The sequence below is a fragment of the Pectinophora gossypiella genome, chromosome 5 (genome assembly GCF_024362695.1).
Source record: "Pectinophora gossypiella chromosome 5, ilPecGoss1.1, whole genome shotgun sequence".
NCBI classification, from domain to species: domain Eukaryota; kingdom Metazoa; phylum Arthropoda; class Insecta; order Lepidoptera; family Gelechiidae; genus Pectinophora; species Pectinophora gossypiella.
This window is the reverse complement of record NC_065408.1, coordinates 15,676,061-15,736,997: the sequence shown is the minus strand read 5'-3', so window position 1 is coordinate 15,736,997 and position 60,937 is coordinate 15,676,061. Positions and strand designations below refer to the sequence as shown.

The 60,937-nt window shown below is 41.7% G+C and overlaps 6 protein-coding genes and 1 long non-coding RNA gene across 9 annotated transcripts; 2 read left to right on the top strand and 5 right to left on the bottom strand.

Moving 5' to 3' along the window:
- Positions 1-2,999: 2,999 nt before the first annotated feature.
- Positions 3,000-12,810, bottom strand: LOC126367215 (protein vestigial). Of its 2 annotated transcripts, none has more exons than XM_050010640.1 (7): positions 12,656-12,810; positions 12,339-12,579; positions 12,087-12,260; positions 9,535-9,664; positions 8,994-9,187; positions 4,563-4,683; positions 3,000-4,496 (listed from the first exon to the last, which is right to left on the bottom strand). In XM_050010640.1, exons 1-6 carry the CDS (start codon positions 12,761-12,763, stop codon positions 4,634-4,636), a joined length of 897 nt encoding a protein of 298 aa, XP_049866597.1. In that variant the 5' UTR covers positions 12,764-12,810; the 3' UTR covers positions 3,000-4,496; positions 4,563-4,633. The 2 variants fall into 2 exon arrangements, with proteins under 2 accessions (XP_049866597.1, XP_049866596.1); XM_050010639.1 differs by having other exon boundaries at positions 3,000-4,519; positions 4,565-4,683; positions 12,656-12,796.
- A 10,369-nt stretch (positions 12,811-23,179) lies between these two features.
- On the bottom strand, positions 23,180-26,428 carry LOC126367206 (uncharacterized). The gene is made up of 2 exons (XM_050010629.1): positions 25,683-26,428; positions 23,180-25,075 (listed from the first exon to the last, which is right to left on the bottom strand). Exon 2 carries the CDS (start codon positions 25,054-25,056, stop codon positions 23,587-23,589), a length of 1,470 nt encoding a protein of 489 aa, XP_049866586.1. The 5' UTR covers positions 25,057-25,075; positions 25,683-26,428; the 3' UTR covers positions 23,180-23,586.
- A 289-nt stretch (positions 26,429-26,717) lies between these two features.
- LOC126367217 (uncharacterized) lies at positions 26,718-27,432 on the top strand. The gene has a single exon (XM_050010645.1). It carries the CDS (start codon positions 26,762-26,764, stop codon positions 27,413-27,415), a length of 654 nt encoding a protein of 217 aa, XP_049866602.1. The 5' UTR covers positions 26,718-26,761; the 3' UTR covers positions 27,416-27,432.
- Positions 27,433-39,039: 11,607 nt separating this feature from the next.
- LOC126367220 (uncharacterized) lies at positions 39,040-40,309 on the bottom strand. Its single transcript, XM_050010648.1, has one exon. The coding sequence runs from the start codon at positions 40,058-40,060 to the stop codon at positions 39,638-39,640; it is 423 nt and encodes a 140-aa protein (XP_049866605.1). The 5' UTR covers positions 40,061-40,309; the 3' UTR covers positions 39,040-39,637.
- A 1,014-nt stretch (positions 40,310-41,323) lies between these two features.
- On the bottom strand, positions 41,324-44,193 carry LOC126367226 (uncharacterized). Of its 2 annotated transcripts, none has more exons than XR_007566455.1 (3): positions 44,078-44,193; positions 41,718-41,810; positions 41,324-41,474 (listed from the first exon to the last, which is right to left on the bottom strand). It is a non-coding gene; the product is annotated as an uncharacterized LOC126367226 (long non-coding RNA). The 2 variants fall into 2 exon arrangements; XR_007566456.1 differs by lacking the exon at positions 44,078-44,193 and adding an exon at positions 42,675-42,793.
- Positions 43,046-45,274, top strand: LOC126367213 (solute carrier family 35 member E1 homolog). Its single transcript, XM_050010638.1, has 2 exons — positions 43,046-43,727; positions 44,184-45,274. The coding sequence occupies exons 1-2, from the start codon at positions 43,406-43,408 to the stop codon at positions 44,813-44,815; spliced, it is 954 nt and encodes a 317-aa protein (XP_049866595.1). The 5' UTR covers positions 43,046-43,405; the 3' UTR covers positions 44,816-45,274.
- A 1,088-nt stretch (positions 45,275-46,362) lies between these two features.
- On the bottom strand, positions 46,363-52,330 carry LOC126367198 (endoplasmin). The gene is made up of 11 exons (XM_050010620.1): positions 52,172-52,330; positions 51,687-51,770; positions 50,188-50,348; positions 49,863-50,117; positions 49,587-49,783; positions 49,225-49,405; positions 48,828-49,009; positions 48,377-48,727; positions 47,866-48,191; positions 46,971-47,173; positions 46,363-46,905 (listed from the first exon to the last, which is right to left on the bottom strand). Exons 1-11 carry the CDS (start codon positions 52,215-52,217, stop codon positions 46,558-46,560), a joined length of 2,334 nt encoding a protein of 777 aa, XP_049866577.1. The 5' UTR covers positions 52,218-52,330; the 3' UTR covers positions 46,363-46,557.
- Positions 52,331-60,937: the final 8,607 nt, after the last annotated feature.

Sequence of the window (60,937 nt, the reverse complement as noted above, 5' to 3'; positions counted from 1 at the left end):
AGAACTATACACTTGATTGATATCCATGTTGCATGGTGGTTAATTTGCTTGCATATAAAGTTAGAGGTATTCCCAGTGGCAGACTGCGCGTTGCGAAGCGGGTCGCATAAATATTGTGCGACATTATAATAGGCGGTGTGGTGCGCGGGCGCGGGCGCAGGCGGGCGATGGTGCGCGATAGCCGCGACGAGTTAATTCCGATACCATCGCCACCGCGCCCCGCCCGTCTCCAGCATTCCCATTATCTCCTCCAGTTATTTATTCCGCCGCACCACAATAAAACCACACTTAAATCGACACACATAAACTACCACAGATTGTCCACAAACTTTCAAATAAAACCGCAGAGTTACAACATCGTTAAAAAACTATCAACGAGACGAAACTGTTACACGAATGTTTGAGATCTCAGATTGATCACTGCTTGTGGGATGGTATCAGTGTGTCGGGTGGGATGACGTAGTCACACGTCCGAGTCGGTGAGGTGGTGACGTGTCCCAGCGGAAGGAGACTTGGTTGGTTCCACCAAATAGGCGAAACGGTAATTAGAAATGTAACGGGTGTGCGTGTCGGTTCATTATGTGATCAGTGTTGGTAGCAGCACTAATGATGCGGTCGCAGGCTGCGGCGCACGTGTGGGCGGCGGACTGATGCCGCGCCCGTGTGTGCCTGCTGGCTGCCGGCTGCGTCCTTAGTGGCTTCTATAAAAACCTATGCCAAAATGCTGCTACCGATTCTATTGAAGGCCTTATACACGCTGCAGGTGAATGATTACCTAAACTATTCTTATCATCCTCGTCCAAACAATTAGATGACAACGTTAAAGTCGTACCTAGCTGTTTGTGAAGCTCTCAGAGACATTTCTTCGCGTGTGAAAATATGCAGCTCGTAGAAGCAGTCTAGCAAAAAACAAATTTATGTCCATATACAAAAACTGTCAGCATAGCTAGTTGCTCTGCTAGAGTAATGAGCTGTAGAGTCGTAAGTCGATTAGACGGTTTAACTTGAATAGGAAATAAAATGTCATTTTATATGGTGTGACAACCACGTGACGCCGGCGGGTCATTAGAGGGGTCGGCTCATTACCGCGGCGTGACGCGGCGGCGCACAAAGCAAGCAACGCTCGCAAAAACCCGCGGGTTGCGCCGCCGCAGCGTACAACACAGCGCACCGCGCAGCCGGCACATATGCGCCGCACTAATCACCGCGCGGTTCCGGCACCGCCCGATACATCACACACCGCTCATTATGACACCATAATTAGATCATAACACATCTACATCATCCCTCTAATTTATGACGGCAACCACCTTCACAGTTTAATTTAACGACGTTGCGTTGTGTTGACAAGAATGACTTGTGAAAGTAGCGTTTATACTGAAGTCGTAGGATGTTTGAATGCATCTGATCTTTACGGCTCTTCAGGTGGCACTGTATCCTAACATATGAGAGTGAGGTCGCGGTGCAGTAATGTGCGGTTGTCTTCCGCAGCGGCGGCGCAGACGGTTCCCACGCGACGCGCATTCCGCAACCGAACACTTTTTACTTTATTTCGGAATTCCGCCGCTTCAGGGTTTAACGCTTTGTTCACGATGCCCTTACACAGTTGTTCGACGGACGAATGGGTACTCCTCTAATAAAAACAAAAGGCTCAAGTTGTCCCCATAATTATTTTTGTTGACTAAAAGTTGTACCGCAAATTCTTATTTTTCGTAAAGATTTTGTTGGGGAAAACAAGAGGCCAAGTTTTCTTTCAATTTAGATTTCTTTTTATATCGAGACGGGTTTACAGTGAAACTGGATTGACGGTACGTCGTAAAATGTAGCCATTGTCTCGTGGAGTTTGTTAAGTAGATGCTGTTTATAGCTTAATAGATGGGACGTGGCGGTGCATACTAGCCAGCTGGTCCCGGCGAGTAGCCCGCACCGCGCGCCCCGCGCCCCTCACCCCGGGGCCCGTGACAATGAGCCACTTACTATTCCCGCAGCCGCGCCGCCGCCGCGCTGATTGATACCAGCTCGGAGACACCCGCCGGCGACCAACGAGCCGTCTAATTGAACACAAGCACTCAGCAAACGTTATTCCAGATGAAGTCGTCCGAGACCAATGTAAACCGATACTAATTATAATATTTATGTCGCCATTAACGATCCATTAGCATAAATTGGGCGACGACAAATTCGATGTGTCGAGTGGGAGTTATTTTAGTTTACGTGAAGAACAGGGAATGCTATCAGCGAGTGGTTTATTTGTGTGGAGTGGCGGTGGTGCGGCGGCGCGGCATTGTGCGCGAGGTGACAATGCTTGTCTATTTTAGCGGCGGCCGCGTGTTTACAAACACGGGCGGCTAATGGCGCTATTTCGGTCGCCGCCGCCGCCCGGCCAGCATGCGGGCCCGCGGCCGCCCCGCCACCGCACTATTGTTATTTTAATCCCCGTGATTAACTGCCTCTTTACGAGCTCCAGCCACTTAAAATAACACTTACAATGACTCCGTTTTAGAAACACATTTATCTGATCATTCTGAACGGAGATATCAAAGATACTCTGGGTTCTCGGTAAAATAAAATATGCGGGACATATTAATATACAAGCTACTATAAATAATAAACGTGAAACGGCATTCTTGATGCCAAAATAAATTAAATAAGTATGAACTGCCTACATATAGCGAATAAAAGCAGCAAAACCAAATCTCAACGACGGGTTTAATCTTTAAAACAGAAAATATTCGTTTTACTTAATATTTCATTTGTTATCAGACGTTAATGTATTCTCACAGAAATGCTATTGTTATTCATTGCTAATGGCTAATAAATATTTGACTCATTTATTCATGGTCCGCATCAGTTAGAGATCTCCTCTATTGTTCTGTCGTGGGGGGAGTGCGCTCGTATTGCTTCGCACCTCGGAGAACACGTTGCCGGATTGTGATCTTGTCTTCTTTATAGACACAATTAGCGGGTAGGTAGGAGTCGTCCAAATGAAACAGCTCGTGTGAAACAATCACAGTAGATACGGAATTTATTCTCATTTTCAGATTTACCTCTAACACAATATCATGAGCCGACCACGTGCCGAGACGCGGCCGCGGCGTGGTGGATGCGAGGCGGCGCTGGTGCGTGCCGACACACTACGAGGCGGGTGAACTCCTTCTCGATCATTCAAATTACAAGGAAATGTCCGGGAAACCAAATAACAGCTGACGACCACAGCGCGCCTGCGCCCGCGTAGCCCGTCCGCACGCGTAGTATTACAATCAATTGCTTAAAATATTGATTTATAACTACCAGTTAAAAGAGTACAGAGAGATAAGAGAGCGGACAAGAGAACAATAAAGTAGTGTACGTATGTGCGGCGCGGGCGCAGGCTGTAGTACGACGTCGTCGCCTGCGTACAACTATGTGCTTAACGTAGCTTACTCTACGGGTATGTATGTACATACATAAACATTGCCTATCTATACCAATATTGTCTAAACTAGGTAGGTACCGCGTACCACACCGCGTGTCCACTAATACTTACAACGTGCGATATACCTAGTACAACTCTATCCGGAATACTAATCATAAATCAATGGTCATTATCATTACATAATATACATTTTTCATCTTTTAATTAGAAACTCATTTATACAAGTATCTAGAATTTTCCAGCATTATAACAATTAATTTGTTTTCAAACTATGTATTAATATGATAAATAACTATATAAATGAATAGGTAGAGTTTTGTGAAAATATTCCTTCTTGTGTCTACGTTCCAAAGGTTCGTAATTTGTAATTTGTAACTAATATCCGGTAAGTACTTGCTAAATTATATTATAACTGTTATTACAGCCAACAAATGAGATAAAGCTTTATGTAATCTATCAGGCTATCAGTATTTGGATCCTTACATCGCTTGCATTACTCATTATTTCGTTGTGAATACGATATCGACATAAGGTATACTCAAATAAAAACTCTACCTTTTACAATACAATTTGCGTGTGAGAGAATGAGTGTACGGCAGGATGAATCGTACTATACTTGAGCAAATTAACATCATTGTTCCCGCGTTATGAGACTTGAGCCTGTCGCCCGTTCAGAGTGGTGTGATGGCGCCGGGCTGGTGATCAATGCGATGCTGGGTGAGTTCCAGAGAGCATGTCACACGTCGCTTCTCTCGTACGTACCTCTGACACACCTTCCTTTGTGTATGAGTATACTTAGATCTGAGATCTGTGGCTTGATTCATGCATCGACATCTCGGCACAACGTCGTAGGTAGATACACAACCACTCGCGGGACGCGGGCATTACATTCAATGTCCTTCACTTTGAGCAATAACACACAGTTGGTCACGTCATGGACATGAGAGTACTTGTCTCGCAACAGTCAGTCACTAGGTACCTACGAGGTGAGCATGAGTCGTTGTCTTTGTCACTACACTACACTGCTCTCACGCGGCCGCGGCCGCGCAGGACGCCACGCCGGCCACGCAGGACGCCACGCTGGCCGCGCAGGACGCCACGCCGGCCACGCAGGACGCCACGCTGGCCGCGCAGGACGCCACGCCGCCGCCGCCCCCACACGGCGCAACACCGTGCGGAGCGTCACGGCGCTGCGGCGGCCCGCTGCGCGCACGCTCCTCAGAACCAGTACAGATCCTTGGACGTGTCCTGCACCTGCGCCTCCAGACCTGCAACAATACACTCCTATTAGTACCTGTTTAATCATACTTATTTGCACATGTAAACATGTCCTTTCCAATAAAACTCTACCCTCTAGCGGATCCTGTGATACAACGGGATAATGTAATGGAGATGATGAAATGTCCTTTCCAGAATTACAAACCACGTTCGTGGTCGCTGTAAGGCGACGCGACGCGCTCGGCGTGCCATCCAGTTGCTAAACGTTTAAACAAGTACCTATAAATCTACCCTTTGATTCAAAGTTGTATAACTGCGACTAAGCACCACAATAAGCCAGGTGAAATTAATAGGTGGGTATATTTTTCAGCTAATTACGCTTCTTCAGTAACTTTAAAGAAAAAAAATACCTACTATAGAAGTAATCTACGCATTTGTTGTAGACGTCTGTCGAAATGAATACCCCAAAAATGTATAGTAATGTAAAATAAGCACTGGCAATACCCATGACTCATGACGTGACCTGCTCTCTCTTGCAAACGACGCAGCCAGCTGTGTGAAGGAGCTACATTTAGAATTGTATAATTAATAATGTTGGTACCTACTTGACTCTATAAAATAAGCCATAACTACAATTAAATAAATAGAGCCAAAAGCCCTTAAGATCTTACATAGTCCTAAAATGTAGTCATAGAAATAACTGTTAAATATAGAAACAAAAAGCAAGCGCTTGCTTTTAAAAACCTAGTTCATTATAAAAGTTTCAAAAACTCTCAACTTTTGTTCGTAGTAACAAATGTAGTGTTTTGTTGTATTGTACCACAATTGCAGGAGACGCGACATGGTGGGGCGCCGGGGGCTGAGCAGGAGCGGGGCGCCGGGGGGCGAGGGCGCGGGGCGGGGCGGTGGGCGTGCCCCGCCCGCTCCCCGCAGCCCCGCCCCGCCCCGCCCCGCCGCCCGCTCACCGCCCGTCGCGGACCATTACTGGACACTACACAATCTACACATTCTCGGCGGACTCTCTTTAACTTGTAGTACAAAGCCGCGCCTCTATTTACATTTTATATCCTAGCCCATTCGCTTTGTGAATTTATCGGCACATGTTTCCTTTGGAAGTTACGTCTAATTGAATAATAAAATATTATATCTTGAAATTTAAATATAATAAAAAGCAACATAAATTTATTAATTAATCTTTTAAGAAAAACTTTAGTTATGTTTGATATCTTAGAAAAAAAAAGTATCTTACTCTAGAACTACAAAGGACAAGAAACAAATCGACAAGTGCTTAATGCCATCGAGATTTGAGGATAATGTCTGAGATTAGTAATAGTGTCGCCCCCACGACGCGGGGGTGGCGCCCAAGGGGCCGCGGGGGAAGGGGGCCGCGCGGACACTGTCCCTATGTCACGCGCCACACTACCTCCACCATACTAGGTACACTACTAAAGGATGTTCCCCACCAGTCACGCACAATGACATATGGGGCTCCGCCACATTTTGGGCCTACACACAATGCACCCCCTATTTGTGTTTTCTGAACTATCTACTTAAACAGTAAGTTTTGTTTAAAAACACTTGGACCTCAATCCTCCCAATAAGTTAGTACTTACCTAACTATAATTTCACATTTTCAATCACAAAATTTGAGCACCCAACTTACTTTGAGGAGCTCGGTGGCGCAGCGGTAAACGCGCTCGGTCTGCGATTGTTAAAGTTAAGGAACTTTCGCACAGGCCTGTCATAGGATGGGTGACCACAAAAAAAAAGTTTTCATCTCGAGCACCTCCGTGCTTCGGAAGGCACGTTAAGCCGTTGGTCCCGGCTGCATTAGCAGTCGTTAATAACCACCAATCCGCACTGGGCCCGCGTGGTGGTTTAAGGCCCGATCTCCCTATTCATCCATCCATAGGGAAAGCCCGTGCCCCAGTAGTGGGGACGTTAATGGGCTGGTGATCATGATGATTACTTACAGGTAAAACTTTCATGTTAACTATTATGAAGATGGTGGATTAATGAACTCTATTCCCTGACCCATACACAAGTCATCAGCATCACTTTTTTAGAAGTTTAATGAAAATCAATCATTAGTTGTATTATTGTGAATGTAATTAGGACAATTATGGTCGCGTTGATGTCTTTTGTATGCGGCTACGCGTCGCTACGACTTGTATTTATGCACATGGCATAATGACGACGCTGTAACGAATAAATAAATATATAATTAAATACATGTATTTGTATGAATGTACTAAACGTGGCTAGTGACATTGTGTGCATTGTGAGCTGTCAGGAAGTTGATTATTTAATGGTACTAGACATAATCTTACGTTTCATTATACGTAACTAGAAATATTACCTAGCTACTTGCAAGTTTAAAAGGTTGACTATTATACTTAGAAAAAATATATATGTTTTCAATAAACAAGTACAAGTACAAGTAGATAAACGTTCCGTGTAAGGTCAGCAACGGAACTATAAACTAAGAACGTACCTACCTCCTATGCCGCTATCCGACGGTCCGCGGAACTCCGTGTTTCTCTGCGTGTCCCACCCACAACGCGACGGTCGTCTTAGAAATCGACTAAACAACAATCAGCCCTGTCAATGATGCAAGTTGTAGTCTTCTAACGTCGTGTACGGACATACACGGGTATGTGTATATAAGTATAAGTGGATATATTTATATAAATAACAAGTAGGGATATTTTTTCAGTCAAATAAGTACCTATTGCTGTTCGACAAGAGATAGTTTACATGGCGTCGTACGCTTTGCACGTTACTTAAAACGAGTCATTAAGTAAGTACAAGAACAATTATAAAAACATGGAGGCCATCCTATTTCTGGCAGTGGACTGGTAGGTATAAGTAGGTAAGTATAGGTAGTTGTAAGTGGATATAAAAGGCGCGGCGCGAGCGAGCGCGGCCGCGGGCGCGGTGGCGCGGGGTCGAGGCATCAATCAAAGGACGCGATCGCAGAGACAAAGGGGAAGCCGGGAATTTCATTTGTTTCGACGCCCCGACCCCGCCGCCCCGCCGTCCATCGCCCCCCCCCCCCCCCCCCGCGTCGCCCCGCGTCGCGCCGCCGCCGCCGCGAATAATGGTAATGGTCGTAATTGACGTCACTCGGCTTCCAACTCGCCGCCGCCGGGTGTCCAGCGCTATTACAACCTTCACGTATGCATCACTTGACTTCTAATTGCTGCTAAACTATTTTTTACGCCTTTGAAACTCCTGGCAGTCATATTGGTAACAAACGCACGTGATGGTAGTTAATTAATACTGCAATAACTACAAGTAAACAAACTGAAACAGGCAACAAAAACCATTTGAGTAGTAAAAGGCGGATAGGGACGGAATTTTATTTCAAATAATCTTACGAGTGTATCGTACATTTTAATATGTATAATGAATTAACTTTTTTTACAGAGCACGCACGAGTTGATACGCAGCCGGCCTTTAGGCACAGAAGATGCGCAAGTTTGAGTTCGCACTCAAGTGATTTCACAAGCGAGCGATCACCCCACGACCTTGAGCGAGGAAAACTCCGTAATATAATAACTGCAGAGGAACCTCCACTCACACGTAAAAATATACAATTTAATGTTTCCATGTTCTGAGGACCGCGGCGCGGGCGCGGGCGGCGGCGGCGGCGGGCCGGAAGGCCACAAAGCGAGAATGCTTTGTTTTGTCACTCGGATAAAGCGCTTAAATCATCACAATTAAAATATCTCTGTCGAAGAGAGCGGAATCTCTTTGAATTTCAAAATACACATCCCCGCGCTCCGGCGCTCGTCCTCTGATTGTGACGTTATTTATCGAACGCTTTCATCACAAACAACGTGACACAATTAATACGGAGCTTTGAAGTCCGTGACCTCACCGGGCCCGCGACGTCGCAGGAAGAATGTCATCGGTCAATGGCTTTATAATTAAGGGGACATTACTTTCTGTACCAGAAATATTACAAGTATCCAGTATCCATGATATATCTTTGTCTAAAATACGAATGAATATTATTTTTTGTGTTAAAATCTAACAACCCCAGACGCCTCGTATAACTATAGAGTGTGGTGTAGGTGTAAGTACTACTTACCTAAATTGCTTCATTTTCGATTTGCTAGGTGAAGTCTGTACTAAGTATTGGAAGAGATAGATGGCTGTTGGTGTTATTATAAATCAAAGTTACTTAAATGTCGTGTATGGTGCTAAAACTAAACCTCCGTAAATGACGTAGATATCTCAGCTGCTAACAGTGTATTCTTTAAATTCAAATGAATTTGCGACTGACACACAGATTGGCGACTCTGTCCGGCACGACATCAAGTCAAGGTGAAGACAAATGCAGCAGTATAGTTACCGGGCACGGCGGGGTAGGAGTAGGGCGCGCAGGCGGCGGGGTCGAGGTGCGGCGGCTGCGGCCAGTCCACGGGCTTGTACTGCGGCAGCGCGCCGCGGCCCAGCAGCAGGCCGCCGTAGCCCGCCGCCATGTTGTGGTGCGCCTGCGCCGCCGCGTGGTACTCCGCCGCGTGCCGGTGAGCCGCGTGCCCGTACCTGCCGCAACACACTACCGTCCTGAGTACAACACTGGCTGGATACACAGATAACCGGTTAAAGCGTGTATTAGCATAGCATTGCGTGTCTCTTCGCACCTGAATCTCTTTGCAATTACCATTACATTTCATCGGTGAATTCAACAACTTTATATTTCAGCGTGACCTGAGAGCTACAGAAGCTAATGGACGGCATTCGCGTTGGTCTCACGGCACACTCAAGTGGCTTGTCAGCCCATAACGTCTTGCGTCATTTTAAACTAGACAGGGTTGTACAACCCATATTAAAAGGCAAATTAGTGTATAATAAATAAAGTTCAGGTTTGTGGTAAGTGTTGGTGTGCTCACCCGGAGTAGTGCTGGTGCCAGGGGTCGTAGTCGTAGAGGTCGACGCCGGCGCATGCGCCCGGCACGCCCGCCGCCGCCGCCGCGTTGAAGAACGACGCCGGCAGGTTCCGCGACACCATCGGCACGCACTCTACACACACACATACACACATATACTATTCCACTGTCTTACATTATTAATATATCTAATGGTCGTTGGTCCTAGTGTTGATGTTTGTAAACTTATATTACTTATCCTAAAATTGAATAATCCTAATTTTGGTACATGTGATGTAGTTAGTGATAACAAAATACATTTTATGCTAGTAAGATGGGATTAAGTACATGTAATAATAGAATAATTAGTATCACTTTATCTATTCATACCAAATCGGTTAGATTATTACGCTGATTACAAGAGCAAATCCGAATCAAAGAATGAACAAGACAAAACGTTTTTATTATTATTATAAGAATTCATTTACTTTTAATATTTAGAACAGCCTCCGTGTTCAAGTGGTAAGAGCGTTAAGCGCAAGATCTGGAGGTCCGGGTTCAATTCCCGATAGGAACATTGTCGAAGGCACTTTATGAGACTGTGCTTTGTTTGATAAGGACTTTTTCACGTTTCAATCAGCTGATTGTCTGAAAAAGTAAGATAATTCCGTGCTTCGGAGGGCACGTTAAGCCGTTAGCCCCGGCCATTAGTCGTATAAACACGCAATGGAGCAGCGTGGTGGAGTATGCTTAATATATGTGATTTACAGTCATGAGCAATATCATGTACTCACTGTAGAACCCTGTCGCACTATCATATTCGATATTTAATGAGACTTACGGTTTAATTTGTCAAAAAAGTTAATGTGACATGGTTTCACAGTGTATACATATTAGTACCCGTGACCGTACATAAGAATAAATATACTTAGGACTCAAAACGTCAGGATAAAAATGAAATTTGACTTTAGGAGTGGATGTCATCTATTCACATCTGTCTACCGCTTCGGGGATATAGACGCTATGTTTAATAATGATAATTAGGCACTCCTTTGGAACGATTTAATTATAGTCATAGAGCTCTAAGCCAGAAATAATGAATTTGCGTTTATTAATTAATTTTGCACAGTATTTTGTAAACCACCAACTAATGTTTAATTATAAATTCTGTAGGAAAAGCTTTCTTAATAAAACCTTGATTTTTATAAATAGCATGCCGAATGAATCAGCAGTCCATGAGCACGCTAGCCACGTACTAAAGTGGTAATTAAAAATCTAAACTGAACTGTAATAGTAAGTACTTCATAATAAATAGAACCGTACACCTTGTAAATACTTGTAAGTATGTAGTTGACAGTAACTAAATAGTTCATCGACAGATGAATTCATCGTGCAAAGAGCATTTTGTAGCGTTCACCGGCCCCCACCGCATGTACCCTGGGCAAATTACTCCAGCGAGATAACATCTCTATGTATCTTTGTTTGGACGTTTATTATGCGCGTTACAACGAGAACGCTGTTATTAGCTGGGAATAGTTTCGGGTCTGGTTTTTGCGGCTCGGTGCGGCGTGCGGCGGCACAAAGCCGCTCGCGAATGTGGGGAGCATTATGCGTTTTTGCCGCGCGGCCTCTTTCGGCCATCTTTTAAGTAATGGCTCGCGTTTTTCCGATCTAATCGCGGCCGCGTACCTCGCCAGGGCCAGTATCGTGTCGAACAGACAATTTATTCGATCTGCGGCCCAGTTTTTGAGGAGTGCGGCCGCGGGAACCGGTCCGGTTGCGTCATTCTGCGGTCGTCACCGCGTTATCACGTCTCTACAGCCCCGCCGCGCGCCGGCCGCAGCTCGCTCGGCCACTCGTCCGACTGGATGCTGCCACGGCTCGTTATTGCATACTTTATATAGCGATGCTTCCCGAGCCGCGCCGCGCCAGCGGAGCCGGCAGCGGCAGGTATAAACAATAGGCGAGCAAATGAAGTTCACGGAGATTGAGCGCGAACAGCCAGCGTCGGGGCCGCGGGGGAGCAGGAGCGGCAGGGGGAGGGGCGGTGTAATTAAACTGCGGCGTAATGAACGCGCGGCTGATTTATCTACTGCAGCCGCTCGCCACTCCGACACCGCTCGGGATCCACTTCAAGTCACCGTTTTATATTATAAATTTCATTAACTTTTCAGAAACAACATTTGTACTTATGGTTGAATTCCTGGCTTATAAATTGGTTCTTGAAAGTTGATTGACTTACCGTGTCTTCAAGAAACGAAATAGGTAATAGCACTGGATTTGTAGCAAAGAGCGTCCCAACGTCGTCTATTTTGGGTTTGTCTCATTTTCACGACTGTACCTTATTATAAAATAATCTACATGTCTACTGACTGGTAGCCAAAAGCTAAAGTAGGTTAATTCGTAAGTAGGTCTTCCTTTAACAATAAGGTATTTATACTTAATGAACCTAAAGTTTCATTGAGACCAATAGTTCAAATATGAAAAGTAAGTGCTACTTTAGTAAGTTGGTTAAGATGAAGTTGAACAAGAGTCGCACGTTGACAATTGGTATGTAATCAAAAGGAGCTTCTCACCCTTTGGCTTATCAATAGAGAGGGCGCGCGCGAAGTGTTCGTCGACGACAGCGGCGACGTCCCCCGAGTAGTGCGTGAACACGACGCAGTTGGCGCTGACGTACTGCGCCCGCGCAGCGCGGGCACCCGCCGCGCCGCCACACTCCGCCTCCGAGTCCGACGACGCCGCGCCTCCTGCGGGCACGAAGCTCGGCGAAGTCAGATATATCGCCGGGACCGAGTGGCCCAGGGAGCGGAGGAAATGATACTGACCGTCGGCACTGGCGCGGCCGTGCGCCGAGAGATCCTCCTCCTTGGTCCGCAGGCGCGGCGCGTGCGGCGTGTGCGGCGCATGCGGCGTGTGCGGCGCATGGTGCGGCGCGTGGTGCGCATGCGCGTGCGCGTGCGGCGGCGAGGCCGGCGACTGCGCGCCCGACGAGCCCGAGCCCGTGCTGAGTGCGCCCGCCGCGCCTGCGCCGTACGACTCGCCGCCGGCGCCGCTGCCCACGTTGAACTGTGAACGACCAGCGCCGTCAGTATCGGTCGACTCACCGACTGACGAGACACAGATCTAGCTGATAGGTACCGACCCGGTCATACTGGAAGTGCGGCGCGTGGTGGAAGGAGCGCGCGGCGCCGCGGCCGTACAGGTAGGGGTAGTAGGCGCCGTACATCACCTCGGGGCAGCTCACCGCCATGGCGCCGGCCGGCCGCGGGCGCGCCCCATGCCGCCCGCGCCGCCCCCTGCGCCGCCCCCTGCGCCGACCCCTGCGCCGCCCGCACGCGCGACCAGCTCCGCTCGCCACTCACCGCGCCTAAGTAACACAACAATATAAATCTCTGGGTCATTCGACATCGTAAATTCATATAACTGGCGCCCGACGTGGGGCTGCACGACGTGACAATAATGTTTTCCGCAGACTCTGCACCACAAGGAATTGAAAATTATCTTACGGCAGTATAAATTAATACAGAAACCATATAATCAGCGTCAAGATGTCTATTTAAGTAAGTGAGCTTTGAATTGATGTAACACAAGAATGTAAATTCCACCAACTTTTTACCCCAATACGAGTAGACCCGCAGGAACCGCTGCAAATGTTAGTGAAAGAATGCCTTCTTCTTACCATGTAATATGATTTAGTGTTACTAAGGGCACTTAGTAACACTAAATCATATTACATGGTAAGAATCATGACAATAATAACGTACTCATAAGATACACGACTCGAACTTAAATGTAATAAATTAATCATCTAAGGAAATCACTTTTTAAGTTACCAGAATTTTAGATACTATCGAATAGCCTTATAATTCCGAGACCTATATTACCTTGGGGTCCTATTACCACCTAACCGTATTCGCCTACTGTCAAAATGAATATTCTTTTTCAGTCACTACAAAGGTCAAAGGTGGAAAGCCTACGAGTACTGAAAAATTCTGCTCTGTCAAAAAAATACGCTGGCTTGGCCTCACCATTATAGGGTGTTAGGGACATCGTAACGAAAAAAAAAATGGAACGCCTATTTGATTGTACTAAAAACGATGGTGGGTGTTTTTCTTGTCGCAAATGTTTAATTAAGATTTTGAATTTTTACTGTGCCGCAATGTAAGTCGAACAACGCGGCACACAGACGTTAAACCTACGCACGGCTACGTTACGCGTGCGTGCGTGATACGATGTTGTATCTAGGTAGGAGTTTTCATTCTCTTGTATTTAGATGCTTAGTGGTGCAACGTTTAAAAATGTTGAGTTTGTTGAAGTAGAACACCTACTGCCACGATTTTTCACGCACGGTACCTACCTACCAGTTATTAAAACGTTCCTAACTTATTAATAATAAAAACCCTACTCTTGCCTTACCTTAATTGTTATTCCTTCGGATGAAGTAACTAGGTAGGTACCCTAGAACATGTCACGTCACGTAGGTATGCAACATCGCGTTTCCTCCGCGGTAGGTAGGTATCACACGCACTCACAAACACAACACCTTGCTCTTTAATAAACATCAACAATCTTCCATACTTTTGTGCAGTAAATGGTCTATGATCTATCATCATAGTCGACACTATTAATTTACAGAATAAAACAAACACAAAACACTCACAAACACGAAAAAAATATCCTCGAAAAACATCACGCGATTCGGGTCAAGCTTAGTATTCGACTGAGCGGAAGCGCGCGGCGGCGTTAGCGCAAAGCATCAAAGGCGCGCCGACGACGCGCCGGCCGCGGCCGAGTCGAGCCGACGACTAGACAGAGAGAGAGAAGTATGTTTATGGTGCAAGTGACAGAGAAAGAAATAGTATCTGTTCGTATGCCTACTTTATTGGCGAGCGTTGCCCTTGACCCGTGCGCCGGCTATTCACCTGCGCATAGCTGAAGTTGTAGATACGTTATTATTATTATTGATGACATTGATAAAATTTAATAATTAGTAATTTTTATTTGTTTATTTTAAATGTGCGTTCTATGCAGCGTAAAACACAATATGGGACTAAAAAAAATCTATTTTTTTTATGAATTTTGCGACAGGAAACTTCACTTGATACCTATCAACTCAAAGAAATACCTAGTATCTGTTCGTAATGCCTACTTTATTGGCGCGCGTTGCCCTTGATCCGTGAGGCTATTCACGTCCGAGTATCCATCAAGACAGATCAAACAAGCCCTAACTCGGAGGTCTTGCGTCCCAGGATCCTTTAATTATGTCTTAGAACCTTCTTGGCCTATGTGGTCCAGTGGTTGAGCGATGGGATGCGGAGGGTCCGGGTTCGTATTCCGGTGGGGACATATCACAAAAATCTGTTTATAAGGCCTTTGGTTGGGACGTTACAGGCTGATCACCTGATTGTCCGAAAGTAAAATGATCCGTGCTTCGGAAGGTACGTTAAGTCGTTGCTCCCGTCTACTAGGTACTTATGTAAGCACGTAGCCGTTACATGAATATTGTACACAGAACAGGATAGGTTTAATTAGTTCTTTACTGATGATTTAACAATGAGATTTAAAACACGAATAACTTAGTATGTACTTAGTACCTCGGTACCAACATGTAACAAGAAAAATAAGATCACTCCTCTCGGACAATTTTTTTCTTTGAACATGCCGACATTGCCTACGCGGCGGAGTTGCCGAACTATCGATAGGTAGATTATCAATTGTTGAACTTGAAAATTGTCTAAACTATCGAAAGTAGTGATAGTACATTTAGTCCGTACTAGCGATAGTACCGATAGGTCTTGCTTTGTAACAATAATGGGTATTGATCTAAAAGATCTATCGATAGGTACCTACTATTGGTTTTTTTTAACTATTTATCGATAGAATATCGATAGGCAACACTCTGGCGGAGTGTCCGCCGCGAATTCTAGACGCGATTTCGCTCGATTTTTGTGTAGCGAGGTTTTGCGTAGGTACTTACATACTAAGTTGGTGGATGGTTGACATAGTAGGTAACTAATTATCTAATCTGTGTTAGTTGGTTGTTAGTTATTCTAATGACAACAAAGAATACAATTATTTACTGTTTCAACTGTTTTAGGTAGATAATGGCCCCGATTCCTATGAGTAAATGAATGAATAACCCGGTCGAATCAAAAAGGTATCTCGGTGGTATGCAAACCGTTTGACGTGTGCTGTCAACTTAATTCTGTCGGTTGTTTTAGATTTCTGCTTAAAATTGACGTGTATTCCATAAATTTTATGCCTGTTGAATATCCGTCCATTTAAGAATAAGAATAAAATAAATTTATAATTTACGATAGACAGAGAAAGAAATAGGATCGGTTCGTAGTGCCTACTTTGTAGGCCGCGCCGCCGCCGCGCCGCCGCCGCCGGCGTGCGGCGCGGGGCGCGCGGAGCGGGGCGCGCGGCGCGCGGTGCGTGTGGCCGTTGACCCGTTCGAGCAGCTGTTGTCTCCATTACATCGAAAATTTTCGATAATTTGTCATTATTGTTTTTTTTATTGAAATTTGGGTTCTATGCAGCTAAAAGCACAATATGGAATTGAAAATAATTAAAAACAAAACTCAAAATTTCATGAATTTTGCGACGGAAAATTCCACTAGATATTAACTCAGAATCATGGTCTGAATCATCCCTCTCAGTATTCGTTACGATGTCACTAACACCCATTATAGAATGTGCATATTTCGTACTGGAACTTTAAGTGTTTATAGATCCGATTACTGATCATTATAGGTGGCATATATACCTAAACTGATGATATTCCATAAAATGCGGCGCAAATAGAAATACGGGCGTTGTCGTAGGTAACCACGACGAAGCAATTTTGCAGGGTTTGCAGGTGATGAAGATTGCTGGTTGGGCCGACTGCCGTGAATTTAGATTCTAACATTATACTTAATCAACAACATATTACTTTTTCCTTTTTAATTCTGGCTTGTGTTGGGTATCAAATGAAAGGGCTTAATATGCACATTTGAAATATGTACATTATATTACTAGCCTATACTTGCTGGTTGGATAGTTTTCATCTCCAAATCTTGCATAAAACACGTATCGGAAGCACGTTATCTTAATAAATAAAATTAATATAAATAAAAATATAAGTTCAAAAACTAAAACCCCGACTACGGAAAAATGACGCTCTAAAGGGACACAAGAAAATAGGTATATTTCTTTGAAAATCTTCCGATTAGTGATATTTAGAAGATAGCCGTGGCCGCATACCGCCGTGGTAGACAGATTGGCATACGACCACGCCTATCTTCTAAACATCACTAATCGGAAGAACCCTCTAGAGCGTCATTTTTCCGTAGCCCGACTACGGAAAAATGTCCCAGAGATCTTCTCAGAGAGATGTTCTCTTCTGAAGTAGTCTCAGCTCTTTCAGAATAGCTGCCGTAAAAACAATTAATCCACGTCAAAAAACCTTTCAAATGACGTACGGCTCATTAGTGTAAGAGGTGTTATAATTTTGCCCAAACAAAGTGTGTTTTTTATGTTGCCGTGTACCTCGATGATATTTTGATTGGATGTTGCGTGCGTTTTGAAGCACAAATACGTACTAAACATTAGCATATGTTTCTGAATGATAGCTGTAGCCGTCAACGAGTTAGAGATACACCGGCGGTCCTGAAGTCAGGATGGCCGGTGTATGAGACATACCATTTAGAGCTCAAAGCTTATAAGTACAAATGTTCATGGTCTTAGTACTTTCCAGCACAAAATTCATAGAATATTTCTGTATATATTTTATTAAGATATGTGATACTACATAGGCGGTCCTGACGTTCACCATTAATTATTAAAGTTAGCTCACAGACACTACGCAGCACAGATGTCACTAATACCCACAGTCACGTGCTCTAATTCGTTGCTGTGTCCGCCAGGGTCCATGTGCCAGCTGCTATCAAACACCTCACTGCAATACATGGAATGCAATAAACTATTGATATCCTTATGTAAACAGAAGTCCACAACGACAACGGGCGTAATGTTATGGATTGTTCCTATACCGAATGTCAACGACAATGCAGTGGCCCCAAGTAAACAATAAATAATCTTTCGATGAAAAATTAAGTAAGTAATCGTTAGACCTTGCTGGAAGAAACCTCTGTTTGAGTGAAGCTCGCTGCTATATGTGATTGCATGTGCGCACGTGCGCACTCGGTGTTGCTCTCAATCACTTTTAAATAACATAAGCCTACGACTACATAAACAATTGGGTTAGTCGCAACTCGCAACACATAACTATGAGCACCCACGCTTCACCGACCTTTCTGTTAGACCAACGTGAACCTGTGTAGTCCTCGTCTTCTATTTTAGATTATTTGTCGTGTCTTATTTTCGTATATTAAATACTCATTATAACCACTAAACTAAATATACTCAATAAATGCATATAACAGCCGTTCGTTGGAAACATTAAAAAGTTGAACAATGGTTCCAAATAACAGGTTATGATAATCACTCTTGGAATTCACATTATGTCACTAGGATTACAGCCGTAGTGTAAACTCTTACTAATACTAAAGCGATAGTTACCTATGCTTTTATTATCGATAGGTACTACCAAGTTATTATCAATAGTTATTTGTAAAAATCTATTCCTGCATGCCTTTGTGTAACTTCTTTTTTATACTTATTTTATTTATTTTATTTTATTTTTTAATTCTAGGAGAACCAACAGTTATCAAAAACAAGACAAGACAAGTTATCCGTATAATATATAAAAAAAAAATCGTATCCTGGCCACTATTGTGCAAGCTGTGCTCTGCGCAGTGACCGCCGCAATCCGTTTGTTATTGCTATAATATGTTTTGTGTATTTAGTTATGTGTGATTATTTTTTATCGTTTTCATCACAGCTTTTAATCAACCGGTTTGCTGACAGGCACGGGCTCAAGTGACTATCATGTTGAATGGTAGTATATTAATCGGTCTGCAAAAACGTTCTAACTATCCTAGAACTCCCCCTAGAAGAATGGTAATGGGCTCGCCCCCTATCCCAGAATAACAGCTTTATACATTTATAAATATGATGTATTTAAATATTTACATAAGTATTCGTCAAGACATTTCATGAATTCCTCAAGTTGTTTTGGTACCACACTATTGTTTATTTAGGACTATTGTTACCTTCTTGAGTTGCATTATTTTATTTATATTATGCGCGTTATTTCTAGTTTGAGATCTAAGTATTTATACTGAAATGATGTGTGTTCGGCATCGCGATATCTACTTATTATGAGGCTGTGTGCTTCAACTTGTCTATTAAAGAGATGTCGGGTCTGTTTTCCAGTCTGCTTGCTAGTATGGCTCTATCAAACTACATAGGAGAGAAGAGGATTCCAATATTCAATATTCTTTATTTGCATACTATGATGGTGTACAACTTTGTAAGTTACCTACATATATGAGTTTCACATCATAGACTCTTTCGGGCACAACAAAATAGAAGTTTAAAAGAGAGGAGGAAGCTTTTCAAATAGTAACATCAGTATCATTAAGGTATTCACTAGTGCTGTAGTAACATTTATTAATGAGAAGTTCTTTTATTTTTTTAATAAAGATTTTGTCACTTTTTTCTTCTTTTAATATGTTAGGCAGTTTATTATAAATTTTACAAGAATGTAGGACGAGTCTAGATATAGGTAAATTTAATCTTTTTCCATGGCGCAATGTGTATTTTACAGGGAGATCTTCGCGACGTTTAAAAAAATCTTGGTATTTACTAACAAATTTACAAATTTCAAAATATATAGAGAAGGAAGCGTAAGTATTTTATGATTTCGGAAGTGTGGTCGACAGCTATCTGTTTGTTTTAAATTATTTAAGATCCTAATTATTTTTTTCTGTAGAACAAATAAAGTAGGTGCCTCGGTACTATTACCCCACAATACAATGCCATAAAAATGCATACGCATAGTATAGGGTGAGAGCAGTAGAAAAGTCTGTAGTTTTTTAAATTTCTTTAACAAAACAGTATCTAGATTGTATTTGGAGTAGAGTGATAGTGGTTGTGATATTAATTGATATTTTAATTCTAACTTTTGATGTATTATGTACGCAACTCGTGTCTGTACTATTAATTGACATGTACTTACCGATGATATGCTGGATAGTTTCGGAAGCACTATTGCATCATCGGCTCAGGTCTGTTGGTAAGTTATGGATTTTTATTATATTTTTTTATAGTTCCTGGTTTCACTCACTGGGTTGGTGGGCGTGGTTTCGTGGTGCTCGAGATTTTGTGTTGTTTTTCCGAGTTTTTCCCCGTTCCATTTTTATCCAGTTAATCGTTCCGACAGAGTAAGTAAGGATGGAGACAGCGTAAGTATTTATTGCTTTAATAATATTTCTAGCATATAAATGGAAGTGATCTGTGATGAAACTATTTTCTTAATATTTTCTACTTTCTGAATAATTTACTTGCTTCGACTGGTTGTATCCGGAATATTCGTAAACTTCACTTTCATCTAAAGATTCTATTTGCCCGCTGTTTTGTTATTGGTAAGTACTTATGTTTGTCCTTTTGAACTCAATTGATTTAATTTATCGTTTGAAAACACTTCTACAGTTATGTTAGCAAGATGGTCAAGTCCGAATAGTGAGGGGGATGATTCAGACCATGATTCTGAGATAATATCAAGTGGAATTTTCCGTCGCAAAATTTATGAAAATTTTAGTGTTTTTTACTTATGCGACGGAAAATTCTACTTGATAACAACTCAGAATTATGGCCTGAATCATCCCTCACAGTTTTCGTTACGATGTCACTAACATCCTGTATAATAAATGATTTACTTAATGTGTATTCCTTTTTGTGTTTGTCTGTGTGATTAGCTCTTGATCTTGGTATTGTAATAAGTATTTAGAGTGTTTGAAAAGAGGATTAAGTGCAAAGCAGAACCACAGAGCACTTAAGGAATCTCCCTGGAATATGCCTCGTTGGATCCCGATTGACTCAGTTTCAATTATAAGTATCTATAATTTTTACACAGGATTTGTGCCCAGTTAATGGTAATGGGCTTGCCCCCTATCACATAGACCTTAAGCATAGCTGGCGTGGAGTACACCTCACCCCCTCTGCCTGCCCCTACGGGGATACAGGCGTGATATATTTTGCTATATTTTATGGTAATTTTGTACAGTTCTAAAACTTTTACTAACCACGAAAGAGGGAAAGAATCATAAGTGTTTGTTTTTTTTATAATCAACGTACTTAGTGAATAGATCTTTCTTTCTTAATAATAATTGTAGGTACCTGTTATTTTTTTTAAACCAATCTAAGTATAGAAAGCTGTTCTTTACATCTCTGACTAAATCTTCAACATCCTTTCTGCTGTTCTGTTAAAATATAATTTGAATCTGTATGCATCTGTAAGGCAGGCTATTATTACATACAGGGTGTTTGTAGCAAGTTATTGGTCTGTACTTAGCGGTACTAGTTAGATCATTTAAGTCTTTCGGTAACATGTAACTCCAGCAGTGATGTATGACGTACCGAATACTGAGGGGGATGATTCAGCTTATGGTTCTGAATTGATATCAAGTGGAATTTAAAAATAATAATTTAAAAAAATTAAATCAAATTCATGAATGTTGCGATAGGAAATTTCACTTGATATCAACCCAGAATTATAAACTGAATCATCCCCCTCATTATTCGGTACGATGTCACTAACACTCTGTTTAGGTCACAACATGACAGATGATGATAAGAAAATAAAACTTGTAAAGTTATAGTGTTATACGTACATGTTAGGTGCTACTTACAAGTAGGTATCTCGCATTTGACCGACTATTAGTTTAAATTCATTGGTATCAACAATTCTCACACTCTTGTATCTTTTAATACATGGTACGTGTTTAGTAACTATATAATATGTGGTTCAATCCAATATTAGATATAAGTACTTGTTATTGTAACTCGAAAAGAAATGACTGCTATACCAAATTCATCTTATCTTATTTAGCTTAACCGATCCCACTGCTGGGCAAACGCCTCCCCTTGATTTTTCCACTCCCAAATTCATACAATAATTAAAAGTAGATGAAAATGTTGTTATTATAATAAAAATGTATTAAAAAGGCGGAACTGGTACACCTAATAGTGTATGTATTATATCACAAACTTGTTATCAACTCTGAGGTATAGGTACGTAAAATTGTTACAGACGCAAGACATATCGTCACTGGAAAGGCAAAATTACATAAGCGCCAAAATATCCTAAAATAGCAGTCCATTTTATAATATGTATTGCTAGATATAGAAAATGAAAATCCGTGTAATCTTACGTTGACGTCATCTAAATTGAATAAATTGGTCAAAAGTTATGATAAAAAAGCGAGAAAGCTACTTTAAACGGCTTTTTCTTGAAATTACATTTTGGCGCTTACGTATTTTTGCCTTTTCAGTAACGATATGTTGCACTGCCCATAGACAATTCCTCCATGTTTACATTCACTGTAAGTAGATATTTCTTAACACCAAAATAATCTACACCCCACCAATATACCTATTTACATAATTAAGTATAATTATGTAGTCGTTACCCCTGCCTATGGTAACCTTCACACCAGGGTTGATGTGGTTGGTCATTCAACTCACAAACATACACATCGCAAACTAGAGAAAAATTGAGTACATCCAACAACATTCATACACAAACAAAAATGCTTGTTTGCTAGTGGTAAGATGTGGCGCTATGTGACGGGTGGCGTTACATGGTAATTTCATTTTGTTTGTTGCCACCACGACGCGACCACGACACGACCACGATGCGAGTACACACACAACATTGTATCATACAAGATACGGTAAAATGACATCACATTCATTGTATTTACGAAAGTATATATTAAGAAGTTTCACTTCTGAGTACAATAGTCTGAGAGTATCATTGATGTATAATATGTTGGTATAGTACTTAGCAACTTTGATTAGTATTGTTGCCAGTGTGTGTGTGTGTGTTGTGTGTGTTAGGTGTGTAGCAATATAGATTGCTGCTCTTTATTTTGATCAGAATAATAATGGGTGGAAGATGTATTGCACCAGAGTATAATAAAAAGGGACATCATTTATACCCAAAAACAAAGATAAAAGATACACATGTATGTTATCCATGAGATTAGAATGTTAAAAGTAGTAATTTTTACAGATCCGTCTATATTCTTTTGGGGAGCGTAGCCTGGAACGTCCCTGATCAGATACAATGTTTATGAATAAATTAATTTAATTGAAATTTTCAACATTTTCCGATGACTTCCTATTTTTTTTTTTCATACAACCTTTGTCTTGACAATAACATACAGAACAAAAAAGATATTCACCAATCGATCGTATCGAGCTATTTTCAAGTGACGTGCCGTCGGGCAGTTGCCAATTGATTTACGTTATAATATAAGTAGATAGATAAATGTATAACACAATATCATGACCAATGATCGGAATAGGTAGTGCAATTTAGGGTCAACGACCTCAAACATTATATTAGTGTGGATACGCCCGGCGGGATTGCGGGATTTCGGATATTTTCTATCTATACTGGTATTATAAAAGAAAACAATTATTTCATAAGTATTATATTTTAAATGTTTATCATTTCTAAAGTGAAAAGTATGGAAGAAATAAAAAACATTGGTCCTTTAAATATTTTTTTATTATTGTAAAACGTGTAAGCATTCAGTTACGAATAAAAGTGTTCATACAATGTAGACAACAAGTTAAAATAATCATTTGTTAATTAACAACATAATCAGAGAAATACCATTAGAAAACATAGCATCACGCTTGTAACCCCGAAGGGGTAGGCAGAAGTATAAAATACCCACTCCTCGCCAGCTATGTTTGAGTCGCATATAGGGGGCGAGCCTATTGCCATTTATCGGGCACCAAATTATGAGCACATGATAATCATAATGAAATTTAACATTGTTGATTAATATTTAATTTAACCTTTGCATTAAATAAAAACAGTAATTATCGTAATTTATTTCAATTCGACAGAGAACGAACGAACGAACGATTGAATTAAAAAGTTTGTTTCCTTCAATCGTCATCTTCATTTTCACTATCAATTTCTTCAACATTTGAAATAGCATTTTCGTTTTCTGTGGAATTGAAATAAATTACGATAATCTTTTCCATATTTGCCAACTTTAATCTATTTCTTTTAACATTTAATATCCATTTATATGTCGAAAACGTCCGTTCAACTTCTACTGATGTCAGCGGGGCAAATTTCCAAATTAAAATATCGTCAGTTGCTGAACCGCTTGCGATTTGTTCTGAAAACGTCCTGATAATATCAATATCCGGATTGCGAGATATGACTGCTTCTAATTTATTTTGTATAGGTGAACTCATACTCCAATTTACTACTGACCTTACTTCATCAAATATTTGAAATGATTCGACTATGGATCTATCGCGTTTTTGTAAATTTGTCAACGCTATTTGTATTATTTTAAAGTTTTCGTCGATGAAATTTAAATCATTTCGAATATTGTCTTTATTAATAATATTTTTCGCATTTTTTATTGAGACTGCTTCTGAACTTCTCAAACATGTCAAAATATGTTTAATTTCGTCAAAATATTTCACATAATAAGAGGCTGCTGCAAGCCAAGTGCCCCACCGTGTTATTATTGGTTGAGGTGGCAACGGTAAATTGGGATACATGTCTTTTAACAATTTTACTCTACTGGGAGACTTCAAAAAAATTTTCTTTCCGTTGGCAATCAGTGTGTCTACATCCGGATATTCAGAACGTATTTTTTCTGCTACCCGATGGAGAGCATGAGCTAAACAAGTGACATGCTTCATGTTCGGAAAATGTTGTTTTAAAACTCGCCCCGCTGTCAACATGTACGCAACACTGTCTGTACATAACAAAAGAACACTTTCCACTTTATCTTCATAGGAGTCACCCCACAGATTTTTCAAACAATCAATGACAAACTGAGAAATTGTTTTTCCATTAATATTTTCTAATACTTTACAAGCTATTAGGTAAACTTTTTTTGATGCTGTAGAGTTCAAAGGTTTGACCAAAAAGTGCACTACATATCTTCCTAAGAAATCAGTAGTTTCATCCAATGAAATCCATATTTTTTCGTCCACAATCTCGCTGTGTATTGTAGCAAGCTTCTTTGCATAAATTTCGTCCAAATATTTTTTTCTGAGTATTGATTCACTGGGCAGCTTTTTTCGATTAGAACAAGCGCAGCACATGTATTTTTGAAAAAAGTTTTTAAAAGATGGGTTTTCAACTTGTGCCCACGGAATATTACAGAGAATAAGGAACTCTATAAAATCAAATAAAAAATCATTTGGAGACATCGACGGTGTTCCCTTATGCACAACTCCCTCAACATGTCTCTTGATGGTGCTCTTTCGACATCCGATGTTAGTCTCACATTTCGTACAGTAAATTGTATGATTTGTGGACTCGTACATCAGTTCAGGATAGGATTCAATCCAGCGTTGAACAGTCTCTTCCTTTGCTCGCCAACTCATGTTGTCTGAGCTGAGTAATCTGAAAAGAAAAAATCGTTTAGACTATTATGTAAACATGAAGTACATGTTTATAAAAAGTTAGTCCTGTTGTATAAATAGCCATATTGTATTTATAGTCAATACTAGATAACATTACCGTTCCCGCGATATTCCGAGACTTCCGAGGCACCATAAAGTTTGCATCGAACTGTTTGTACTTTTAAAAGTAAATTACGATGGCCTCTTAATTTTTCGTAGACTATAATATATATTTATCATTCAAAATATCTTTAAAAAAGCAACCTAACTATGAGCGAAATATTATTCAAATCCTATTAGCTTTTTTCTTTGTGGAGAGACCTTTAAGCATTTTAATATCCTAATCTTATTTAAAACTTTACAAGTCTTCATAGCTAAGTATTTTAAAAAAGGGCTCGGGATCAAACCTTGTTGCCTTTTATATTTTTAATACTCTTAAGTACTATTTTGAAACAATAGAGACAAATCAAGAGAACTTAAATATGATTCAAGTATAAAACCAATATCAACGAAGTAACATTGATAGACTAAAACTATTTCTAATTGTAATTTTCTAGGTTACAATCAAACAAAACCTTACACATTTAAATATGAATGTTAGTACTTACCGATTTTCACCCAAAAATGGTCCTTTTCATAAACAAATCCAATTCAGTCACGCAAAAATCAGAAGTCCGGTATACAAGAGCCAAATCATCACAAATGCAGAGGTTCGTCAGTCCATAAAACAAGCCAAGATGTCGTCAAGATAATCAAATAAGTAACTCGAACTCACAACGTATGCACTCAATGAACCGAAGAACAGGAGTGAACAAACACCGCCGTATCACCTCATCATCCCTTTTGCAAAAAAGAGACAGAAATATGGGATTTATTGTCTCTTTCTCCCATTTACACTTTATGTTAGTACTCTTATCAGTCGTTGCCTTTGTTAAGCAAAAACAATAATAAGTACAGAAGTTTCACTCTTTTATTGTTTAGCGCATGCCGCCGCCACTTGAAAGGCAAATGCCGCCAACAAAAAAAAAAGTAGAACACTGCATTCATTTCAAATTGGCATCTTATCGCTAATCGTACAAGAGTGCAATTTGCGTGCCTTTGTATTCGTACAATACATTTTCTAAGAATTTTAGTTGAGTTTGAAATAAGGAAAAATATGGCGGTCAATTAAGTTAAGTCGCGTTAAATTGCATAATAATTTAATGTAATATAACATTTTTAAACCCTAATAATCTTTATTGTGACCAGCTCGTATCGAAATAGTAATCCCGCGCGGTTGGCATGTCCATGTTAAGATTTCGTCACGCAATCCCGCCAAATTGCACTACCTATTCCGATCACTGATCATGACTTACGACAGTCACGAATGGAATGCGATGTTCGTTTGCGTAGTTGTGACATCAAACTAAATATAAATACTTAGTTATCACTACGTATAGGAGCCAGGCACTTTATTGCCCTAATATACGTACTTATTAAATATTACTATAATAATGGAGTTCATAATGTAAAAATAATAATTAATATTTGTGTATTTTTGGTCCTGTGTAAAACGTCAACATTCCGTGCATATAGATCTAGATATAACTGGGAAAATTTATTTATTCTGAATATTTCTTACCAGTAGTGAAATATAAGCCAGTTGCAGACAGGTGGCCTATTACTGAGTGTTTCAAAAACCCAGTACATGGTGTATAATGACCCATCTTCCATCAACAACCCTCTCATTATTGACGGACAACAAGTCACCAGGTGTGACGAATATAAATATTTGGGCACCATGTTACACTCGTCTGGCAACCTGGACACAAACATACAGCATCGGATAGCGGCAGCCTGGCTTAAATGGCGGGAAGTAACTGGTGTAACCTGTGACAAACGTATGCCCGTTAAGCTCAAAGGCTTAGTGTACAAGAGCATGATCAGGCCAGTCTTGACGTTTGGTAGTGAAACGTGGGCAGTAACGCAGCGCCAAGTCCAGACCATTCAAGTCGCTGAGATGAAAATGCTTAGGTGGATGTGCGGAGTGACGATGCTCGACAAAATCCGTAACGAATACGTGCGCGGCAGTCTCGGCGTACGCGACATCTCCGAAAAGCTACAAGAGAGCAGGCTCCGTTGGTTTGGGCACGTAAAAAGAAGACCTCCAGATTATGTGGGTAACGTTACAGCCAATCTAAACATACCAGGGCTTAGACCAAGAGGACGGCCAAAAACAAGATGGGCGGATGTGGTCAAAAAGGACCTGTGTATGTGCAATGTCTCCGAGAACGACACGTCCGATAGAGCGAAGTGGAAGAGAAGTACGAAGAAGGCAGACCCCACCATCAGATGGGAATAATAAATGCCAAGGAGAGAGAGAGTAGTGAAATATAAACAAATGAGCTGGTCGGTATACAGATATATATATATATCTGCCTTGATGTAGCGTTTTATTTTTCAAACTATGTTTGCATTATGTTTGCTTTATGATAGATTAATACAGACACTGATTAATAATACATTATCTTCACGCTGCATACCTTTTGAGGTAGTCATTGAAAACGAGATACAGGGCGCACAACATTACTGCGTGCCCTTAGATCGATCAACTAGATAACCGCGCGGTCTTATACGGCGCTGATCGATATTCATACAAAAGACATCAACGCGCGTCCTCTAGCGCTCAATGGTATCCAATGCACATTACATTATACTAACGCGCGATCACACTGGAATTTATAGTGATTACACCGCGTGATTAACTTAATTGCAAAATATACTATATTATCACAATGGCATTTTAAAAGCGTGACGATATAAGGATTAGATAAATTGATAAGTTTCATAAAAAAAATACGATTTTGTTTGGTTTATCCCACAGCTAACTGTTACATTAATTTTATTTATATCTCTTGGATGTGTGTGCAATAAAGTATATTGGTGTATAATTACTTGTCTTATTGGTAAAGCTAAGTCCGTATACCTAAGTCCAACCACAGCACCGGCAGCATCCGGGAGCAATCCGTCCACACGCGCGCCTACTAGCCGCGTCATTTGTGAACGTTTCCACTGTATTTACAATGTTAAATGAGTTTTTCATAGTTTTGCGAAGCGAGTAGTGTTGGGTTCTTACCCGGAAAATTCCCGCGTTTTGGGAATTTTCCCAATTCTGAGGGAAAAAACCCGAAAAATTCCCATTTCAAGGGAAAATATTTTTTATCGCATATATTTGTATTAAAAGTAAGGATTTCCAACAAAGACATTTAAATATAATGTATGCCTACTTATGCCCAATTTATTTTCTGTCGTAGTGTCGTATGAACTCTTAAAAAACTTATCTAAAGGAGATCATCGGATTTCGGCCCAGAAGTCAAAGTGCCGGCCAAAAAATAATTTTGCTATATTCCGTTAGATCTTATCCGTATGAGCATTTATTACTATGGCACCAAAGCTGTAGGGTCAATATCTTCGGTTTTATTCGATTTTAAAAAACTGTATTTTTCATACATTTTTGGTGAAAATGTAAAGTGCCGGCCAAGTAACAATAATGGTATTATTCTTAGAACTTACCTGTCTGAGCATTTATTACTATGGCACCAAAGCTGTAGGGTCAATATTTTCGGTTTTATTCGAATTAAAAAAAACTGAATTTTCATACATTTTTGGTGAAAATGTGAAGTGCCGGCCATGAAACAATATTTGTATATCCCGTTAGAACTTATCCATTTTACCATTTATTATTAGGGCACCAAACGTCTATGACCATTATTTTGACTTTTGTTGGACTTTACGTTATAGTTTCTATGTGAAAAGTGCCGGTCAGCAAAAAACACATGTCAAAGCTATCGAGACATTATTAACTATGACAAAAACGTGTATGACCATTAATTAGTTTGGCTTTTGTGGGATTTAAAAAAAACTTGATTTTTGATTCATTTTGTATAAAAATAAAATACAACAGGCGCGTTATTTAAAGGATCGTCAGAATGTTTATTACTATGGCATTAAACGACTATGAACAATATTTTGAACTTAATTCGATTTTTCAAAAATCAAAAAAAAGTTTTATCTAGTGATAATGGAACTATCTTGCTAAAGGCGTAATATGGTGGTCGTCTTTTGAAAAATAGGTTTACGTTTGACCACTACCTTACCTGATGGTGATACACGCTTAAGAAGCTACTTTTTTAAAGAAAAGTGTATACAAGGAATAAACAGCGGGGTGATAGAGGTAAGTACTATGTTATCGGCCGAGTAGCACCAGGACATTGTGATAGGCATACTTGCAAAGTAGAATAGAATAGAAAAAGTTTATTATAAGTACAACTACCCGACTCCTGTTTTCCCTAACAGATACTTCAGGCGTCATGCCAAAATACGAGTTTCGTCACTAGATGGCAAGCTTGTCTTTGGAGGGTGGTAACCATTTACGGTCAAGGTGAATCAATACCATAATTCAACCTAAACTTAGGCCGTAACGTTGAGTCGAATGCGAAAACTACAGTCAACGTCATATCTAAAATCAGATAGTATTAATATAGAAGTTCACCTAACAACACAAAACAAAAACACAAAGTATTTATCTGACTAATAACTAGTCATTGGGAAAGCTCTGCTTGTTGTCATTGTTAAAATGTATAAAACAAGTTTTTTTTTAAAGTCAAATAAAAGCCAAAGTCGACATTTGGTAGTATCGTAAAAATACGTTTCAAGTCGTTTACCAAAAGATTTGACTTATTTGTTTCGCTGGCTGACATTTTCCCATTTGAACCAAAACGGAAAGAGAGATGAATAAAAAGTCAACATAACGGTCAAAAATGTTTTGCGCCGGATTATTAAATGTTCTAAAGGTCCTTTGTAATCCGCCGTACCGCATTTTTTACCCAAAGCACTTTATTTTCATACAAAATAAATAAGAAATCAAGATTTTTAAAATACACTAAAAGCCAAACTAATGGTCATACAAGTTTGGCGCTATAGAAAAAAAATATAACAGGCATCTACTCGATACTCTCAACATGATATTTTTGCTGGTCAGCATTTTTCACATTCGAACTAAAACGTAAATTCCAATAAAAGTCAAAATAATGGTCATAGATGTTTGGTGTTATTAAAAAATATTGAGAAGCAACTATTAGACAGATTCGACATATTTTTTTCGATGGCCGGTATTTTAACATATTAACCAAAACTGAAAGTCCAATAATGGTCATAGAAGTTTGGCGCCATACTAATAAATGTTCTAACGGTCCTTTGTAATACGCTTGTATACCTCTTTTTCCCAACGGACATAATATTATTTTTTACAAAATGTATGAAAAATCGAGATTTTTAAAATCCAATTAAAGCCAAATTAATGGTCATACACCTCTGGTGTCATAGTAAAAAATGTTCAGATAATAACGATAACACATAATCTAAAGTGGGACGAACACATTATTGGAATCACTAATAAGGATAACTCCCTCTTATACATAATTAGAAAAGCTTTTTATCATATAGATACGGAATTGTTTCTTAGGCTTTACAAAACTTACTTACGTCAGACCGCTGTTAGAACATGGGTTTCAAATATGGAGACTTTACTATCGGAAGGACTCTACTAGAGAGAGATCTCTCTTTACTCGAGAGAGTCCAAAGAAGAGCAACAAAGATGGTGACAGTACTGGCTGGCCGGAGTGGACCTTAGCGGGGGCCGCAGGACTCTCACCTCTGGCTTGCCTTCATTGGCCAGCCAGAGTGGGGCGTTAGAGCTATACGCTCGCAGGGTGGAAGTGAAAGATGCATAAGTCGCGAGTTGGTAAGGCGGGTAAACCGCCTCGCAGAAAGCGGTGTACACCTATTGACATCTTGAGATGCTCACAACCATGTTGTTGCCTTGCCGTCCAGTCGCGTCGGCTAGATAGGTGACCCAACCAGTTAGTGACGAGTCACCGCCTGCCCAATGTGTCTCTGTTATTAAAATTGGTCGAGCAGGCGCCATAGTCCCCCATAGCCCCAGTATCCCGGTTCACTAACCCCCAACCCAATAGCCCCGTTCCTTTTGTTCCCATAATCTGCAATAGTCCTACACGAAGCAGGGATTGTCTTTGGGTGCACTCCCATAGTGCATACAGGGATAATCGCCGGTTGATGTCACAACACATTTAGAGTAAATTGTCTTAAGGGGACTCCACGTGTTGGCTTCGGCCCCACGCACGCCTTCCAAAAGTCCGGGACTCCATGACAGACCCGACCCGAGACATGGAAACGACATACAAATAATAATAAGATTAAAAATAATTAAATAAAAAATATTTTCCCATGATTCGGGAATTTTTCGGGTGTTTATTTTATTTTCCCATATTTTCCCGATATTTTTTCTTTCCCACCCAATTTTTTCTTTCCCTGCCCATCACTAGAAGCGAGTATACATAATGCATGAGTGGAGGTGTGCGCCGCGCCCGCGCCCGCGCCCGCGCCGCCGCCGCCACCGCCGCTCGGTGGACGCTTCTCGGTTACATTCTCTGCTTCCTTTTATTGAAAATTATGTACACAGGATATATTTCACTGACTTATAATATACACTTCACTTCATTTGCCGTATGTTATGTACTTATAACAAGTCAGAAAGACAAGCACCAGCCCCGCTATTCTACAGCTCTGGCCCCTCATCATTGACCCTCTAGCTGCTAGTAACGGCCAGGTGCTAGAGTCTAGCACCGGAATTATAGGTACATTGTATCTCATAATAGCAGTAGGTATATAAATGTGGTAAATGTATCAATATCCATTTTTCTTTTGATATATTTTATTACTTACTTATACAATTATTTATAAAGTTGATTTATAATGTATAAGTACCTATGTTCCAAATTATAACTGTATCTAAGACGTAGTTGCCACTACACTAGGGTGAACGAAGTATGCATTTACAGCTCTACCTCCGATCTAAAGTTATTCAGCCTGATCTATGTGATGTACTAATTTATTGTAGAAATTAAAATACTTTGCTAATTTCTGATTGAAAGGCGAAGTAGTTATGTTATCTGTGGCAAATCTAAAATAGAATCACTTTAAAAAAAATGTGTGACCTACTCCCGCATGCCGGCGGACTGAACGGCCGATAGTTTAAACCTTAATATTGGAATATTTGGAATAGTATGAAGGAAGGGATTTATTTTACAGTACTACAATAACACTCACAAAGTTACGTAACGCGCTCTGTGCATGACGCTCCGTCAAGTGGAGTAGCACGTAGTGTGGGACATGCAAGCAGCAGCACCCGGCCGCCCGCCCGGCGGCGTCGGTGTGGTCGGAGGTGGTAGCGGCGGCTTCACGAGTTTGTTTGTTTATGTTGCATGGCTTGACCTTGTGTTTGTTTTGTTTGTTACGGTAAAGTTACAGGAATTTGGCTATGATAGTCTATTCAGTTTATTAAAGGTGCCTACCTACCTACCTTTTAATTTTAGTAGTTCTCTATCGACTAGTAGGAAAAGATAATTGTTGCCGTAACGACCTTACGTATCCTAATTATATCTTTATGAAGATGGTACCTTATGATAATGTATGAGGATGACTCGCTCCTAGTGTTCGTTTACTTTTCCTCCTGCGAGTGCGAGCACAGACACCCGGCCTGACCGCGCTCAGCCGCTGCACACACAGCTGCGCCGCCGCCGGCCAGCGGTCGCCGTCGCTGTAGCAAAATACTTGGATAGGTAGGCACCTAGACCCGCGGCACTCCAGCAACGTTTAGCACTGCGGAATCCAATAGCACAGCACTGAGTAGCACGTAGTTGGGCGTACGTAGCACAGGCTACAACCTGGCGCCTGGCACGGAGCACGCACTGCACACGCGACACACACTGCCAGGCGGCCGCGCTCGTCGCCAGCCTCGCGCGCACTCCCGCCGCCGCGCGTCGCCCCCCGCGCCCCCCGCGCCGCAGCCGGGGCTCCGCCCCCGGGGGCGGCTCCCTCGGACTGCCTCCGCCCGCGGAGGTCCATCACCGGCACCACACACCACCACCAGTTATATCGAAGCACTCGCACTTGGTACTTAATCGTGTGTGTTCGATATTGTTTGGCCAATATAACCACCTACTGATTTTTTTGTATTTTGATACCTCTACTTGTAATCGGCGAAACATACAACTTACTTCGAGGACATTAGTTGAGTTAGTCGCTCGTATTTTGACGTACAGGTAGAGGAGAGGAAATGCTAGATGGATAGAACACAGGTGACGGTGGCGTAGGCCTGGTGAAGGTCTACTTCGTGGGCCACGCTTCCAGCCCACCTCGACTTTTATTACAGTATCGTTTACATACACATTTTTTTTTTATAATAAACAGTTATCCAAGTTATTTTATACTATTCATCTGCACAGACAGACAGACATCACGCCCTTAAAGTCTTCCGGTCCGGCTGGGCAACACCACTAGCATAGAATAAGGAATAATGCGACATATAAAACGGCAACTCTCCCCTCCCCACCAGCTGAGGTAGTTTTACCGCGCTCGGTCTTACTTTAGTCCATCAGACGTCACATAAAACGAAGCTTTTTTTTTGTATGACGTGTCTGGGGTGTGCGGTGCCACAAGCGACTAGGAGACAACTTACAGTCACACAATTGTCGCCCCCTAATAATATTCGCAGGGAGCGTGGAGATCTAATAGAGACATTCAAAATCTTAAAAAGTAAATATGTCCCGGACAACTTTGAGGCATTATATTGGTTCAATTCATATTCATATTTTCATTGGTAATGTAGGTACATTACACGTCACTCAGATAAAGGTCAATAATAAAAAAGATAAAGAAAAAAGGAATCCAAACACCTTATCGTGTGAGTTGTGAGGTGGACTACCAGCTTCAACCACTCTGGTGTCAGGGTTATTATTGGGCCGCCAAAGGCCCCTGACATGACTCATGTAACGCCTACATACTACATCAGTAATTACTAACCGGGACCAACGGCTTAACGTGCCAGACAATCAGGTGATCAGCATGTAATGTCCTAACCAAATTAGGGATCACCAAGTGATTTTTGCGATTTGTCCCCACCGGGATACGAACCCGGAATCTCAGGATCGTGAGGCCACCACTCAACCACTGGACCACTAATCATAACACCAATTTAAGAGGTTATAAGTTCAAATTCCATAAAATTTCACATACATACACGTGTCAAATTTGGCTCATATATTAAGACTTCCGAGATACATAATATGTGTTCTAAATTTCATAAACACATCTCAAACGGTTACGTCCAAAAATCGACATTTTTATCACTGACTGACCTACAGATAGATCATAACTTTATCCCTGTTCCAGATGACTTAGAAAGTTAAAATTTGGTATGCAGATAGGTATTTAGGTGAATACAAAGGAAAAAAAACAGAAACTGGCAATTTCTTTTATAATTTTTCACTTTATTCTATTAGGAACACTTAACTTACGTACCTAGGTACTTAAGAGTCTGTAAAACTATGATTGTAAGAATCAGCAATCAAAACTCATGACAGCCAGTATTTATGTGGTAAGTATGTGGATTTTAAGGTCTTGATGTGAAAATATAACGAGTTGAATAACCAGAGTGGTTATTTATTCTTTTTTTCATTCAAATAGGTATAGGTATTTTTGTTTTTGTACTTATAATTAAGAGTTTAGCCGTCTTTAATATTTATTACGCTATTAACTGGGATTAAGTATTAATTATTGTTTGAACATTTAGCGCACATCAATAGTATAAAATCATTATTCATAAATAATTATAAAATAATAGGCATTTTGGTACACGGCGCGCGGTGCAACGCCGGAACAGCGCGGTGTGTGCGAATAGCTGCACCGCGCGACGCTCACAAGCGCGACCGCCCCGTCTTTCTGTCCGGTTGTCTCTCCATATCTGATCTAAGGTTGCGATTTATGCTACGATACTACTTCTTAAGATAATATATTGGTAAGTACCCAAGGTCCGACTTGGCTAGTTTTTATATACTTACAAATTATTATGTTCGATGGCTAGTTTATACCAGCAATCAAAATTTTCGGAATCAGGTATAAAATAAGAACCGACAAGTTCTTGCGAAGGCTATAATATAATTCATATATGAAAGCTAGCCAACTCAGACCTTAGGCTACAATATATTATTTTAAGTTAAAGGAATTATTTATAAAGAAATTAATTTTATGTTGTTATAAATAAATTTCAGGACTGACCATTGAACTTGACTCTCATTTCACATTTACGTTTTTGATGGTAGTAAGTATCTACTTTTAGTGTCAACTCCTTTGAATGAAAAATAGAACTCCCGAATAGTTGAATACAGGCACTTACCAATTGAACACTGCCTGCCTGATTAAATAATGATAATAATGGTGTGGACAGAGCCACAAGTATCGTACCTAATACTGTCGTTATGTGGTTGTGGTAGAGCAACACTGTGGTTGATACTATTAGTAGATGTCAGTTCACAGACAAAACGTATCGTCCCTGGTCGCGTGTAACAAACTGTTGTAGAGAAGTAGTTTTAGGCGGATGAGACGTTCTTTATTTTAGAAATGACGATTCAAAGTGTACTTATGTTACCTACTACATAAAGATATTTTTGAATTTGAATATGAAGTTGAATTTGAACAGTTCGCACGTTCAACTGTAAGTAATATTTAAATATTTATTGTGTGTTTGTTTATTATGCTGCGGAAATAAAGATTATTTTGCATATAATAATAGGCTTTACATTACGACGATTATAAGTAGGTAAATCTTGTGCAAATAAAGATAACAGTTGACGTAAATACCTGAGCATATGATACAACCTGCTGTACTAATTAGGAAACTATTCAGGATACTTGATGCACCTACTTGGGTGGAGCAGCATCGAACATTTACCTTTCAAGATACCTACCTACTTAGTTAAAGTTTCAATTTGGACATGTCGACAGACAGAACAAAATCCGACAGAGTGATTGTGTTCATGTCTAGGTGCAACGGTCTAATCGCCAGCCAGACTATGGTTCAAATCATCCAAGTGCACGGCATCGGCCGCGTTTTTTTTCCTTTAACGTGACTGATTATAGAGTTCATGGTAGAGTTTTATTATACCATGTTAGAGTTGTGAAACGGGTTTATGTTCATATTGTGGCCTCCGTGGTTGAGTGTTAGGCTCACAATCATCACGAGGTCCCGGGTCCGAATCCAGATGGGGACATAACACAAAAATCACTTTCTGATCCCTGGTTTAGTTAGGACATTGCAGGCTGATCAACCGATTTACCAAACTAAGATGATCCGTGCTTCGGCAGACACGTTAAGCAGTCTGTGTCGGCTAATATTGTAACAGTGTAGTCGTTACATGAGTCGTGTATAGGGAATGCAATACCTACCGGGATACCAAGATCCCGAAATACCGGGATCCCGCATGATTTCTGCGGGACCAGTCCCGCACGTAAATCGAGCGGGATGCCTCGGGATTAGCGGGACTGCGCATCGGCAAAAGCCACGTGTTGTTCGGCGCGGAAGCTCTTTACTAACAATTCTACCTACAAGCGTGGAAGCAGAGTGAGCGTTTTCTGCAGCTGGCTATCAGTTAGGAGTCGTTTGGCAGATGAAACTATAACATCTTATGTTTTATGCGCAGTTATTTCCAAAGTAATGTCTAACCTAATTATTTTGTTCATGTTTGTTCTTGTTTAATGTGAAAGCTCTCAACTTTCAATACATACTTGTGAATATTATTTCTTTTTTAATTTTTCGTTCTACATGCATTTATAATACTGGATTCATATCACTTTGCTTTATGACTTTCAACATCATGCGGGATCTCGCAAATAGCAGGGTCCTGAGGGACCGCGGTCCCTTAGTCCCGCAAATACCGGGATTGAAATATTGGTGCGGGTTTGCATGCCCTAGTCGTGTACGTCAGGGGTCTTTAGCGGCTCGATAGTAACCCTGAATCGCAGGGTTGTTAGGTCGGTCACTAAAAAGTCATTAACTCACAATTTAAGCCACACGAGACAAGAAGTTCGTATTAAAACGAATATACAATCAAATTCGTAATCGTATTAATTTTAATTTTATTTTTTTATATTTTTTTTTTATTTGTTATTTTAATCTGTTGTTATAAATTCGTCTACCGAAAGGTGCGACATAAATTACATTATAACCCTTTTACCTATGTTGACGAATAAATAAATGAATTTGTATTCGAAGGCTAAATCGGAAAAAAGTAGTTGGCCGAGAATCTAGAATATTTCTTTGAAGAACTTCGTATGGAGTCCTGACAATAGGTAACTCGTAATCTTATCTTATTTAGCCTATACGATTCCACTGCTGGGCAATACCATTGACTTATTTTTTTCGCGCTTACGCGGAGCGTCACCTGACGTAATACATAGGTAAGTAGATGTAAGTACCTAACTACGTATGATGTTGTTTCGTTTTGGACAGAACAACGTCAACGTAAGTCGGTTAGTTAGCAATATAAGACGCCCTATAGGATATCGTACCCGTTACTTATTAAGATTTACTGAAGGTCCCAGTGTTTCGGTTTTCGGATAAGGCGTGGAAATGTTACAATTTATGGCAATATTTTATCATAGGTATAGTTGCATTGGATTGCATTAGGCTGAAGGCAAGAGGGAAACCACTGCCCTTTTTTTCCGTAATAAAGTAGCATGGAGAATGCTACTCCGACAAGAGCGTGGCTCTTAAAATAGTGATTAGGCAGATAGATACGTTGATTTGAAATATTTTGTAGCGTAATGAACACCAAATTATAATTGTAAAATAAAACACCAGACGTTGATCAAACATGTTTATGAAACAGGGCAAATAAATAAAATATATTCTCACACCCGTAACCTCTACCCTATTGGGGTAGGCAGACCCACAAATAATCAAGACAACTTGCAACCACTGGTAATAAGAAGTCCTAAGATGGATATAATGATGAACCTTATGTTGCCAAGGAATCAGCCTACAGTATGTAACAGCCCATAACAATTATCCATCATATTAGAAAGGACACAATCCCTGTATAGCCTAATAGGGCACATACATTAGTGAAATAGGACCCTACTCATTTAGTTGAAGGAAGTTATAAGTAAATCTTCTATTTTTTTTCCCAACAGCCAGTTCTAGGACCTGTGTGTGCTCTACAACATATTTACATTTATTTGTCCTATGTGTTGCTACCACTGCATCTCTTCCTCACAGGATGCAGTGGTAGCAACACGGAGGGTGATGATATCAGTGTTGGGCCTGTGATGATGACCCATCCCGTGCATGTGCTGAGCTGCAACAAGTGCATGTGGGACTCTAGTGCGATTTATTTATAAAAAATCTAAAAACAATGCTAACTATAAAGCTATTTTTTGCTCTCTCTCTTCAACGTTGCTGTGCCAACCAGAGTCCATGTTTTAGTTCCTATGCCTAGATAGCACCCCATTGTACTACATGGAAAGCAATAAATAATTGAGTGTTGACTCAAAAATGGTTGTGGCACCAGTGGCACCTAGCGCTGATGTCCTACCACACAACATGGAACTTAGAAAACTTACAATAACGAAAAATAATGCAAAAATCTAAACAAGCTAATGGAAAGACTGTTTTAATCAAGTTAAAAATTTGTTTTCGCAATTTTTTACCAGAAAGAAGTTAATTGAAAGAATCTAATTGAAGTTTTATTGATGAAAAACTGTGATTTTTTAATAATGTGTGGTCTTCATTATAAAGCGACGAAATGCACCACTAAAAATGATTCAGTAATAATGAAGACATACATAAGGCAACTTCAGAAAAAACCTCTAGTACATTTGGCTCATTATCCAATTCCCCTCCCATCACAGCTTTTGGACTTTGGACAAGTGGTGAAAGGGTAGAAAGAGCAGCTGCACTGTATGATATAGGGAGCTGTAACACTAGTTGCGCCTCCTGACCTGGTAAGGTATTTAAGCAATAGAACTGCTTGTAGTGGACTGATCATAGTTCGAACAGAAAGACAAAAAATTGCCCAAATAAAATGTATTAGTTTATCATTACATATATTTGCTTAATTACAATTTCATTCCAACAGATAAGTAGATGGGAAAACATATAGGTAGTGGTTAAAAATACAAGTATAATTTGGAACAAATATTACCTATAACTACAGGAAAATCAGTAAATTTGTAGTAATTCTTCTTACAGCAATATAAAGCTTCTACAAGTATCTATATTATTGTCATAATGTTGATCAACACACGGTGTCTGGTGCTGCACCACTTTCACCTCTGGTTCCAGTATATATTTCCCAAGTTCATTATTTATTTTCATTTCTATTACAAGCTAACTGTTGACCCCAACCTTGTATGCTTGAAACATATTATATACATAAGCTCACGCCTATTTCCCACCGGGGTAAGTAGAGACTATGGAATGCTTGAAACATAAATTAATTAATAAAGAATCAAAAATCTCAGCTTAGACATCTGTGGTCTACTGTACTGTACTGACTTATTTACTTACATAAAAATAATGAGATGAACTTGGTAGTTTTGTTAAACTTCATTCTGGCAAGGCACTTGCAATACACCACCTTAAAAACTGCATAATAGTCTCAAATCATCACTGAAAACAGTCAGGCCTGCTCTTGATCTCTGCTATGAGGCCGCGCTCCACGAGCGGCGCCGTGAACCGGTCGAATGCGGCGCCGCAGCAAACATGCACAGGACGCGCGAGCGCCTGCGCCAGCCGCCGCGCCAGTGCCGCCGCCGCCTCCGCCGTTGCGCCTGCACCCGCCAGCGGCGTGGCCAACGCAGCGCGGCCCTCAGCGGCCGGCACGCCCAGAGCCACGGCGCCCAGCTCGGCCGGGCCCTCGCCGCCGCCCAGCCACAGCAGCAGCGCGCCCGGCAACCGCAGCGCCGCCGCGCGGCACAGCACGCCGCCGCCCGCGCCTACCGTGAACTGGTGCACGCGCCACTCCGGCCGCCGGTATACCACCCGTCGGGACGAGCGCGCGACCCGCTCGGGAACAGCCACCTTCTCCATTCAGCAACCGGCACGTACTCCCAAACAGAACAACAGAGGTATGAACAGTAAATTTTTTACAGTGGATGACGACGTCTAAAGACAGAAGCTTTGGTGAACCGAAAACCCTTCCTTCGACTCAAATTAATTGCATTGCAAGATTAGCAAAGCACAAAAAGCAAAGAAATAAATGTTGTCAATCTAGTCCACAGCGACAGACCAAGTCAAGTAGAGATGCTATGCATCCAAAGGTGGAAACTGCTCTTATAGAACATGACAGCTCCTTTTTTTAAAATTGATTTTTTTTTTTTTTTTTTGGTTTGGTTTTCCCCGAAGGGTAAGGCAAAGGGAACTATGCCCATACAGCCATGTCTGACGTATTTTTTTTCTTGATGATTAATGAAATGATGAAAGGTGATGATGATGAAACCTAAGCCCCCACCCTCGGAGTAGACTCCTACTCCGAACCCCAAACGAATTAACTCAAAAGTCCGCATAAACTTTTGAGTTATGAAGCGGCTTCCTGACACGAAGCGAAAATAGGCAGATACACTTTGTTTATTGAATACTCCAATATAATAACACTCGCGAATGTCTTCCGACTAACTTAATGCGATCATTAACCACAAAACACCACTTCGTATTAATTATTTAGATTATTCAATGAAGAAAGCAACTGTCCCGTTCCCGCCTCCCGCCAAAAAGCCTCTTTTTAAAATTGAATTATTTGCTTCTTTTTTTTTTTTTTTGTTTTCCCCGAAGGGTAAGGCAAAGGGAACTATGCCCATACAGCCATGTCTGACGTATTTTTTTTCTTGATGATTAATGAAATGATGAAAGGTGATGATGATGAAACCTAAGCCCCCACCCTCGGAGTAGACTCCTACTCCGAACCCCAAACGAATTAACTCAAAAGTCCGCATAAACTTTTGAGTTATGAAGCGGCTTCCCGGCACGAAGCGAAAATAGGCAGATACACTTTGTTCATTGAATACTCCAATATAATAACACTCGCGAATGTCTTCCGACTAACTTAATGCGATCATTAACCACAAAACACCACTTCGTATTAATTATTTAGATTACTCAATGAAGAAAGCAACTGTCCCGTTCCCGTCTCCCGCCGAAAAGCCTGAATTATTTGCCTTGGAAGTGCTTGGAAGTTAGAAGCTTTGGGTGGTAGCAATTTTAGCCTTCTTAAGCCTAAATCGACTCCCCTTTTCACCCTCGTGATAAGATCTAATTATTTTCATTTGGAATGGGAATTTGAAATGAAATAGGTAGTGCAATTTATTATTTTATTTTTTAATGGATTGTTTTCTGGATCTCATGTACTCAGAGTAAATTCTTGCACAAATTTATGTCAGAGATTTTTTCGTGACAATCACACGCCTTCTTCGTCTAGGGCGTCGAGGGGTGGAGTAAATAGGTGCATCTGAAATAAAAAACACAAAATAAAAAAAAAATAATAACCTCACAACAGCTCTAAATCGACAGAAACAAATAAACATCCTACTACGCCACACCCATACCTAGTCCATTCTGTCGAGGACAATTTTTTTGTGTTCTATCTGTAGATAAATAGGAAAAGTAAAACAATATCAAAATAATTGCCCGTAACTGGATATTTGTGTATATCATACATATTAATCATTGATTCAAGATGTGTAAAACTTACCACTTTCGACTCATGTACGTTTCTCTGGAACTTCATAGGAATGGTCTTCATGCAGTCTCCTCTTGCAAAAATTGTGCTCATGAGAGACATTTTCTGAAAAGTAATACCTAAATGTTTCAGTGAGTTGCATTCTCAGACTTCAGCCACTGTTCTTTTCACTACCAACTGTCCCAAACAGACCAACTTATCTGAGCAGAACAACAAACAGAGCATCAATTGTTAATAGAATAGGCACTTAATACATTAATAATAATATGTGATACATTATTTTAAATAACTCTGAGGATATTTACTGGTTCCATCGGCGTCGTGATGTACGCCTTGGGGCATATCATCATCGCGTCGAAAACCAAATAAACATGCAGGAGTCATCTGCGCGTGAGTGTATTATAGTGAACAAGTAGTTGCGCTGGTACAAGTCCACTCTCTCCTCCTCAACCTCCCGGTGCCAATAGTGATCTCATCAGCACTAAATAATGTTGGAGGCGAGATCTTGCCTCCACGTGACCCGTGGCGATGAGAAAAACCTTTTCTGCTTTCGTAAGTTCAGGACACTTCGCAATCTTTCAGAACTAATGCGCACTCTACCCATTTTCGGAGTTCTATCTCAGATTTTGGAAATCTATAAAAAAATACGTCCTTTCGTCTACTATCACCACTCACAACACTACACTTATGGTACATGGTGAAAGTTGGATAAATACAGCTACACAAATTGAAAAGATAAAATGTCATGTCGAACAAGATGGCGACTTGTCTTTGCACTCTGGCATGACAGGCGAAATAGGAAAGAAGTAAGGAGGGGCGGGGTGAAACTGCCATCTTCAATATGAGCGCCCATAGACATAATACGAGAATGATATGTATGAAGATAACCGCCCATGGCTCTAGTCAACCACTACCTGGTCTTTGTCAACCACACCACACCTCATTGTTCTGAGAACCACACAGACTTACCACAGACCAAGTAGAGACAGACTACTACTACTAACCTAGTTGTCAACCACGTCAACCACGACCAATAGTAACCAGAGCCGCAATAAATTAAAAAAAAATACAAAAAGTTTTTGGCATGGACCAAGTTTTTTTTTTTTTGTTTTTGTTTTCCCCGAAGGGTAAGGCAAAGGGAACTATGCCCATACCATTAAATACATAAAATATTAATTAGTATTAGTGGATTTGTGGTCAATCTTTTGTCGATCAGTATATGATCCATACAAATTACAAATACAGTGCTACTCAATAATAAGGTAAGGTCTTGATTTTTAAGTTTTGAAAGACATAAGTAAAGTATACAAAAAGTATATTATGTCATATATGTAACGGCAACACCGCCGAGGTCATCGACATGATGACGTGCAACGTGACGTTGACATTGAAGTTTGACAGTTTGAATTTGCAATAGTTGAGCTGACAGCTGGCTGGCAGGAAACGCAGGCGAATCATATAACTCCAATAGTACAAGGACCGGCTGTAAGCAGCTGAGCTGACCATACAACGTGAATCAGTCTAGTCCTCAGAAACGGAACTGCAGTCAAGATATATGTGTACCACACACGTTTCGTGTTGAAAATTTATCAACACTTTAGGCACGAAATTTCGTAAAAATACCATGTAGAGCGAAAGGTAGAGGTAGAGCATAGGTTTTGTGAAGATGTGGATCGCGCGGTGAAAGAAGCGATTGCAAGATGCGGTGCGGCTGGCCATTGGGGCGCGTGCGGCGCGAGACGCTGACGGTGGCAGCGCTATGCGGCGCGTGGTACGTGCTGAGCTCGGCCAGCAACGTGGTGGGCAAGCTGGCGCTGGGAGAGTTCCCGTTCCCGCTAACGGTGGCCATGGTGCAGCTGACGGCCGCCAGCGCGCTCACGGGCCCGGCGCTGGCGCTCTGCGGCGTGCGCGCGCCCGCCCCGCGCCTGCGCCCGCTGCTGCCCCTCGCCGCCGCCAAGTTCCTCACCACCCTCTGTTCACAAGTCTCCATATGGAAAGTGCCCGTCTCCTATGCCCATACAGGTACGCCTTCCAGGTGCCTTTCCATCATTTTAAAAATATATTAATATGCCTGTTTTAATAGCCCACTTTTAATTTAGACCTAAATCCACTGGACTGTGATATATATCAGTTTCAGCTCAATATGGCACTTAAAGAAGTCTCTATCTGCGAGGAACTATAATTGGTTTTCTGTGTTTACCATAAGATGCTACTATGTTAATTACAGCTGTTATTTCTCCGAACATTAAATAAATAAAATTAAAATATAAGATCTATCTTAGGATGCCAATTCCAACTCCAGAGTGGCTCCAAGTCAACTTAGACTTCTAAGTGTTGTAAGATATTTTAATACCAATTTGTATTATGCTTACTTGTGAGTTTGCCAACGCCTTTGAATCACAAGCAGGCAGGGCTTTTTGTATTAAATAAAATTAAAAATAATTAAATTCTTATCTCTAAAACTGCATCTGTAAACAGTGAAAGCGACGACACCACTGTGGACGGCGGGGCTGGCGTTCGTGCTGTGGGGCGAGCGCGTGCCTCCACGGGTGGGCGCAGCGCTGGTGCTGATAGCGGCGGGCGTGGGCGTGGCGTCCGCCACCGAGCTGCACTTCCACGCGCTGGGGCTGGGCGCCGCGCTGGCGGCCGCCGCGCTGCTGTCGCTGCAGCACCTGTACTCCAAGCGCGTGCTGCGCGACACGGGCGTGCACCACCTGCGGCTGCTGCAGGCGCTGTCGGCGCTCGCGGCCGCGCTGTTCGCGCCGCTGTGGGCGTGGCAGGACGGCGCCGCGCTGCTGGGCGGGGCGGGGCTGGGGGACCGCTGGCGCTACGCGGCGGCGCTGCTGGCGGCCGACGGCGTGCTGGCGTGGCTGCAGGCCGTGGCCGCCTTCAGCGTGCTGTCGCGCGTCACGCCGCTGGCGTACGGCGTGGCCAGCGCGGCCAAGCGCGCGGCCGTGGTGGCCGCGTCGCTGCTGGTGCTGCGCAACCCGGCGCCGCCGCTCAACGTGGCCGGCATGGCGCTGGCCGCGGCCGGCGTGCTGGTGTACAACCGCGCCAAGGCGGGCCCGCAGCGGCGGGACGCGGCCCGGCGCCCGCTGCTGCCCGTGTGAGCCGCCCCACCCTACGACTTATTGAAACGACGACGCCTATCTGTTGAAGCGCGATGTGACGATTTACAAGAAATTCGATGCTTTAAATCTCATGTTTTGTACGATATTACAAGACCCCGGTATGAATAAGTGTTACAAGTGATTAGTTAATTAATAGGAATTGATGAATTAGGAATTACTTATTTTTTATATGTGACTTATTTAAAATGTTAAGCGCGTCATTAAAGTGATCTATTCTATTCCGTTACGTTACGGTATTACAAGGTTAGTTTCAAAAATAGATCTGGACTTTGTGACTGCAAACTAAATAATCAGACAAATCTAAAATACAATATATTTTTATAAGTTTCGAGCCAACTTTACATAATTATATTAAATATATTAAAATAAAAGGCAGTCAATATTAGGCCAAAAAAATTGGTTCAAGACTTATAATCATAACTAGTTTTTTTTTTATGTTAGTGACATCGTTACGAAAACTTTGAGGGATGATTCAGACCATGATTCTGAGTTGATATCAAGTGGAATTTTCCGTCTCAAAATTCACGTTTATTTTTTATATTTTTTAACGAAGCCTATGGTGGATGCCTAGTCTTTTTGTTTTACTATTATGAAATAATGGTCATATCGTCAATAAAAAATTCTTTGTTTTATATGTTTTTTTTAAATTATTTTCAATTCTATACTTTTGCGATGGAAAAATCTTGGAAAACACTTGATATTAACTCGGAATAATCAGCTGAATCAGTCCTCTCATTCGTATTTGTCATTTACACCCTGTACAAGTACATTCAGACCATGATTCTGAGTCGATATCAAGTGGAATTTCCTGTCGCGAAAGTCATGAAAATTAATTACAGTTCTACACTTTTGTGACGGAAAATTCCACTTGATATTGACTTACAATCATGGTCTGAATCACCCCTTAATATTTGTTACGATGTCACTAACATCCTGTATATTTGTGCAGCCTGTAACTACGTCCTGGTAACTACCAGGACTAGTATAATTGCCACTGATTGAACAGATATCACCAACGTGCAGTTTGCACAAACCCAGTGCATTATGTACCTGTACGTAAATACTGTTATTTCGGGGTAGAATGAGTGCTTCCGTCAGTTACGAGCATGAGAGCTCGGAGGCGAACTGTTTTGCGGGCGAAGGGGGGGACACGGGTATGTTGCCAGGTGTCTGTAGCGGATAGGACAGAGCCACGCACGGACATGTTGTCTGATGCTGCTCTATCCATACCGAACAAATAGCTCAATTGTTTTTCTTCTGATTGCTTATAAAGCGCTAGTATTGTCTAACTTTTACTCAGTATTCGTTTTTCTCTAAAAATATATTTGTTTTTATACTTTGTTTTTTCTACTTATTAATTTGGAACCCTCTTAATTAACCTCTTTGGGACTTGTCTCCTTAGTGCTCACCCAAGAAACCTTTGTGCGATGTTTCATAAGTGTCAGCTGTACATTGAATCAGTCGGTCAAACAGTTTGTTCTTTTACTTTATCTCCTGCAGCTTTTTAAAGATAAATAATACAGAAATAAAATAAATACTATTTATTTACATTACACTTAGACATGACACAGTCACACGAAATATAAAATAAAATGCAGTCTCTAAACAAAGAGAGCGCGCTACGAGCCACCCGGATCTCGCATCGTGACACGTCATGATAGGAATCATTCCACGGAATCGCGCTCTAGACAACGATCTGATGAGGTGTCCCGCACGAGTCCTCACAGCTCGTCGTGGTCGGCGTCGGCGTCCAGCTCGTCCCGGTCGGGCGGCGCCGCGGCCGCGTCGTCGAAGTCCTCGTCCTCGGGCTCGGCGTCGGGCGGCAGCCCCAGCTCGCGCTGCAGCATGCGCTCCACGGAGTCGGCCAGCTCCACGGCCTGCCCCTCCTGCAGCATGTACCCGGAGCGCAGCGCCGCCGTGCGGTACAGCGTGGTGGCGGCCCGCAGCGTGGCGCCCGCCTCGGGCTCGTGCAGCACGCGGCGCAGCAGCTCGCGCACCAGCGGGTGGCGCGGGTTCAGCTCCAGCATCTTCTTCTGCGCCAGCTGGTGCCGCCGCTGCGCGTCGTCCGCCTGCAACACGCGCGAGTGAGCGGGGCGACGCGGGGGCCCGTGGGGGTATGTGGCGCCGTGCCTACCTTCTGGTGCGCGTTGGACAGCGCCAGGCGCTCCATGTTGCCGGTCCAGCCGAACACGGTGGCCACGAGCGCGGCGGGCGAGCGCGCCAGCCTCCGCGACACGGCCGCGCGGCTCACCCAGGCGCCCAGCTTGTCCGACAGCCACGTGGTCAGCGGCTCGAACTGCTTCTTGTGCTCCTCCAGGGTCTCCTTGGCCGCGTCACCTGCGAGGGAACATGGCGTCGGTGCTGAAGCCTGCGTCGCACTATGGATCGAAAAACGGCTTTCATAGACGTAGGGATTTCAAATTTTAAGTGGCTGTTTTTTGCTGGATATAGCTTCTATTACCTATTACTATATAGGAAAATGATATCAGAGTTGATTCGGTGCAAAAGCGGATGAATTATATTTTTTTTACAAAAAAATTGTATGGAGCCCCTATGAATATACTTAAACCTCTGCCTACTCCATCAGGAATACAGGCGTGATGCCATTATGTCTTATAATGTTGTTAAAACCTGTGTTACTTGAAAGAAACCGTTTCTAATCGAAAAATAAATATTTTTTATTTTGACGATTTTTTAAAAAATAACGGCATCAAACCGTTATATGAGTTATGTCAAAAAATCATAAATAATTAGTACGATAACCATCTGTCAGGATATTACGATTTTTTTGTCGTGTTCGAGATAATCGGATTTTTCATAGTAGCTCCATACAAATTTTTCGTAACAAAAGTATAATTATCCGCTTTTGCACATAATCAACTCGGGTATCATTTTCCTATATAGTAATAGGTAATAGAAGCTATATCCAGCAAAAAAACCGCCACTTAAAATTTGAACTCCCTATGTCTATGAAAGCCATTTTTCGATCCATAGTGCGTCGGGACGCGCGGCCGCGTGCGGACACTCACTCTCCTCCAGGTCGAAGATCTCCTTGGCCACGTTCTGGAACTTGTGGCCGTCGTACTCGGGCAGCGCCGACAGGCAGTACTCGTCCACGGCCTCCACCAGGTACAGCACCTCGTAGCCGGCCCGCACCAGGCGCTCCACGAAGGGCGAGCGCTCCACCTCGGCGCGGCTGGAGCCGGCGATGTAGTAGATGTGCGCCTGGCCCGGCTTCATGCGGCCCACGTAGTCGGCCAGGAACGTCATGTCGCCCGAGCGCGACGAGTGGAAGCGCAGCAGCTTGGCCAGCCGGGCGCGGTTGCTGGGGTCCTCCATCACGCCCAGCTTCATGCTGCAACACACCGCGGCGGTGGCAGTCACAATGCATGTACAACGGCGACGACATCGATAAACGTGATCAAACAACATTTGTAAACAAGTCCAAGTCTTCTAAGGACTCGATTTCTTGGATATAAACTAGTGTTCTACCTATGACATCTATCACCTAGCCTAGTGCACTACCGGCGTCTCACTCACTTGGTGGAGTACTCCTTCCAGAAGTGCTCGTACTCGTCGGCGGGGATCTTCTTGAGCATGTCGAGCGCCTTGCGCACCAGTTTCTTCTTGATGATCTTGATGAGCTTGTGCTGCTGCAGCGTCTCGCGGGACACGTTGAGCGGCAGGTCGTCCGAGTCCACGATGCCCTGGATGAAGGCGAGGTAGTTGGGCATGAGGTCGTTGAACTCGTCGGTGATGAACACGCGGCGCACGTACAGCTTGATGTGGTCCGTCTTGGTGCCGTAGCGGTTGAACGACTCGGCCGGCTGCGCCCGCGGCACGAACAGCAGCGCCCGGAACGTCACCTCGCCCTCCGCCACGAAGTGCGCCCTGCAAGGGGGCACAGCTCATTGCCACGTCCGATACGTCAGGCGACACGACAGCCATCAGCCGGTAAAGGGTACCCATGAGTCCCGGTTAGTGCACTCACTTGGCGAGCGGCAGCGCGGAGTCCTTGGTGAGGCTCTTGTAGAACTGGTTGTACTCGTCATCCGACACCTCGCTGGGCTTGCGCGTCCAGATGGGCTTGTTGTCGTTCATCAGCTCCCACTCCCACACCGTCTTCTCAGTCTTCTTGCGCTCCGAAGGCTTCTCGTCAGCCGCGTCCTCCACCTGGTACAAGGGTGCATTAAGAGAAATGTACATTGTGAGAAAGATACATTTGTGAGAACGGTACATTTTGAGAAAGGTGCATAAGAGAAAGGTACATTACGAGAAGGGTACTTTTTGAGAAAGGTGCGAAAGGTACATTATGCGACTGAAGGATTATCACGATTAGTCCTCGCTGCCCATCAGTGTAAATAAAAATAAAAGTGTCCGTGGCACACCTGCGCGTCCTCGTCGGCGTCCTCGTGGGCTGCGGGCGCGTCCTCCAAGGGCTCCTCCACGGTCTCGGTGCGCGAGGCCCACAGGTAGATGGGGAAGTTGATGAACTGCGAGTACTTCTTGACCAGCGCGCGGATCGTGTCCGCCTGCAGGTAGTCCGCCGCCTCCTCTTTCATGTGCAGCCTGCAACACACAGGACCTAATTAATTATACTCTTTTACACTTAATATCATGCAGTACAGAAATACGTGTCGTCGAAGAACCCGAAAGAACAAACACAGCGTTGATGGATAGGCCCACTTCGTCATATCGATATGAATTATCACCAACACAACTGAGTTGCAACAGTGTAACGTGTACTCACGTGATGTGCGTGCCCCGTTTGAGCGTGTCCCCGCGCGGGTCTTCGGCGATACTGAAGGAGTTGGCGTCGGAGTCCCACACGTGCTGCTTGTCGTCGTTGTGCTTAGATGTGACGGTGACGCGGTCCGCCACCAGGAACGCCGAGTAGAAGCCCACGCCGAACTGCCCGATCATGTCGTTCATCTCCTGCGAGTTGCTCTGCGGACACAGTCACACGGTCAGCGCGGCCTGGGGACGGGCCTGGGGGTGCGCAAGGGCGGACGAGGGCCCTACTCACCTTTTCGGCGTCCTGCATCTTGGAGAGGAAGTCAGCCGTGCCGGACTTGGCGATGGTGCCGAGGTTGTTGATAAGGTCGGCGCGCGTCATACCCACGCCCGTGTCGATGATGTGCAGCAGGCGCTGTTCGGGCTCCGCCTTGATGCGCAGCACCAGCTCGGGCTGCGGCTCCAGCGCCCCGCGATCCGTCAGCGACAGGAGCCGAATCTTGTCCAATGCGTCCGACCCGTTCGATATCAACTCGCGCAGGAAGATCTGTGGGGGACGGTACGTTAAACATTGCGATACTAGACGCGATACAAGTCGCCACTGTCGTCGTACACACCTCCTTGTTGCGGTAGAGCGAGTTGATGATGAGCTTCATCATGCGGTTGACCTCGGTCTGGAACGTGTAGTTCTTGGCGTGCGCCAGGTACTCCCGCTGCTGCGCCGGCGTCAGCGTGTCCGGCGACACGGCCTCCGCCTCGCGCGACAGCGCCTCCGCGTCTGCGGACACACACACACCGAACTCACAATCATCATCATTCCTACAATTCCTGAATAACTATTGTCAAATATATATAATAGATGAACTTTTCTGCCTAAGCGTCGCAACTCGTATCGATAAATATCATCATAACCATTTTTTTTACTATTATATGTATTATAATGCAATATTGTAGTCCGCTGGCGCAATATTTGAATTCCCGCGCATCAAAAACTAACCCGTCGCCCGGCCCGAGTCGCCGAAGTGTTAAGGGGCGGATTCGGTGTACCGGATAATAAGAAAACGCGCAGGGCACCTCCTGGTTCATTTCATGAATACGTATCAAGAAGGATAAACAAAGGCGTCGTCATGGAAACATCGATTTAACGAGGGAAGACGAGACGACATGGCGTCCGAGAAGTCCGGCGGCAGCGAGGCGGCGGCGGGCGAGGTGCCGGCCGGCGTACACCACCTGCGGTCCTTCAAGCTGCGCTTCGCGCCGCGCCGCGAGCCCGGCCGCTCCAACGTGTCGCTCGTGCAGCCGCGCGGCCTGCGTCAGTAGCCCCGCCCCGCCCCCCGCCCGCCGCCCGCGGCCGCCCGCCGCCGGCCGCCGCTCACCCGCCCGTGTGTTGCAGCGGCCACCGTCGCCGGCAAGTTCTACGCACGGGAGCCGGACGCCGCGCCGGCCGAGGACGCGGCCGAGGCGGCGGCACTGCGCCGGGTGCGACGCATGTTCGAGGAGGGGCCTCGGGAGAAGTACACGATCCCGCCGCTCACCTCCCACGAGTCAGTATCGTCTATATATGTTGGAACTTGGAACAGTGAACCGACAAACACCCAGCATGTATAAATTGAAAAGAGGACCCTTTATCCCCAGCTACGGGTGGTGGAGCGCGACGGCGGGCCCGACGCCGGCGTGGCTCCGGCACCACATCCGCGACTCCGCCTGGATGCGCGAGCGCCTGCGCCTGCTAGCCGCGCCGCCGCGTCCGCGCTGAACCACAAGTGTTATAATGCCGCCCCTCTAGTTTGCTTACACACCTGCATTTTTTTCCAATTTCCGCTACTAGGTAATGACGATTTTGTTAAGAAACATGAGAAGGTAAATAGTTTTATCAACAAAGATTAACAGGCTGATATTGATAAGCCCTATAATTAAGCCTACCAGATATAAACTATATCTATATCTATAAATTAATTTGACTGGTTTTACCCATAAATGTAATTTAGAATTATCATAAGACTTTTAAAAATTATTTCAGACAGATCAATCAATATATATATTATATATTCTATTATTATAATTTTGTTTCTTACAACAAGTAATGAAGCTGAAAATAATATAAATAAATAAATACCAGTGCGGGACCCCTCCCGGGAAGCTCCAAGGTCAGCCTCCACTGTCCCGGCTCCACTCTCTTCAGCGCCCATTGCACATCCTCCTAAAAATTGGGAATAACATGTTTAATTATAGTCTTATTAATTATATATTTGCTTATTACATTATTCAAATTACCAGACACGAAAGCCCTAGTTTCCTCATGACCGCAGATTATACTCGACAGTAGGCAGGTACCAAAGTTATTGTATGAATCAAGTAAGTGATAGCAGGGTAGAGGTGTGCGAGCGGCGGCGCCAGGTCCACGTCGACATCGCTCGTACTCAATTATAGACACTTCGCAAACTTCTGGTACAGTTTTAAATGTAAATCTACCTTCACTTTAATTAATGCCAACAATTGCCGATAAGTTCTTCCGATACATTTGTATCCGATACAAATCTATCGGAAAAACTGAGCAAAACAAAAGCAAATAACAGGATTAACAGGTAATAACAAGCATACCTGATAGAAGCAGGAATCCCGCCACTAACAAGAGAAGGTACTTCATTTCTGTAAACTTAATATAATAGTTATTTAACACCTTTTACGATAAAGACAACAATAAAACTGCACCGGTTAGGTTACTGACGATTCTCGAAGCCAAATGAATGAATAATGATTTTGAAGTGCGAAGAATCGCTTGGATCTTTTCGTCTCGAGATCTCATTGGTATTAAAACAGATGACAAATGATAAACATCCAATAAGAAGTAACCACGATCTTACTTTAGCGAATAGTAGGGCGGACACATACAAATGTCTCCACGTTATTGGTTACTGATTATTTCGTTTTTTTTTTTTAATTTGTACGTTAGTGACGTTTCTATTCTGCCTAATTTTGCCTAAATCTAAATAAAGACCGAGATCTTTGACCGAGATGGATCATCATCGCCACTATTTTGATTCTTCACTTTCTTCACAAATTTCATTTTCCCTGTTCTAGATTAAAATCGTAACGAAAACTACAAATTAACAAACGAAATATATTATGACCACAGACCACGAGATGAGTACAGTATGAAATACGTTCCGAAATCGTAATGTAAAACATTGCAGAAAAAAAAATATTGAGGGTTGAGGGACTTTCCAGGCTACGTTCCTCAAAAAGCGTTGTAAAGATCTTCTTTCATGTTTTTGGGTATCAAAAATTGGGTATAAACTTGGTATAAACCAAAGACTTGGTCCTTGGGTAAAACGACAACCGACCCAAAATAACGAAATGCAATAATGTGCAATCAATCTTGAATCAATCACATCACAGACCAACTAGAGATGCTACGCACTATACTTGGTCTTTGGCTACGCATCAGACGGAAATGTTCCATAGTAAAAAAACTGCTCTGTGGCTCTTATAGAATATGGCAGCCCTTTTTTTTTAAATTGAAGTATTTGCCTTGGAAGTTAGTAGCTTTGGGTGGTAGCAATTTTAGCCTTTTTAAGCCTAAATCGCCTCCCCTTTTCACCCTCGTGATAAAATCTAATTATTTTCATTTGGAATGGGAATGGGAATTTGAAATGAAATAGGTAGTGCTATTTATTAATTATTTTATTTTTTAATGGATTGTTTTCTGGATCTATTACTGAGTGTTTCAAAAACCCAGTACATGGTGTATAATGACCCATCTTCCATCAACAACCCTCTCATTATTGACGGACAACAAGTCACCAGGTGTGACGAATATAAATATTTGGGCACAATGTTACACTCGTCTGGCAACCTGGACACAAACATACAGCATCGGATAGCGGCAGCCTGGCTTAAATGGCGGGAAGTAACTGGTGTAACCTGTGACAAACGTATGTGTCGCGACGTTGGTCGCGAAGTGTACATAGTGTCAAAATTACTAATGGCAACATGAAGCAGAAATATTCCCGCCAACGTTGTTCCCAAGATTTGTCTATGGTGAGTTATAACTTGTCAGCTTTTGAATACTCACTTAGTAAAAGGAGAATATAAATCACTATGTTAACTTAATGGTTGTAAGAAAAGTGTTCTGAAATTATGTGGTGGGACTTCAAAGGATTTCATCCATTGAAGCTAAGTATCTAGACTAAGTATCTCGCTATGAATGTACTGTTTATATAATACTCTTATTTATCTAGCTATTTCAAAAGTAATCCAAAGTTTACTAAATACATACCGCGTTGAGAACATCATACCGAGAGTCAAGGAATCGACACTTCATCTTTGGTTCACATTAATGAGATATAGAGCGTCTGCCCCTAGCGAGCAGGTACGCTAAGGCACCTGCCCTTGTGTGTAGGTTGAGCCAATTAATATGCGAATAAAGCGTCTGCCCTGGTGAGCAGATATGTTAAGGCACCTGCCCATGTGTGTAGGTTGTACCTATTAATATGAGAATACAGCGTCTGCCCTGTTGAGCAGGTACGCTAAGACACCTGCCCATGCGTGTAGGTTGATCCAACTAATATGAGAACAGAGCGTCTACCCCTGGTGAGTAGATATGCTAAGGACCCTGCGCAGGTGTGTAAAGTTGAGCTGACTAATATGAGAACAGAGCGTCTACCCCTGGTGAGTAGATATGCTAAGGCCCCTGCCCATGTGTGTAAGGTTGAGCCGACTAATATGAGAACAGAGCGTCTACCCCTGGTGAGTAGATATGCTAAGGCGCCTGCCCAAGTGTGTAAGGTTGAGCCGACTAATATGAGAACAGAGCGTCTACCCCTGGTGAGTAGATATGCTAAGGCGCCTGCCCAAGTGTGTAAGGTTGAGCCGACTAATATGAGAACAGAGCGTCTACCCCTGGTGAGTAGATATGCTAAGGCGCCTGCCCAGGTGTGTAAGGTTGAGCCGACTAATATGAGAACAGAGCGTCTGCCCTGGTGAGCAGATATGCTAAGGCCTGCCCATGTGTGTAGGTAAGCCAATAAGTAAGAGATATAAAGCATCTGCCCTGGTGAGCATGTTATGCATAAATGATAATTTCTAAACTGGCTAGAATCCTTTGTTTATGTCTCAATATACAGTTTCGTTATAACTGCTAAAGTTTAAACTAATACTCTTAGGTCCAATTAGCCAAATGTGATCACATTCCCTAAACTAATAGGCTTGACATTATATTATATTTACTATCTTATATCAAACTTATTATATAATGTTATATATCTAGGTATAATCATATATATCTCAATGTGTCATGACATAATGGTAGTCCTTATAATTATGTATTATAATTGTAGTATGATATTAAATATGTTGACAACATTGATGGGCTTTGAAAGGCTTGAAGCCCTTTTTGTGCCCGAGTCACCGAGAGTGTCGGTGTCATCGGGCATTCTATTTAACCCTACAGGAGGTGAATCGGTGGACGTGTCTCCGACCAAGTATCAATGTGAAGCAGATATAGTCTCAGAATACTAATCTCAGTGGGAAACTATAGGTCAGTTATAATTTGATATATTTTTTAATTCGATCAATATCGCTATGTTCTGGCGTAGCGACATGGTGGAGATGCTGGGATATGACAATCCATAATTTTGCAATTGAGATAATATTTAATAGTATGTAACACCTATTTCATATTCAACATTGGCGGAGACACGTACAATACCGTTACATAGTAAAGCCAACAGATGGCGTTAACAGTACTGTTTTAAACGTAATCAAGTAAGATCATTTATTTTACATTTACAATCACAACATGAAATAGTAAAGAGTATGCTGCGTTTTAATTTACCCAATAATAAAAAAAAAATACATTTACTATACTTTCAAAAGAATCTTGAAGAGGGTTATTTAAAATAAGAATGTGGGGATATGCGGAAGTATCTACGAGATCACGTGACCGATATGGCGGAAATAGACGAAATAGTTCCACTATTTGATACTCATTTGTTTTTTCATTGCTCTAAATTAAGAGATTATCTCTATCGTAATTTAATTATAACTTTAAAATTTAAATGTCGTTTTTTATGCTTAATAATGATGTTTATTTTCTGACGAATATTTTTTCTCAATCACTCGTAAATATATTTAAGAAGCGAGTCGTGGGGGTCGTCCATTTTGGTTTTATTTCTTTGTAAACTTGAATCGAAGTGTTTGAAAATTTCGCAAAGTCTGTGCAAAACTCAAAGTAACGGGTTAATTTGTACTATTTACCACATCTAAGAACCAGTGTTACAGAATTATATGAGTTAAGTTGGAATCTAATGAGGTAAGCGGGTGGAAATAGAAATAAAATTTAATATTGCGTGTAGATGATAAAATAACAGAATGATTTGTTTCTTAGGTGAATAGATTCTGCATTTAGTAAGTGAGACCAGAGTAGTTTCCTTCCAGTTGTGCAGCAACGACTTCACTTACAGGTAAAAGTTTAGATCTAATTAAGATTTTCATACTTTGTAAGTAATATAGACACCGGCTTATCTAACTACAAAATGTTACAAAACTTTACATTTTACCGCGAACTGAATATGGTTAACTTAAACTATAATGTTGTAGGCATATGTGTAGTAATTTATGGCTACCACATTCTGATATTTTCATTCGCCGCTACAGGATTGTGTTCAAGTGGCAGTATAAGTTTGTAATACTTATTGTGAACAACCACAAAATAGAAGCCATTTGTACCTAGAGTAACTACCGACATAGGTATCTACCAACGGACAGGTATTACTAGTGTCGTACTAGTGTATGGTAGATACGTAGATAATAAATACAATTAACTTTTCCCTTTTCACCAATACTACTTACCGTCTTAGATATTTTGCTTGTTCATAATCTATTTGACATAGTCCTAGGACATGAACCTCCTTATTGCGCTACTTCTGTTTGTTGCATGTTGACCTTCATTTTTGTGTAGGTACTATAAAGGTATCTAGATAGACACCTACATTTTTAATAAGTGTTCTAAGATGATCCGAACTGAAAAATAAACTTATTAAGGAAATTAAAAGTATTAGATTGATAAATAATTACATTAACAAATTACCTATGAGTATAAGAGAAGGCCTCATTGCTGAGTGACAGTCTCTTCCGTGCAGCCTCTTGAGTGTGTGGGATAATTGATTACATAAGTTTAAGATATTATGGACAGTAAGTACAGCTTGGGAATATATGGAATTGCAATTATAATTAACAAGGTATAGGTATATAATCACTATGTAATACCTTAGCAAATGAAATTTCTTATTAAAGTTTCTCAGGTCCATATCTAATTAAATAAACCACCTACTCTAGTCTAACTAAATATATATCTACAATGGTAAATAATCTGTGCCCTAGCCAAATCTATAAATTGAGCACTATAAAATTATATAAGTAAACTCACTTACATGATCTTGGTGAGATGGATGAAGTTACAAGTGGTTGAACGATGGCTTGCATTGATAATTATGATATCTTTATTTACTGAAAGGGATTTAAATATGTGACAATACCTATTAGTTCACATGTACAAGTAATTACGAGTCAGCTGGTATCTCTTGTTTGTAAACTGAGCTAAGGACACAAGCTACCATTTGAAGTTGCATACAAAAATCAGAAGTGATGATGCTGACAATGAATATTGCTATACATATTCAGATAATCATGTTTAAAGTTTTAAGATTGTAGTATCAAAGTTAACAATAAAGAAAAATATATTAATAGGTAAGATCGAGGGTACTTGCTATATGTGTGTGTGTGTGTTTATGTACATACTATGTTAGGGCATAGAATAATGAATAATAATACTATGTATAGAACATGATACATGTCATATAGGTACATACACATTATACAGTTGAAGTCCATATAAACCGACTTGGAAAATGTTGTTAGGTAGGTATATTGAAAATTTCCCTGCTCATGTATAAACTACTTAGTAAATTAGATAATATTGGGCAACCTGTGATAAATTAATATTTCCTTCTGTTTTTAAATCTCAGTGGTAAATGAATACAAGTTGTCAGTAGGTATTTGAGGCAATCTTAGAGTTATTTAATTGCAATACTTCCATATAGCATCACGCCCGTGACTCCGAGCGGGTGGGTTGAGGTGTATGTACCATAGAAACAGGATACCTATCAATTTGAAACTTATGTGTATGTCAGAAATCTCAATTTAGGTTTAAATTGTATCTAATAATGAGAATATGAAATGAATAAGGGTTTTTTTTGAGCAGATTACATTATCAATTCCAGATTTAAACAAAACACCATGGAGGAGGTGATGTTAAGAAGGCTAAAAATAATATGTGGCGAAATAGAGAAAATAAATAAGCAAGCCAACAACATATTGGTCTCAGTCTCTCTTCTGGAGTCTATGTCAACACAAGAAGTTGAAATCATTGTTCAGAAATTAGAAACCGTCATAAGGAGATTCTGCGATGAATTGAATAATTATTTTAGAATAGCTCAGGAGCCTGCGGCTGATGATATTTCAAGTATGAGCATTATTCAACTTGGCGCAGAAGAAAATTTAGCTGAGTTAAGAATAAAATTAAACAATAAGAAAGCTAATATGTCTACAAGGGCGAAAAGCACGACGTTTGTCTCTGGGAAATTACCAAAGTTATGTCTAGCGGAGTTTGATGGCAATATATTAAATTGGCATCAATTTTGGGACCAATTTAACTCTAACATACATTCAAGAAATCTGTCGGACGTCGATAAGCTGTTATATTTAAAGGCATCTTTGAATGGCGAAGCGCAGAAGGCACTTGATGGTCTGGAAACCACAAATAAAAATTACCAGATAGCTGTAACGGCGTTGAAAGAAAGATATGGTAAACATAACTTACTAATAGATTCACATTATGCAGCATTATATAAGATTAAAGGCGCCGAGAATAACAATGAAGACTGTAGGAAGGTTTTGAATGAGGTTGAACAACACCTAAGAGTTTTATCTTCTCTAGGAGAAAACATTAACCACAATCATCTTCGCTTCATGATTATGGAGAAATTTCCGGAAAACATTATATACGAGTTAAGGTCAAAAACTAATGCTGATTCTATTAGCGACATTAGAAAGGAACTGGAGAACATAATATCTGCCAAGGAGGATGCTTGTCGCATTACAAGGGAGAGTAACAAAGATAAACATATAGCATATACGGTTGAAACACTTCACGTAAGTAACGAACCTGTAAATGAGAGAAGCTTACCTTTTAAAGAAGACCACGGGAAATTCAGATTTGAGAGAGACTCGAGAAATCTGCAGAAGAGAAATCGTAGTCCCGTTCATATTTATGAAGAGAAAAGAACAAAATTCATGTGTATATTTTGTAACGAAAATCACTATAATGATCAATGCACTAAATTTAAAACAATTGCACAACGGAAAGAGAAATTAGGAAATCGCTGTTATGGGTGCCTAAGGAGTGGACATAGCCTCAGAACATGTAGGAGACAGCGCAAGTGTCAATATTGTGGACAAGTCGGCTGCCACGATAGAGCCTTGTGTCCCAAAAGAGACTACTGATTTCGGGTTTCATGACCTTGAAAACAATATCCTAAAATTTTAGATTAGCATATACTTTACCTTGATACCTTAATTTTGTTAAAACATACTGCAGATATTTCAGCATAGTATTCAACCTCGTTATTGAAATAAAATAATTGAAGAAGCCTTAAAGATGTATAGAGAAGCAAAAACACTTTCATGGATATGTTTAAAAACTTAGGAGAATAGGAAGCAATTTAGAAGATTTCAGATAGAATTCACCTGATGCAACTACTTAAAGATAAAAATTATAATATTTTAGAACTTACTTGGGCATTAGACGAATATAAACTCGAACTGACACTTCAAAATAATAACCGGCTAGCGAACACCAAGACAGACAAATGGTTAACAGAACTGATATTCTTATTAGATACTCCGAATTCAACTTTTCTCTTCTAGCGCGGGACGGTCTTGCGAAGGAACCGACTCCTAAAATTCAAATGAAGACGATGTCTAAAGTGAACTGGGCATATGAAACGCTATCCCATATTTTTATCAATAATCTGATTATGGCCATACACGAGGAAACTGTCACGTCAACCACACCGTGTATAATACGTACATACATAATCTTACGCCCACAATCCCTGATGGGGTGGGCAGAGAACTTGCAGTCACTGGTGAAACAAGTATTATTCGAGTATTATCCGTCGTTCATGAATATTCGTCAAAATTACTGGACTCCTCAAGGGAAGTGTCACGTGCAAAGGATACTCTTTCACCAACACCGGCACTGCCACCAGAGAAAGTGTATTATTGAGCACCATTTACATTTACCGGTTTGGGCTATGAATTCTGCGCAAGCTAAACATGACATAAACGACGGATTTGTTACCTTGCTTTGCAGTGCGAGCTATTCATTTAAGATTCATCTGCCGAAAGGGATCAGTTTACTTTAACCTGAGGCACTCCGACTTGTGACATCAGACTACACTGGAGGCACATTATATCATACTGAAATAGAAAATTTGTGTGGTTCACCATTATTGGAAATTGGTACTCCATAGTCACATGAGGTCATCGCTGAGCCTAGACATTTAAGTGATAGTTCTTTAATAGAGACTGAGACTTTCATCGAGGTAACTAGCCCTAGTTAAAGACATGATGCTGCCACTAGAGCCCTGGAAAGGATCATGAAGTGGATGTGTAATCTTTAAACCCTACTAAATTAATCGCCTTGCCGTTGGGTGTGTCGCGACGTTGGTCGCGAAGTGTACATAGTGTCAAAATTACTAATGGCAACATGAAGCAGAAATATTCCCGCCAACGTTGTTCCCAAGATTTGTCTATGGTGAGTTATAACTTGTCAGCTTTTGAATACTCACTTAGTAAAAGGAGAATATAAATCACTATGTTAACTTAATGGTTGTAAGAAAAGTGTTCTGAAATTATGTGGTGGGACTTCAAAGGATTTCATCCATTGAAGCTAAGTATCTAGACTAAGTATCTCGCTATGAATGTACTGTTTATATAATACTCTTATTTATCTAGCTATTTCAAAAGTAATCCAAAGTTTACTAAATACATACCGCGTTGAGAACATCATACCGAGAGTCAAGGAATCGACACTTCATCTTTGGTTCACATTAATGAGATATAGAGCGTCTGCCCCTAGCGAGCAGGTACGCTAAGGCACCTGCCCTTGTGTGTAGGTTGAGCCAATTAATATGCGAATAAAGCGTCTGCCCTGGTGAGCAGATATGTTAAGGCACCTGCCCATGTGTGTAGGTTGTACCTATTAATATGAGAATACAGCGTCTGCCCTGTTGAGCAGGTACG

Coding starts and splice junctions, on each gene's coding strand:
- LOC126367215 (XM_050010639.1), bottom strand. Junction 9,665..12,086: donor CTCTATTGATAAGCCAAAGG/GTGAGAAGCTCC, acceptor GTGTGTGTGTAG/AGTGCGTGCCGATGGTGTCG. Junction 4,684..8,993: donor CTCCTACCCCGCCGTGCCCG/GTAACTATACTG, acceptor GTATTGTTGCAG/GTCTGGAGGCGCAGGTGCAG.
- LOC126367206 (XM_050010629.1), bottom strand. CDS start 25,056: ATGAGTTGGCGAGCAAAGGAAGAGACTGTTCAACGCTGGATTGAATCC.
- LOC126367217 (XM_050010645.1), top strand. CDS start 26,762: ATGGTGTATAATGACCCATCTTCCATCAACAACCCTCTCATTATTGAC.
- LOC126367220 (XM_050010648.1), bottom strand. CDS start 40,060: ATGGAGAAGGTGGCTGTTCCCGAGCGGGTCGCGCGCTCGTCCCGACGG.
- LOC126367213 (XM_050010638.1), top strand. CDS start 43,406: ATGCGGTGCGGCTGGCCATTGGGGCGCGTGCGGCGCGAGACGCTGACG. Junction 43,728..44,183: donor CGTCTCCTATGCCCATACAG/GTACGCCTTCCA, acceptor ATCTGTAAACAG/TGAAAGCGACGACACCACTG.
- LOC126367198 (XM_050010620.1), bottom strand. CDS start 52,217: ATGAAGTACCTTCTCTTGTTAGTGGCGGGATTCCTGCTTCTATCAG. Junction 49,784..49,862: donor AGATGCAGGACGCCGAAAAG/GTGAGTAGGGCC, acceptor CTGTGTCCGCAG/AGCAACTCGCAGGAGATGAA. Junction 48,728..48,827: donor TCCGCGCTGCCGCTCGCCAA/GTGAGTGCACTA, acceptor GCCCCCTTGCAG/GGCGCACTTCGTGGCGGAGG.